General features: G+C 40.4%; 2 protein-coding genes, 1 long non-coding RNA gene and 1 pseudogene across 7 annotated transcripts in view; 3 read left to right on the forward strand and 1 right to left on the reverse strand.

The window, feature by feature from the left end:
* Positions 1 to 19052: 19052 nt before the first annotated feature.
* Positions 19053 to 23598, forward strand: LOC117074119 (annotated as a pseudogene).
* Positions 23599 to 32233: 8635 nt separating this feature from the next.
* CD1D (CD1d molecule) lies at positions 32234 to 40964 on the reverse strand. Of its 5 annotated transcripts, none has more exons than XM_033199821.1 (8): positions 40648 to 40964; positions 37590 to 37854; positions 37455 to 37533; positions 36895 to 37161; positions 36306 to 36584; positions 35505 to 35783; positions 34613 to 34718; positions 32234 to 34519 (listed from the first exon to the last, which is right to left on the reverse strand). In XM_033199821.1, the coding sequence occupies exons 3-8, from the start codon at positions 37513 to 37515 to the stop codon at positions 34498 to 34500; spliced, it is 1014 nt and encodes a 337-aa protein (XP_033055712.1). In that variant the 5' UTR covers positions 37516 to 37533; positions 37590 to 37854; positions 40648 to 40964; the 3' UTR covers positions 32234 to 34497. The 5 variants fall into 5 exon arrangements, 4 of the variants coding, with proteins under 4 accessions (XP_033055712.1, XP_033055713.1, XP_033055711.1 ...); XM_033199822.1 differs by having other exon boundaries at positions 33777 to 34519; positions 36895 to 37126; XM_033199820.1 differs by having other exon boundaries at positions 33777 to 34519; positions 34613 to 34721.
* LOC117074120 (RNA polymerase II elongation factor ELL2-like) lies at positions 40744 to 43332 on the forward strand. Its single transcript, XM_033195333.1, is given in 5 exon segments — positions 40744 to 40908; positions 40957 to 41163; positions 41165 to 41504; positions 41507 to 42607; positions 42610 to 43332. Coding segments are annotated over 5 exon segments (2166 nt in total). The 3' UTR covers positions 42963 to 43332.
* A 26477-nt stretch (positions 43333 to 69809) lies between these two features.
* The window catches only part of LOC117075819, a 16760-nt gene continuing 14480 nt past the window's right edge, over positions 69810 to 72089 (forward strand). Inside the window, exon 1 of the long non-coding RNA XR_004434144.1 lies at positions 69810 to 70338. This is a non-coding gene — a long non-coding RNA (uncharacterized LOC117075819). The remainder of the gene's footprint in view (positions 70339 to 72089) is intronic.

The following is a 72089-nucleotide window of genomic DNA, read 5'->3' on the forward strand; positions in this document are numbered from 1 at the left end:
CCACCAGTCTCCTTGATAAAACATAACAAGAGTCACCTTTGCTGCAGTTACCAACAAGTTCCTTATCACTATCTGAGACCACCGCAGTCTGGACCTTATTGTTCATATCACTATTGGCACTTTGGTCAAAGCCATTCAACAAGTCTCTAGGAAGTTCCAAACTTTCCCACATCTTCCTGTCTTCTTCTGAGCACTCGAAACTGTTCCAACCTCTGCCTGTTACCCAGTTCCAAAGTCATTCCCACACTTTCAGGATTAATTAATTTTTTAATTTTTATGGAGGAAAGCAGAGAGATACCATGTTCACATTAGTTAACATATAACAATGAAATAATTTTAAATTCAATGTTACATAATTCCTTGAATTCCAGCTAAGTCATACCTCAAAATTCATATAATGATATATCACCAAAAATTTTCAGCAACACCCCACTCTACTGATACCAATTTACTGCATTAGTTTATTTTCATGCTGCTGATAAAGACATATCCAAGACTGGGAAACTTACAAAAGAAAGAGGTTCATCTGACTTACAGTTCTACCTGGCTGGGAAGGCCTCACAATCATGGCAGAAGGCAAGGAGGAGCAAGTCACATCTTATGTGGATGACAGCAGGCAAAGAGAGAGAGTTTATGCAGAGAAACCCATTTTTAAAACCATCAGATCTCATGAGACTCATTCACTATAATGAGAACTACGCAGAAAAGACCCACCCCTATAATTCAATCACCTTCCACCAGGTTCCTCCCATGACAGGGGGGAATTGTGGGAGTTATAATTCAAGATGAGACTTAGGTGGGGACACAGCCAAATCATATCACATCTTAAACTCATATTTTCACCTCACTTTCTTTGCATAATTTTATCATAATTTATTATGTTTTATGCTTGAAAGTCTTTTATTAATCACCCTCTCATACTTTGCTCCAATAAAAATTGTATACAAATTGAAATTTTAAAAACCTAATTTTCCTTGACCCTAACCTCCACATGTTAAAAGCTCTCCTCTAGATGGAGCTATTATTATTATTAATTCAAGATTGATCAAAACAGCCAAAATATATCATAAATTTTAATGTTATTGTTAAACATATAAAATAGAATGGCATTGAAAATACATCTCTTAATGAGATGAATGATATTGAAATTATTTTCAGTTAGTCATATATTTATGGATGAATGTTACTTATTGCTAGAATAAGACAGGGTTTGACACCAACTCTTTTCCAATTTTTTAATTTTTATGGAGGAAAGCAAAGAGATATCGTGTTCACATAAGTTAACATATAGCAATGAAAGCATTTTTTTTATTATACTTTAAGTTCTAGGGTACATGTGCATAATGTACAGGTTTTTTACATATGTATACTTGTGCCATGTTAGTGTGCTGCACCCATCAACTTGTCAGCACCCATCAACTCGTCATTTACATCAGGTATAACTCCCAATGCAATCCCTCCCCCCGACCCCCTCCCCGTGATAGGCCCCGGTGTGTGATGTTCCCCTTCCCGAGTCCAAGTGATCTCATTATTCAGTTCCCACCTATGAATGAGAACATGCGGTGTTTGGTTTTCTGTTCTTGTGATAGTTTGCTAAGAATGATGGTTTCCAGCTGCATCCATGTCCCTACAAAGGATGCAAACTCATCCTTTTTTATGGCTGCATAGTATTCCATGGTGTATTTGTGCCACATTTTCTTAATCCAGTCTGTCACTGATGGACATTTGGGTTGATTCCAAGTCTTTGCTATTGTGAATAGTGCCGCAATAAACATACGTGTGCATGTGTCTTTATAGCAGCATGATTTATAAACTTTTGGATATATACCCAGTAATGGGATGGCTGGGTCATATGGTACTTCTAGTTCTAGGTCTTTGAGGAATCGCCATACTGTTTTCCATAATGGCTGAATGAGTTTACAATCCCACCCACAGTGTAAAAGTGTTCCTATTTCTCCACATCCTCTCCAGCACCTGTTGTTTCCTGACTTTTTAATGATTGCCATTCTAATTGGTGTGAGATGGTATCTCATTGTGGTTTTGATTTGCATTTCTCTAATGGCCAGTGATAATGAGCATTTTCTTCTGTGTCTGTTGGCTGTATGAATGTCTTCTTTTGAGAAATGTCTGTTCATATCCTTTGCCCACTTTTTGATGGGGTTCTTTGTTTTTTTCTTGTAAATTTGTTGGAGTTCTTTATAGGTTCTGGATATTAGCCCTTTGTCAGATGAGTAGATTGCAGAAATTTTCTCCCATTCTGTAGGTTGCCTCTTCACTCTGGTGGTAGTTTCTTTTGCTGTGCAGAAGCTCTTTAGTTTAATTAGATCCCATTTGTCAATTTTGGCTTTTGTTGCCATTGCTTTTGGTGTTTTACACATGAAGTCCTTGTCCAAGCCTATGTCCTGAATGGTATTACCTAGGTTTCTTCTAGGGTTTTTATGGTATTAGGTCTAACATTTAAGTCTCTAATCCATCTTGAATTAATTTTCATATAAGGAGTAAGGAAAGGATCCAGTTTCAGCTTTCTACTTATGGCTAGCCAATTTTCCCAGCACCATTTATTAAATAGGGAATCTTTTCCCCATTTCTTGTTTTTCTCAGGTTTATCAGAGATCGGATGGCTGTAGATGTGTGGTATTATTTCTGAGGACTCTGTTCTGTTCCATTGGTCTATATCTCTGTTTTGGTACCAGTACTATGCTGTTTCGGTTACTGTAGACTTGTAGTATAGTTTGAAGTCAGGTACCATGATGCCTCCAGCTTTGTTCTTTTGACTTAGGAATGTCTTGGCAATGAGGGCTCTTTTTTGGTTCCATATGAACTTTAAAGCAGTTTTTTCCAATTTTGTGAAGAAAGTCATTGGTAGTTTGATGGGGATGGCATTGAATCTATAAATTACCTTGGGCAGTATGGCCATTTTCATGATACTGATTCTTTCTATCCATGAGCATGGTATGTTCTTCCATTTGTTTGTATCCTCTTTTATTTCACTGAGCAGTGGTTTGTAGTTCTCCTTGAAGAAGTCCTTTACATCCCTTCTAAGTTGGATTCCTAGGTATTTTATTCTCTTTGAAGCAATCGTGAATGGAAGTTCATTCATGATTTCGCTCTCTGTTTGTCTGTTACTGGTGTATAAGAATCCTTGTGATTTTTGCACATTAATTTTGTATCCTGAGACTTTGCTGAAGTTGCTTATCAGCTTAAGGAGATTTTGGGCTGAGACAATGGGGTTTTCTAAATATACAATCATGTCATCTGCAAACAGGGACAATTTGACTTCATCTTTTCCTAACTGAATATCCTTGATTTCTTTCTCTTGCCTGATTGCCGTAGCCAGAACTCCCAACACTATGTTGAATAGGAGTGGTGAGAGAGGGCATCCCTGTCTTGTGCCAGTTTTCAAAGGGAATTTTTTCCGTTTTTGCCCATTCAGTATGATATTGGCTGTGGGTTTGTCATAAATAGCTCTTATTATTTTGAGATATGTTTCATCAATACCGAATTTATTGAGCGTTTTTAGCACGAAGGGGTGTTGAATTTTGTCAAAGGCCTTTTCTGCATCTATTGAGATAATCATGTGGTTTTTGTCTTTGGTTCTGTTTATATGCTGGATTACGTTTATTGATTTGAGGATGTTGAACCAGCCTTGCATCCCAGGGATGAAGCCCACTTGATCATGGTGGATAAGCTTTTTGATGTACTGCTGGATCTGGTTTGCCAGCATTTTATTGAGGATTTTTGCATTGATGTTCATCAGGGATATTGGTCTAAAGTTCTCTTTTTTTGTTGTGTCTCTGCCAGGCTTTGGTATCAGGATGATGTTGGCCTCATAAAATGAGTTAGGGAGGATTCCCTCTTTTTCTATTGATTGGAATAGTTTCAGAAGGAATGGTACCAGCTCCTCCTTGTACCTCTGGTAGAATTCAGCTGTGAATCCATCTGGTCCTGGACTTTTTTTGGTTGGTAGGCTATTAATTATTGCCTCAATTTCAGAGCCTGCTATTGGTCTATTCAGGGATTCAGCTTCTTCCTGGTTTAGTCTTGGGAGAGTGTAAGTGTCCAGGAAATTATCCATTTCTTCTAGATTTTCTAGTTGATTTGCATAGAGGTGTTTATAGTATTCTCTGATGGTAGTTTGTATTTCTGTGGGGTCCGTGGTGATATCCCCTTTATCATTTTTTGTTGCATCTGTTTGATTCTTCTCTCTTTTCTTCTTTACTAGTCTTGCTAGCAGTCTATCAATTTTGTTGATCTTTTCAAAAAACCGATTTCTGGATTCATTGATTTTTTTGGAGGTATTTTTGTGTCTCTATCTCCTTCAGTTCTGCTCTGATCTTAGTTATTTCTTGTCTTCTGCTAGCTTTTGAATGTGTTTGCTCTTGCCTCTATAGTTCTTTTAATTGTGATGTTAGAGTGTCAATTTTAGATCTTTCCAGCTTTCTCTTGTGGGCATTTAGTGCTATAAATTTCCCTCTACACACTGCTTTAAATGTGTCCCAGAGATTCTGGTATGTTGTATCTTTGTTCTCATTGGTTTCAAAGAACACCTTTATTTCTGCCTTCATTTCGTTATGTACCCAGTAGTCATTCAGGAGCAGGTTGTTCAGTTTCCATGTAGTTGAGCGGTTTTGATTGAGTTTCTTAGTCCTGAGTTCTAGTTTGATTGCACTGTGGTCTGAGAGACAGTTTGTTATAATTTCTGTTCTTGTTCATTTGCTAAGGAGTGCTTTACTTCCAGTTATGTGGTCAACTTTGGACTAAGTGTGATGTGGTGCTGAGATGAATGTATATTCTGTTGATTTGGGGTGGAGAGTTCTGTAGATGTCTATTAGGTCTGCTTGCTGCGGAGATGAGTTCAATTCCTGGATATCCTTGTTAACTTCTGTCTCATTGTTCTGTCTAATGTTGACAGTGGAGTGTTGAAGTCTCCCATTATTATTGTATGGGAGTCTTAGTCTCTCTGTAAGTCTCTAAGGACTTGTTTTATGAATCTGGGTGCTCCTGTATTGGGTGCATATATATTTAGGATAGTTACCTCTTCCTGTTGAATTGATCCCTTTACCATTATGTAATGGCCTTCTTTGTCTCTTTTGATCTTTGATGGTTTAAAGTCTGTTTTATCAGAGACTAGGCTTGCAACTCCTGCTTTTTGTTTTTTTTTGTTTTCCATTTGCTTGGTAGATCTTTCACCATCCGTTTATTTTTAGCCTATGTATGTCTCTGCATGTGAGATGGGTCTCCTGAATACAGCAGACTGATGGATCTTGACTCTTTATCCAGTTTGCCAGTCTGTGTCTTTTAATTGGAGCATTTAGTCCATTTACATTTAAGGTTAATATTCTTATGTGTGAACTTGATCCTGCCATTATGATATTAACTGATTATTTTGCTCGTTAGTTGATGCAGTTTCTTCCTAGCCTCGATGGTCTTTACATTTTGGCTTGTTTTTGCAATGGCTGGTACCGGTTGTTCCTTTCCATGTTTAGGGCTTCCTTCAGGGTCTCTTGTAAGGCAGGCCTGGTGGTGACAAAATCTCTAAGCATTTGCTTATCTGTAAAGGATTTTATTTCTCCTTCACTTATGAAACTTAGTTTGGCTGGATATGAAATTCTGGGTTTAAAATTCTTTTCTTTAAGAATGTTGAATATTGACCCCCACTCTCTTCTGGCTTATAGAGTTTCCGCTGAGAGATCTGCTGTTAGTCTGATGGGCTTCCCTTTGTGGGTAACCCGACCTTTCTCTCTGGCTGCCCTTAAGATTTTTTCCTTCATTTCAACTTTGGTGAATCTGGCAATTATGTGTCTTGGAGCTGCTCTTCTCAAGGAGTATCTTTGTGGTGTTCTCTGTTTTTCCTGAATTTGAATGTTGGCCTGCCCTACTAGGTTGGGGAAATTCTCCTGGATGATATCCTGAAGAGTGTTTTCCAACTTGGTTCCATTTTCTCCCTAACTTTCAGGCACCCCAATCAGACGTAGATTTGGTCTTTTTACATAATCCCATACTTCTTGCAGACTTTGTTCATTTCTTTTTCTTCTTTTTTCTTTAGACTTCTCTTCTCACTTCATTTCATTCATTTGATCCTCAATCGCTGATACTCTTTCTTCCAGTTGATCAAGTCGGTTACTGAAGCTTGTGCGTTTGTCACATATTTCTCGTGTCATGGTTTTCATCTCTGTCAGTTCGTTTACGGCCTTCTCTGCATTAATTATTCTGGTTATCAATTCTTCCACTCTTTTTTCAAGATTTTTAGTTTCTTTGCTCTGGGTACGTAATTCCTCCTTTAGCTCTGAGAAGTTTGATGGACTGAAGCCTTCTTCTCTCATCTCGTCAAAGTCATTCTCCGTCCAGCTTTGATCCATTGCTGGCGATGAGCTGCGTTCCTTTGGAGGGGGAGATGCGCTCTTATTTTTTGAATTTCCAGCTTTTCTGCCCTGCTTTTTCCCCATCTTTGTGGTTTTATCTGCCTTTGGTCATTGATGATGGTGATGTACTGATGGGGTTTTGGCGTGAGTGTCTTTCCTGTTTGTTAGTTTTCCTTCTAACCATCAGGACCCTCAGCTGTAGGTCTGTTGGAGATTGCTTGAGGTCCACTCCAGACCCTGTTTGCCTGGGTGCCAGCAGCAGAGGCTGCAGAAGATAGAATACTACTGAACAGCAAGTGTACCTGTCTGATTCTTGCTTTGGAAGCTTCCTCTCAGGGGTGTACTCCACCATGTGAGGTGTGGGGTGTCGGTCTGCTCCTAGTGGAAGATGTCTCCCAGTTAGGCTACTCAGGGATCAGGGACCCACTTGAGCACGCAGTCTGTCCGTTCTCAGATCTCACCCTCTGTGTTGGGAGATCCACTGCTCTCTTCAAAGCTGTCAGACAGAGTCGTTTGCGTCTGCAGAGGTTTCTGCTGCTTTGTTGTTGTTGTTGTTGTTGTTGTTTAGCTGTGCTCTGTCCCCAGAGGTGGAGTCTACAGACACTGGCAGGCCTCCTTGAGCTGCTGTGAGCTCCACCCAGTTCGATCTTCCCAGGGCTTTGTTTACCTACTTAAGCCTCAGCAATGGCGGGCGCCCCTCCCCCAGCCTTGCTGCTGCCTTGCAGTTAGATCGCAGACTGCTGTGCTAGCAATGAGGAAGGCTCCGTGGGCATGGGACCCTCTCGGCCAGGTGTGGGATATAATCTCCTGGTGTGCCCGTTTGCTTAAAGAGCAGTATTGGGGTGGGAGTTACCCGATTTTCCAGGTGTGTGTCTCAGTTCCCCTGGCTAGGAAAAGGGATTCCCGTCCCCCTTGGGCTTCCCAGGTGAGACAATGCCTCGTCCTACTTCAGCTCTCGCTGGTCGGGCTGCAACAGCTGACCAGCACCCATTGTCCCACACTGCCTAGTGAGATAAACCCAGTACCTCAGTTGAAAATGCAGAAATCACCTGTCTTCTGTGTCACTGGCGCTGGGAGCTGGAGACTGGAGCTGCTCCTATTCGGCCATCTTGCTCCGCCCTCCAATGAAAGCATTTTAAATACAATGTTACATAATTTCTTGAATTCCACCTAAGTCATACCTCAAAATTCACATAATGATGTATCACCAAAAATTATTTTTAATAATTTCACAGATGAAAACTCACTTAGATCTTATTTCATTTTTTAAATTAAAAAAAGGAACTCCAATTAATTTGAAAAGGGGTTTATTATCTAGCCAACAGAAGAAATTACTTTTTCATCCCCATCAGCAATGTTTCAAATTGTTCTTTTGTTTTGAACCCCTGAGGTTTAGCATCATTCCTTGACAATACACCAGAATAAGATCTTTAGGGATAAGCTATATGCTTTTCCTCATGAGAAACCAATTATGAAAAGGGTCAAGGGAAGTTAGAAGCATCAAGAAAATTACCTAAGCATGTCAATTTTGGTGAAGAGTATGTATAAAATTTGGAAATTGATCCCCTTAAAACTACCAACCCCTATACCCTCTTTGAAAGTTTTTATGTACCTACTAGGTATATATAAAGTCTTTATATACCCACTAGAATATACTTTGGCAGAGCAATGATTTGTAGGCCTATGAAGAGCCACAGAGGGATATCACACAAAATGGAGAATTCATCTGGTTCTTGTCCATGTACATTTATGGTATCTCCTTGTTCTAGACACTGAAAGAATCTACCTATATTTTTCTAATGAGCCCTGCTATGGTCTTTGTGCTTGAGTTGACTCCTTCCATGAAACTTCAATCTGCCTTCTACCACCTCATGCTCTTAAGAGATTCACAAGAATCCACAAACTAGCCTGGACCCAGTGGGCTTCTATCACTTGAGATTGGCTTCCAAATATTCCATATAAAAGATTTTAGACTTCTATCAATAACATAAATGACTAGAATACTTAGTTTATACACAATAACTAAGAAATACCTTTTGAGAAAATGATAAAGGAGATATTCCCAACCAGAAACCTAGATTATCCTTATCCATTTAAGGGGTGAAAGTGTTACAGGATCTTTGGGGTGTCAATTTTCTGGCTGGAATCTTCTGTGGCCAGTGGTACCTTTGTCCAACTTTTGCTCAGAGACTGCTGGGCTCATTCCACCCACTTGGTCTGGCAGGCTGCACTTGGCTCACACTACCAGTCTGGATCCCATACCTGCCAAGGGCGAGCCAGGTACAGAGTGACAAGGGGTATGTGAGAGAGTGTGGGATCCAGCCACTGTACACAGTCAGACACACCAGCTGCTGCCATGGGTTGGGCAACTCCAGGTACTGGCATGGATGCCGGCTTTCTGCAAGGCTGTGACTGGATCAGGCACACTACAAGCAGCTTCCCTGGCTAGCACCAGGGAATGCAGTGGCACCTAGAAGGTTTGAGACACCAGGAACTGCAGGACCCCAGAAAGTAATCCACAGTTCTGGCATGGGAAGTTCTCAGGTCTGGGCTCCCGAAGAGCCACAGCTCTTCTCTCCTTCTCATCACCCACAATGTGGCAAGTAAGTGGCATGTCTCAGCTCCATTTGTGTTACAGCTCTTTTAGCCTTGCCATTTGGTGGGTCCTGAGTTTTTGTCCTACAATCAGGAAGAATGAGGTATGCAGACAAGTGGAGGATGAACAAGATGAAGATGAGCTTTATTGAGCAATAGAACAGCTCAAAGGAGGGCAGCTCCTCTCCATAGCCAGTGTGTGCCAAAGGTGTTTTCCCCTCCCAGCGGAGAGGGTAGCTCCTCTCTGCTGGGTAGGTCATCCCCACAAGTGTCCAGCTCTCAGCAGAGAGGGTAGTTTATCTCTGCAGCTGGTCATCTCATCATCTCCTCAGCTCTCAGCAGAGAGGAGACCCTGGGGTGGACAGCTCCTCTCTGCAGCTGGTCGTCCTGTCCTGCCATCTCCCCATCATCTCTACATCCTCTCCCAGAATCTGGCTGAGTCCAGGGTTTTTACCGACCTCAAAGGGAAGGAAGTGCATGCTGATTGGTCCATAGGTGGCCATGAGCAGGCCCAGGGAAAAGCACCACGCGTTCCCCCTCTGGTCTGTAGAACTGGCAGACCATCCCCCAAGCTTCAGGCCTTCTGATGCTTGAAGGTGGGGCTTCAATGGGGACCCACCCTTTTCTGCCCAGGAGCCTGTCTGCCTCCTGCTGCCATTCATGGGACCCAGGCTATTTATGCCCAGAGGCACCCAAAGGCCAGCACTAGCCTGTCCTCAGCTCTCCCTTAGCCTCCCTCCATTGTTTGTCAGAGTCCAAAGTCCAGAGGAAGATGAGGCAGCAGGGGGCTGGTATGTCAGGGTGACCTGAGCATGTGCACCCTTGGCCAGGCTGTGACAATGTCTGGGCTCAGAGCCACATTGCTCTGAGATCAGAGCAGGCACTTACAGCAGGGAAAATGCAGGCAGAAGGAGCAGGCACTTCTGAACCTGCAAGGGCTGAGGGACCTTCCCAGGCCCCCAGGAGTGCAGAGACGCCTGGGTCCACAGATGCAGTTTGGGCAGCTGCAGCTATGCCCAGGAGGGTAGGGCTGTTGCCTGCTCCTGGCTCCTGCTGGCTCTGTGGAGTGCTACATCACTGCAGACCCAGCTCCACCTCAGGGCTCCTCTCTGCCTGCTCCTCTGTAGCCAACCACGTTGCTCCCCCGCTGGTGGGTAACTCTGCCCAGTCCCGTGGCAGCGGTTCCCAGCGCAGAGGGCTTCATGGGAGGCTCCTAGGGATGGGCCCCAGGGACTGTCTGCCTCCTCCCCATGCCCTCCCCACAGCGGTGGTGGGTGAGAGCAGTGACGCGGGGCCAGGATCCAGAGTGGTAGAGCCTCCGGGCCTGGGAGCAGGTCCCTCCTGGTTGCACAAAGATGAGGGTGGCACAGTCGGCCATCACTGGGATACAGACACAGGGAACCCACTACCGTAATTGCTGCTCCTGCAGCCGCTCTTGCTGCCACCAATCATGCCTCCCCACTGCAGCTGGCATGATGGCAGTGGCCGCTCCAGGCAACCCTCCACTGCCATCAAAAGGTTATCAAAATGACTTTCCATAAGTAACATGTTGCTAGCTACTCAGAGGCACAGCCAAAATCAGCTCATCAAAAATTTGAGGATAAATGTCATACATTACATAAACAAAACTAAAAACAAAAATCATACAATCACCTCAATAGATGCAGAAAAAGCATTTGACAAAATCCAGCATCCCTTTATGATGGAAAACCCTTGACAAAACTGACATGCAAGGGACATAAAGTAATAAAAGCCATCTATGACAAGCCCACAGCCAACATCATACTGAATGGGGAAAAGTTGAAAGCATTCCCCTTGAGAACTGGAACAAGACAAGGATGCCCACTTTCACCACTTCTATTCAACATAGTACTGAAAGTCCTAGCCAGAGCAGTCACATGAAAGAAAGAAATAAAGGGCATCCAAAACAGAAACAGGAAGTCAGACTGTCACTGTTCACCAATTATATGATCATAGACCTAGAAAATCCTAAAGACTCATCCAAAAAGCTTCTAGATTTGATAAATGAATACACTATAGTCTCAGAATACAAAATCATTGTACACAAATCAGTAGCACTATTATTTACCAACAATGACCAAGCTGAGAACCAAATAAAAAATTCAATCACTTTTACATCAGCTACAAAAAAATAAAATACTTAGAAATATGTTTAGCAAAGGAGGTGAAAGATCTCTGCAAGGAAGACTACAAAACACTGCTGAAAGAAATCACAAATGACACAGACAAATGGTAACACATCCCAGGCTCATGAATGGGTAGAATCAATATTGTGAAAATGACCATGCTGCCAAAAGGAATCTACAGACTCAATGCAATTCCCATCAAAGTACCATCATCACTCTTCACAGAGCTAGAAAAAAAATCCTAAAATTCATATGGAACTGAAAATGAGCCTGCATAGAAAAAAAGCAATACCAAGCAAAAAGAACAAATTTGGGGCCATCACGTTACCTGACTTCAAATTATACTACAAGACTATATCTATAGTTACCAAAACAGCATGGTACCAGTATAAAAATAGGCATGTAGACTGATGGCACAGAATAGAGAACCCAGAAATAAAGCCAAATACTACCAACTGATCTTCGACAAAGCATACAAAAACATAAAGCAGGGAAAGGACACCCTATTGAAGAAATGGTGCTAGAATACCTGGCAAACCACATGTAGAAGAATAAAATTGGATCCTCATCTCTCACCTTATACAAAAATCAACTCAAAATGGATCAAAGTCTTAAATAGAAGACCTGAAACCATAAAAACTCTATACGATAAAATCAGAAAAACTCTAAACGATAAAATCAGACATTGGCTTAAGCAAAGAATTCATGACTAAGAAGCTAAAATCAAATGCAACAAAAACAATAATAAATAGAAGGGATATACTTAAGCTTAAAAGCTTCTGCACAACAAAAGAAATGATCAGCAGAGTAAACAGACAACCCACAAAGTGGGAGAAAATATCCATGGATTATGCATCTGACAAAGAACTAACACCCAGAATCTACAAAGAATGCAAACAAATCAAGAAAGAAAGCAAATAATCCCATCAAAAAGTGGGCAATGGACATGAATAGACAATTATCAGAAGAAGATATAAAAACAGCCAATAAGCATATGAAAAAAATACTCAACATCACCAATGATCAGGGAAATTCAAATTAAAACCACAATAAGATACCACCTTACTCCTGCAAGAATGACCATAATTTTAAAATAAAAAAAAATCAGATGTCAGCATGGATGTGCTGAAAAGGGTACACTTTTACACTGCTGGGCAGAATGTAAGTTAGTACAATCACTATGGAAAACAGTATGGAGATTTCTTAAAGAACTAAAAGTAGAAATACCATTCAATCCAGCAATCCCACTACTGGGTATCTGCCCAAGGGAAAGAAATCATTATGGGAAAAAGACACATACATGCATGGGTTTATAGCAGCACAATTCTCAATTGAAAAAACATGGAACCAACCTAAATACCCATCAACCAATGAGTAGATAAAGAAAATGTGGTATATATGCACCATGAAGTACTACTCAGTCATAAAATAAAATGATATAATGGCCTTTGCACTAACCTTGATGGCGTTGGAGGCCATTATTCTAAGTGAAGTAACTCAGTAATGAAAAACCAAATATTGTGTGTTCTCACTTATAAGTGGGAGCTAAACTGTGAGGATGAAAAGGCGTTAGAATGATATGATGGACTTTGGGAACTTGAGGGGAAGGGTGGGAGCAGGGTGAGGGATAAAAGACCACATAATGAGTACAGTGTACACTGTTCAGGTGACAGGTGCACCAAAATCTCAGAAATCACCATTAAAGAATTTATTCATGTAACCAAAAACCACCTACTACCCAAAAACTATTGAAATAAAATAAGATAAAATGTGAGGATATTTAATGAGAGTTACAGAAAAACTAGAAAGGAAAAACCAAATGAAAATATATAAGAATATAAAAATGTATGAATTTACAAGGACCAAAACGTTATTCTTTTTTTTTTTTTTTTTTTTTTTTTTGAGACAGAGTCTGGCTCTGTCGCCCAGGCTGGAGTGCAGTGGCCAGATCTCAGCTCACTGCAAGCTCCGCCTCCCAGGTTTATGCCATTCTCCTGCCTCCGCCTCCCAAGTAGCTGGGACTACAGGCGCCTGCCTCGTCGCCCGGCTAGTTTTTTGTATTCTTTAGTAGAGACAGGGTTCACCGTATTAGCCAGGATGGTCTCGATCTCCTGACCTTGTGATCCGCCCGTCTCGGCCTCCCAAAGTGCTGGGATTACAGGCTTGAGCCACCACGCCCGGCCCAAAACGTTATTCTTAATGGAATATATGTCTTAGCTAGTACAGCAGATTTCTCTTTCTTTGCCTCTACTCTACCAACAAATTCCCATAGGAAAGGTGAAGAACCATAGTTCAATATGTTTGGTCACACAAATTCTGAATTCTTCCACTACACCATCTCTCTCCCTCTCCCTCTCACTTTCTACTTTCTTCATTCGCTTTCCTTTTCACATATGAATTCCAATCTTCATCCACAATGAAATAGCAGTTACCTGTATATAAATATCCATCACTGGACAGGGATGAGAAATTCACGTTTCTTTGGATGCATGAGCACAACAATCACTGAAGCCATCATAAAGCCCAATGGCATATTTCCCCTTAATTGAGAGGACAAAATATATATATACATATATATATATATCTTTAAAGACTCAAACCACAAGAGTTTAGTATCACATGGCTAAGAAAAAAGAGAATTTAAAAGCTACAGAAGAGATAAAAATAGTTGCTTTTAAAAAGAAAGGATTTTTTGGCCACCAATTACTCTTGTAGAGTTTATGCAGAATTCTGCTAACAGCCATGATGAACTAATTAGACCTGGACTTAACTTCCCATTATAAACAACTAGGAAATGACAAAAAAAAAAATAAATAAAACAACTGTTTTCAGATGTTAACTAATAGTGTAAGACCATGATCCATTAGCGAATAGAAACAAACAAAATCAGCCATGTGACAGCTGTAGTTTAATGCATAGATGCACTTTCCAGATGACTATGTTGGAGGACAAAGAGTCTCAAAGAGAGCATGACATGTGTGCTGAGTTAAGGAGATAGAGAGGGAGTTTGGGGAGGCTGTGGTGACTGTAATTTGTAAAACAATGTACTAGAAAGGGGGCACTTACATACACAAAGACTGCATAGGACTTCCCTTGACTCTGTTGGCAAATACAAAGCTGTCCACACATACTACAAAATTCCACTCAGTAGAGTGGTGTTATCAAGCTGGTCGCCACTATGAAGAAATGGATCTGACCTCACTGGAATCTTCTCATGAGCAATGAAGATCTTGCCTTAGAATTGTACACCTGAGGGATATGAGAGGAACACAAAGCCCTGACTCCTGTCTCCTAATAGTCACGGATTGCCCATTGGGTCTTAATTCCCCCACACTCGCGGTTTTTAGCATTCATAAATGCTAAGTAGCTTCTCACAGGTGTCCCAACCACATTGTGAATAAAGACTTAGTGCAAAAAAGCAGGGGATATGCAGTGAGCTGAGCTGAGGTTCTGTAACCAAGCACTTCACCAAGGGCTGGAGGAATACAAATGGGCTGAGGTGTAAGGCAGGGTACAAGAGATGTCTGCTACTATCATGTTTTAAGGTCAAACAAAAAGTATATAGACACAAAATAAAAAATCAAATTGTTTTCCCTAGGAAAACTTCAATACGCCACAGCCTGTTCAATAACTGTTTAACTTTCAGTGCCACCTAGTGGTGACATTCACAAGCATCATGTCACAGCTCTTTAATGGTTTCAAGGGAAAATTCTCGTAATATTTTATGTGGCTCAACTTCACTCTATTATGAGTTGAAAATCCCGTGCCTGATGTAGAACACTCACCTGCAGTAACAGGTGTTCATCTGTTGGGACCCTTATCTTAACTCACCACTTTCAGAAGGGCAGACAAACTCAATTTGGTGCTTGTAAGTAAACTATATTGATGTGGGGAGCTTTGTAGATAAGACCTTAACTGTATACGAAGGATTTCAGCTGCCACTGGGCTACTTCCCCCATATTTTATCTCAAAGTTACAGTCATTGTTAAATGAGATCTCCATATTGCATTTGTAATCTCAAAATCCTAATTTCTCTAGCCTCCTGGAGTCACTGTTTACTTAAATCTCCAAATTAAAGTATACCAAATAATTCCATTAAGCCAAGTTAATTCTATTATTCGAAAACCACAATTAAATAATTTCTGTTTTTGTCATTTTATCTTTGTTGTATTAAAAGTATATTCATTAGCATCAACTCTTTTTCATATGAAAAAATTATTCATGGTGAAAAAAACACTAATTGGTGAATCAAATATGAATTTCACCTATACAAAAGGTTTGCATTTGTCAGTTTTCTTTTGTACCCATTATTTCTTTTTTTTTTTTTTTTTTTTGAGACGGAGTCTCACTCTGTCGCCCAGGCTGGAGTGCAGTGGCGCGATCTCGGCTCACTGCAAGCTCCGCCTCCCGGGTTTAGGCCATTCTCCTGCCTCAGCCTCCCGAGTAGCTGGGACTACAGGCGCCCGCCATCTCGCCCGGCTAGTTTTTTGTATTTTTTAGTAGAGACGGAGTTTCACCGTGTAGACCAGGATGGTCTCGATCTCCTGACCTCGTGATCCACCCATCTCGGCCTCCCAAAGTGCTGGGATTACAGGCTTGAGCCACCGCGCCCGGCCCCATTATTTCTTAAAAATTCAATTTTTCCAGATTTCCAAATTGATTTAAATGTTTGTATATGCCATTTTATCCATTATAATCCATTATAAATCATAGTTTGTGTTGGTTTTGCTGCTACTCATATTTATTTAAAGTTTTAGATAAAGCGAAGGCAGCTTGTTAACTCATTAATGCATTTCTAATCAAATTTCTATGATTGTCCTTTGTCCTGAATTGGTTTGCCATATTGCTAATTTGGTTCTCTTACCAACTTTGCAAATTGTATACTAACTATGCAGGCTAGGGACCAAGTAAAAAGCATAGAATGGAATTCAATGTTCTTTGTTGTATAGAGAATGATTATGTCACCTACAAATAAATGAAGTAGACTTATTATTTTCCAGTTTATGACTTTAACTTCTTGCCTTTGTCTAATTAATTCTTAACTAATGAGATTGGGACATCCAGGACAGTGCTGAATAGACACGCAGAGCACATTCTTGCCTTGTTCCCAAGATAAGAAAAGTGTATAATATCACCATTAAGTGTTATGTTAGCTATAACTTTTTGTTGTTGCTTTTTGTCAAATTGAGGAAATTCCTTTTTATTTCTAATTTACTGGTAGCTTTTTGTCATAAACAGATGTTGAATGTTTCAAAACTTCTATTTATCTGTTCAAGTAAACATATGATTATTTTTCTATAATTCTCTATATTCTCCTATATTTTGAATATAGGAATTATGTAGGAACAAAATATAGGAGAATATAGGAATAAAGTATAGGTGAATTATTGAGATTAATTACACTTTAATTTTCAAATATTAAGCCAATCTTTCTTTTCTGTGATAGACCCCACATAATCATGATTTAATAACCTTTTATATATTGCTAGATTTTATTAAACTATTTAAAGATGTTTGTGTTTAACTTTATGAGTAATATTATTTTGAATTTTCTTTTCTTGTAATTTATTTATAAAGTTTCAGTATTAGGAATATGCTATCTACCTAAAGTATGATTTTAAGTAAGGTTGATTTTTTTTCTTCTTTAAATGTTTGATAGAATTCACTAAGCCTTCTGGGTGATGATTTTTCTTTATGAGAGGAGTTTTTAAAACAAAATATGTTAATTTTTATTATTTATTATTTTATTTTTACTTTATCTTACTTATTATTTATTTACTATTTATTTGTTATTTTAATAGCAAATTATCATCATCATAGAGCTATTCAAATGTTCTTTCTGTCTCACTTTTAGTGAATTGAGTTCATTAAGGAATTTTTTTCACTTAAAAGTACATTTTCAAATATATTGGTATAAATTGTTTCATTAAATTTTCAGCCTGTCTCTTTAATAATAGGATTTGTGGTAATATTCTTTTTTTATTATTATACTGGTAATTTGTTATTTTTCTCTTTTTTCTTGACAATTCTTGCTAGGAAGCTATCAATTTTATTAATCTCAAAACTAAACATTTGGTGTTATTGATTTTCTCTATTGTTTGTTTTCTGTTTTATTGATTTATTTATCTTTATTATTATCTCCTATTTATGTTGGGTTTACTTTGCTCTTTTTGTTCTAGCTTTGGAAGGTTAGCTCACTGATATTAAACATTCCTTCTTGCTGTTGTATAACATGAATATTTGAAGCTCTGAAGTTCCTGTTTGCACCATGTTTAAAGTATCTCACATAATTCGATATGTTGTGTCTTTATTATCATTTAATTTAAAATGTTTTCTAATTTCTTTTTTGAATTCTTTACTAACCCATTAAATATTTGGAATTGTGTTGCTTAATTTTTAAATATTTGGGTATTTTTTAGATTTCTTATTGTTATTGATTCTAAATTCAATTCCACTGTGATCAGAGAACATACTCAGTGATTTCAGTCCTTTCATATTTATTTAGACATTTTTATGACTCAGCATGTGGTCTACCTTGGTAAATGTTCTATGTGTGCAGGAAAAAACAGATATATTCAGAAGTTATCAGATGTAATGTTCAATAGGTGTATATCAGGCCATATTGATTGGTAGTATCGTTGAAGTCTTCTATATCTTTATTGATTTTTGTTCAGTCTATCAGTTGCTGAAAGAAGGTGTGTTAAAAATCTCCAACCATGTTTGTGATTTAACTTTTACTTTGTTTCTATTAATCTTCTTATCACTAATTTTGAAATATTAAGTGCATTGACATTTATAATTTTTATTTCTTCTTTGTAAACTGATCAATTTATTATAAAATACTCCACTTATTTACTATTTTCAATTATTTTCCATCCTTCTTTTATATCTGAATTTATAACTTGTGTTACTTCTCTTCATCCTGAGAGACTTCTTTTAGCATTTCTTAGTAGGTCTACAGGCAACAAATTACCTGCACTTTCATTTTTATTTTCAAAATGCCTTTATTTCACTTTTATTTGTAAAGGGTATTTTTGCTGGATGTAGAATTCTAAGTTGAAGGATTGTTTCTTCTCGATTGTTTGTTCTTAGCACTTTAAAGATGTGTTTTATTCCCTCATCTCTGGCTTCTATTTCTAATAAGAAGTCAACTGCCATTCTTCCCATTGTTCCTCTGGATGCGCTATGTCTTTTTTCATGGTTGTTTTTAAAATTGCCTTGTTATCATAGGTTTTCAGCAGCTTATCTATGCTGAAAAGTTTCTTTATGCTTTGCTTGGTCAGCAGTTTGACTATGACATGCCATGGCATGGTTTCTTTGTCTTTATTCTGTTTGAAATTCACTAGGATTTCTGAACTTATAAATTAATATTTTTCAATTTGGGGAAAATTTGGTCATTATTTCTTAAAAGATTATTTCTGTACCAGTCTAATTATTATTTTAAAAAGTTGTAGACACTGTATAGATTTATAAATATTTCAGTATTTTTTTCTCTATATCTTATTTTGAATAATTTCTATTGACCTTTCTTCAAGACAATTGACTCTTCCTTCTGCATTACTTGTTCTGCTGTTAAGGCCACCAGGTATGTTTTTGTTTTTCAGAATTCATTCGATGAGTTTATTTTTTCAATTTTTATTTATTTTATAAGATTCTTCATATATTCATTCATTTCATCTTTTACTTATAATTTCCCATATATATTTATACTACTAGTTTTAAAAATCCTTTTCTGCCAGTTCCAATGTCTGGGTTATCTGTGAATTTGTTTCTTTTGATTTGTTGTTTTTTATGGGTACTATTTTTTTTACGTCTGTGGCCATGTTTTATGGCATACTGAACACAGTATTTACATCTGTGGTCATGTTTTATGGTATACTGAACCTAGTATATGGATAACAGTGAAGACTGAGTTATACAACTCTTTTGCTTTGTTTTATTTCCAGGCATGCACAATCTCTTCTATGTGTGGCTGCTACAGTAGGAAAGTGATTATTCATATTTCACTGAGTATCAGGTTAATCTTGAACTAAGCAGCAATTTTTAAGATTGAATTCATCACTGGTTAGGCTTTTCTCCTGATGCCACAGCTGATTCTACCAAAGCCTAGTTTTTTGTTTGTTTGTTTGTTTTTAAGACTGAGTTTCGGTCTTAGTGCCCAGGCTAGAGTGCAATGGTGGGATCTCGTTTCACTGTAACCTCCGCCTCCCAGGTTCATGCGATTCTCCTGCCTCAGCCTCCTGAGTAGCTGGGATTACAGATGCCCGCTACCACGCCTGGGTAATTTTTGTATTTTTTGGTAGAGATGGGGTTTCACCATATTGGTGAGGCTGGTCTTGAACTCCTGACCTTGTTATCCACCCGTCTCACCTTCCTAAGTGCTGGGATTACAGGCATGAGCCACCATGCCCGGCCTCCAAAGCCTAATTTCTTTGATCTTGTCAATGTTTAACCCTGGAGCCGAGTGTGTCTTGGACCTGAGTTTTGCCTTTTGAATCAGTAGGAGCAGAACTCCGTTCCCAGGCACCACAAGAAAACGTAAAACTAGGAAGTTGTTTCTGCTTTTTAGCCCACCCTATTCTCCGTAAAATGGGAATGGGACACCAGAAAGCAATTTCTGAGTTAAGTATATTATTGCTGCATTTGGGAGTCTTCTAGACTCCAATGTCCCTGCCTGGCCACCAAAAGTGCCAATAGCTCATCTATTTCAGTCTTTGGAAGGCTTTCTTCTCCACCTTTGCCTCCACAAACTGCCACTGCTAAAAGGTCACTCATAAAGGGCCCCCCTCTCTGAAAATCAGTCCTTCTGGACTTTTCTTGCAACTACCAATCTTCAGTAGTTTCATAAATGAGTATAGTTTTATAACATCTGAGAGGTGGGGTTTTTTTATGTTACCATAGGAGCAAATATGTTTCACATCCTTTCACACCCTACACAGAAAATTGTATATTGTGTTTAAATCATAGCCAAATTGCCGAGAAAATTATGGTTTCTTTGTTTTGTTCATAACTGATCTAATCTTTCTCATAATTATCTCCTACTAGGCTGAAAGGATTATAAAATGTAATTATGTTTAAAATTCCATGTGATCTAAAATTCCATCATTCTATCGTGAGCCCAGGAGCTCCTGCTGCATAAAACATATGCTAATCAATAAATGTGATACATCACATCAACAGAATAAAAAACAAAAAAAGTATGATCATCTCCATAGATGCAGAAAAAGCCTTTGATAAAATTCAGTATCCCTTCATAATAAATACTGAAAACAAATTAGGCATAGAAGGAACATATTTCCGCATAACAAAGGCCATATATGACAAACCCATAGCTAACATTATACTGAATGGGGAGAAGCTGAATGCCTTTCTTCCAAGAACTGGAACAAAACAAATATGCTCTCTTTCACCACTCCTATTCAACACAGTACTAAAAGTTCTATCTAACGCAGTCAGGCAAGAGAAAGAAATAAAGGTTTTCCAAATTAGAAAAGAGGAAGTCTAATTGCTCCCTCTTTGAAGATTATATCATCTTATAACTAGAAAAATGTAGAGACTTCACCAAAAACTCACAGAACTGATCAACACAGTAAAGTTGCAAGATACAAAATCAGTCAACATGCAAAAGTCAGAAGCATTTCTCTACACCAACAACAAGGTAGCTGAAAAAGAAATCAAGAAAGCAATCTCATGTATAATAGCTACAAAAAAATAAAATACCTAGGAAGGAATTTAACCTGAGGGGTGAAAGATATCTAAGGAAAACTGCAAAATATTATTGAAAGAAATTGAAGATGACACAAACACATGGAAAAAACATCCCATCTGCAAGGAATAGAAGAATTGTGTTGTTAAAATAGCCATACTACCCAAAGCAATATATAGATTCAATGTAACGGCTATCAAAATGCCAATGACAGCCTTCACAGAAACAGAGAAAACAATCCTAAAATTGGTATGGAACCACAAAAGACCCCAAGTAGCCAAAGCAATACTGAGCAGAAAGAACAAAGTTGGATGCCCGTCACACCACCTGACTTCAAAATATACTACAAAGCCATAGGAAGCAAACGTCATAGTATTTATATAAAAACAGACACACGGACCAGAACAGAGAACCTAGAAATAAGTCCACATTTACAGCCAACTGATTTTTGACAAAGGCACAAGAACGTACATTAGGGACAGGACACTGTTCAGTAAATGGAGCTGGCCTATTACTATTTGGAAGGTCCTTGGGCTCTACTTCGTCCTTTGCATTAAAAACAGTGTAAGATCAATGTGTGTGTATGTGATTTGGTTGTTGGGTTGGCTTTGCTTTTTCATTTTTTATTCTCCTTATTTTAAAAGTACATCTTTTCCTCTCACATTTTACTAAATTAATTTCTGCTTTTGAAAAGTTGAGTCTCAAAGTGTAAAAACTAAGCCTTCATTTCTAATGTGGATGTGAAAGTGATTTAACTTTATTCATGTCTTATCTTACAGCTTTAATATCAAATAGGTTAGGAACGCCCAGGGGAAGTAATGGGGGAAGGGAGAAGGCAATTCTTTCTGAATGAATATATTTTTTGTTGTTTTGCATGTTTAATATACAAATTCCTGGAGAGATCATGGCCTTTGAATATGCATACAACTTTTGAATTGTGCCTACTTAATTTATAGCAGGATGCTTTGGTGTCCAAAAACTTCTGACTTTCTGGGATTATGATAGTAATTCCCAGCCATACTCCAACTTAATTTTGCCAACCATAATTGAACACTGTAAATTATATATTAATGTTTTATAGTACTTGTGTAGTCTAACTGTGACTTTAATTATGTTTGCCAATTATCTGTTTGAAATCAGTTTGTATCTGAACAGCTATTGAAACTGTTAAGTTGTACAGATATCATTCATGACAGTTTGTACTGTGCAAGGTGCTTAATAAAAAAACAAAAGGTTTGACCTTTGTCCAATAAATCACTAAGTAATGTCAATAAATCAAGTATAGTATGATGCACTAAAATAAAATAAAATATGGTGCTGTGAAAACTTGCTATCCACATGCAGAAGAATAAGACTAGATTCCTATCTCTCACCATATACAAAAATCAAATCAAAACAGAATAAAGACTTAAATGTAAGACCCGAAACTATAAAATTACCAGAAGAAAACACAGGGGAAATGCTTCAGGACATTGTTTAGGCAAAGATTTTGTGGCTAAGACCCCAAAAGCACAGGCAACAAAAACAAAAATAGACAAAAGGGACTATCTTAAACTAAAAGGCTTTATTTGCTCAGCAAAGGAAACAATCAACAGAGTGAAGTAACAATCTGCAGAATGGGAGAAAATATTTGCAAATTATTCATTTAGTAAGGGCCTAGTATCCACAATATACAAGAAATTCAAACAACAAAAAAAAAAAAAAAAGAAGGAAGGAAGGAAGGAAGGAAGGGGAGGGGGGAGAGAAAGAGAGGGGGAGAGAGGGAGGGAGGGAGGGAGGGAGAGAGAGAGAGGGAGAGGAGAGGGGAGGGGAAGGGAGGGAAGGAGAGGGGAGGAGAGGAGAGGTAGCTTTCCAGCCCCAGACCCGGAAGGGAAGGAAAGGAAAGGAGGAAAAAGGAAAGGGAAAAGGGAAGGGGGAAGGGAAGGGGAAAGGGAAGGGGGGAAGGAAGGGGGAAGGGAAGGGGGAAGGGAAGGGAAGGAGTTTTCCAGCCCCAGACCCAGATCCGGACCCTACAGCTGCCGAGATGTTGATGCCTAAGAACTGGATTCCCATTTATGAACTCCTTTTTTTTTTTGAGACGGAGTTTCGCTCTGTCCCCCAGGCTGGAATGCAGTGGCCGGATCCCTGCTCACTGTAAGCTCCGCCTCCCGGGTTTACGCCATTCTCCTGCCTCAGCCTCCTGAATAGCTGGGACTACAGGCGCCGGCCACCACGCCCTGATAGTTTTTTGTATTTTTTAGTAGAGACGGGGTTTCACCGTGTTAGCCAAGGTGGTCTCGATCTCCTGACCTCGTGATCCGCCCGTCTCGACCTCCCAAAGTGCTGGGTATGAACTCCTTTTTAAGGAGGGAGTCATGGTGGCCAAGAAGGATGTCCACATGCCTAAGCACCTAGAACTGGCAGACAAGGATGTGCCCAACCTTCATGTCCTGAAGGCCATGCAGTCTCCCAAGTCCCGAGGCTACGTGAAGGAAGTTTGCCTGGAGACATTTCTACTGGTACCTTACCGATGAGGGCATCCAGTATCTCCGTGATTACCTTCATCTGCCCCGGAGATTGTGCCTGCCACCCTACGCCACAGCCATCCAGAAACTGGCAGGCCTCAGTCTAAAGGTCTGAAGGGTGAGCGACCTGCAAGACTCACAAGAGGGGAAGCCGACAGAGATACCTACAGGCGGATTGCTGTGGCCCCGATGCCAACAAGAAGGCTGAGACTGGGGCTGGGTCAGCAACCGAATTCCAGTTTAGAGGCGGATTTGGCTGTGGAGTTGGTCAGCCACCTCAGTAAAATTGGAGAGGATTATTTTGCGTTAAACTTACAGCCCAAAAAAACTTAAAAAAAAAAAAATCTCATTAAAAACTGGGCACAGGACATGAATAGAAATTTCTCAAAAGAAGACATACAAATAAACAACAGGTATATCAAAAAATGTTCAACATTACTAATCATCAAGGAAATGCAAATCAAAACCACAATATCACCTTACTCCAGTTAAAATGACTACTATCAAAAAAAAAAAAAACAAACAAACAAATGCTGGTGAAGTTGTGTAGAAAATGGAACTCTGATACACTGTTGATGGGAATGTAAATCAGTATAGCTATTATGGAAAACAATAGCACTAGTCACAATAGCCAAGATATGGAATCAATCTGAATCCATTGATGGATAAATGCATAAAAAAAAAATGTGGTGTGGCCACATTAATGTGTACAAACGTACGGTTATATAGAAGGAATAAGTTTGGTGTTCAATACCATAGTAGGGTAACTATAGTTAACATATTGTGTATTTCAAAATAGCTAGAAGAAAAGATTTGAAATGTTACCAGGCACAAAGAAATGGTAAATGCTTGAGGTGATGAGTATGTTGAACACTCTGATTTGATCATTATGCATGTATACATGTATCAAAATATCCCATGTACCCCATAAATACATACAATTATTATGTATCAACTTAAGAATTTTTTAAAAAGTAAATAGGAGAAGTTATTCTTTACGAGAGGGACAATGGGAAGTAGAAAGGAAGGGATACTAATTTTCTTTTCTGTAAGCATTTGTTTGAATTTTTAATCATATGTATATTACATGATTTTTGTCAATCAGGACTTATCTGCTGAAGAGGCACAATTTATTTTCTTTGTGTCACTAAACTAGCTACGATTTTTTTTTAAAGAAATGGATAAAGATGTCAAATCAATAGCTTCAGCTTTTATCTTTAAAGGCTAGCGAAAAAAGAACAAACTAAAACCGAATTAAACAGAAGAAAGAAATTAATGAAAAGATTAATAAAACCAGTAAACCTCTAGCCTGACTAATCTGTGGAGAAAAAAAGAGGAACAATACAAATTATCAATATCAGAAAAAGTTATTCAGGTTATCTATTTCTTTTTTTTATTTTTCTTTTTTTGAGATGGAATCCCACTTTGTCACTCAGGCTGGAATGCAGTGGCGCCATCTTGGCTCACTGCAACCTCCGCCCCGCAGGTCCAAGTGATTCTCCTGCCTCAGCCTCCCTTGCAGCTGGGACTACAGATGCCAGCCACTGCGACTGGCTAATTTTATATTTTTAGTAGAAACAGCATTTCACCATGTTGGCCAGGCTGGTCTTGAACTCCTGACCTCATGATCCACCCGCCTCAGCCTCCCAAAGTGTTGGAATTACAGGTGTGAGCCACCACCCCTGACCATCTGTTTCTTTTTGAGTGAACTTTGGTAGTCTGTGTTTTTTAAGGTGTTTATTCATTGAATCAGAGTTGTTGAATAACTCTGTATCTATTAAAGAAAGTGCATTTGTAGTTAAAAACCTGGCTAAAAATGTCCCAAGAGTGCATCTAAATATTAAAACCAAATATACATCCAAAACTGAAAATGAAAAGTAGTCTGAGAAATGTGGTTTTACCTTTCCAGTTTCAGCAAACCGATTCATAGCATCCACGACCCTGTATTTTAGATGAAGTATTTCTTCACCTAGATTCCAATAATTTGGAAAAGAAAAGAGAAAATGGCATCTCCACAAAATAAACTATTTTTCCTCCATTTTGAAAAGCCCTTGAATGACCCACAATTGATTAACAGATTTTGGAGCAAGACAGCCAGCACACTGATCAGGGGAGCTAACAAAGAATTGGTAGATTCCAGGAGGGTGAGGAGTAGAGCCCAAAAAATGGTCTCCAGGGAGTTAGATACCAAGAGTCAGGAAAATGTGCTATGGTAGTACAAAGCCATACATTAAGATTTTGCCTATTGGCCGGGCACGGTGACTCACACCTGCAATCCCAGCACTTTGGGAGGCCAAGGTGGGCAGATCACCTGAGGTCAGGAGTTTAAGACCAGCCTGGCCAACATAGCCAAACCCCATTTCTATTTTAAAAAATACAAAAATTAGCCGGGTGTGGTGGTGGGCGCCTGTAATCCCAGCTACCAGGGAGGCTGAGACAGGAGACTCACTTGAACCTTGAACCTAGAAGACAGAAGTTGCAGTGGGCCGAGATTGCACCACTGCACTCCAGCTTGGGGGACAGAGTGAGACTCCGTCTCCAAAGAAAAAAAAAAAACCGATTTTACCTATTCTTTTGAGGTGATAACCAAGAGTAAAAATTTTGTAAAATTTTCGGAAAGTAAAGGAAGTTATTATCAGAGTCATATGGTATCTATTGTCGTAATGTTGTATCATACCTTCATATTAATTTAAATTATTGTATTTCATCATGCTAAGATGTCGCCAACTGTAATTATGCAAATACTTTATGTACCACTAAGAAAAGAAAAAAACTGTCAATTAAACCAACACAGTATTTTTATCTCTTTGTGTTTTAACTTTTCTTTTTAGGTGATCTTTTGAACTTTTTTAAACAAACATATTAATTATGTGTAATTTTTGTGAATAAACAAAGGAAAATGTAAGAGAAATAAATTGGTTACAGATTCTCAAAACTTAGTAAAGTTGTTCTAGTTCTTTCAAGTCTAAGTTAATATATCTAACTCATTTCTTTCAGTGACTGCCCATTGTTCCATGGTTTGCCTGTAACAGAAACTGCAAATTGCCTCATCAAATTCATTAACAACAAAACCTGATTTTTAGTTAGGCATATTCTCACTAATGCTAGATATCCCAGCCTCACTGGCATGTAGGTGTGGTCGCATGAATGCTTCTTATCAAGACAGTAGCAGAAGGCTTACGTTCATGTCTCCTACTTCTAGACTCGGGAAGGGGAACATCACACACTGGGGCCTATCATGGGGAGGGGGGAGGAGGGAGGGATTGCATTGGGGAGTTATACATGATATAAACGTTATGCACATGTACCCTAGAACTTAAAGTATAATAAAAAATAAAAAAATAAAAATAAAAAAAAATAAAGAACAATGATTGATTCTAAGATTAAAAAAAAAAAAAAAAAGTGGGGATAAAGGCGTTGTCCTTTTTTCTTCCTCCATCCTGCTACCCAGAAAACTCTTATGATGGATCACACTTTAGCATTTAGCATGGAGCATAATAAGGAGTAACAGAGCAACGAGCTCGACAAAGCCGAGTTCCTATTAACCTCAGGAAGCTAGCCTTTGAGTGCTTACGTCTGGACTTCTATTCTGTAAGAGAATAGAAGTCTTATTTAAGACTTTTACTTCTTTAAGCCTCTTTTGCGGGGGGGGGGGGGGCCTGTTTTTGCCTTAAGCAACTGCACCTAGTCCTAATTAATATCTATTTTCAGTTTTTGCCCACTACTATATATATATATATATATACACACACACACACACACACACACACACACGAAGGGCTGCAACTATCATCTTGTACATACATCCTCAAACAATGGTGCTTTCATTTTAATAAAATACGTTCCCAAGAGTAGGATTTTGAGTTCAGGGGCCCATTACTTTTTCATGTAAAGAGATTTTTGCCAAAAAACTTTCAAAAAACTGTTAAAAAAATAATATATCATCCTCCTTCATTGTTATCAATTTGATAAGTTAGAATGGATATCTCATGATTCTTCTGTGACTACTAATGAGAATGGTTATCTTTGTTATGTTGGCAATGTTAAATTTTTCTTCATGAGTTATCTTTTCATAGTCCTTACCCATTTATTATCTGAGTGTTTTGAACTTATTCTTATAAATTCGTGAGTGACTGTGCTCATTTTTAATGCTAACTAACACTATCTGTGATTTGTAATACAGATATTTTCCCAATTTATAGTTGGTTTATGCCATCTATTGCCTTAAAAACTTTTTATTTGTTAATATATCTACATTTTATTTTATAGTTTCTGTATTTCTGCTTTGATTAAAAATATTCAAACCTTCCATGTCTTTTAATACATCTGGAGTTTATTTATGGTTATTCTGTGAGGCAAAGTTCCAATTAGCTTTTTTCTACATGAATAGGAGGTCTATCCATTAATTATTCTTTGCAGTAATATGAAATGACATCTCATACATAGATTAATTTCCTTATGTATTGAAATCTATTTCTTAGCTTTCTATTCTTTTCCTATATTCATCTATTTGTCAACTTCTATTTTATTATCATGATGTTTTGATGACATTGGCTCTGAGTTTTAATATCTATTATGGCAGATTCCCCATTTTTACTATTTTTTATATGTTGGGGTCATTTTAATACTACTTAGAATTGTATTTAATTTACAAATTTGAAGAGATAATTAATATTTAACTATATTAAATGTTCTAAACTAAGACTATAGCATGGCTTTTCATAAATTCAGAACATGTTTATTGTCCCTCAGAGGACTCTATACTTTTCTTCATATGGGTCCACAATATTCCTGTGAAAGGTATTCTTAAGTCTTTAAAATTCTTGTTTTTTCAATGGACTATTAATAGACTATTATTTCCCATTTACATTTCTACTTGCTTATTGTTAACAGGAAAAACTTGTTTTGATTTTCATATATTCATCTTTTTTACCTGTTGAAATTCCCTTATAAATTCTACTATTTGTTTTTCCAAATAAGGTTGCTTGGGTTTTCCAGGTATATGGTAACATCATCAGTGAAAAGAGCTAAGTGTATCTATTCCTTTTCCATGCGTGGGTGACATGATGGTCCCTTTGCCTTAACAGCTAGCTCTCAGGCCCAATAGAAGGCTGCTTTTGCTTGACTCCCCAAAGGCTGCAAAGTCAGTAGGCTATTTCAACCACCACATTTTTGAACTGTCTCACTTGGTCTAGGATTATACCACCAACATTACATTAACTGTGTCAGGTTTCTTTTGATCATGGTGGTGAGAAAACCACTTCACTTCTGTTTCTGCTTTACGAGCTTCAGTTCTTTGAAGGTCTATTAGGCAATATGATTTTACACCTACCCAAAACTGTTCCCTATGAGCCAGATTCACATTTTTCAGTTGAAATTTCTCCCGGCCCGTGCCCATCTCTTACCAAGAAGCTGATGTTGCTGTAGTAACTGTGTTACTATTGTTACTATTGTTGAAATGTAGAGTCTGAAATACAGGCCATATATGTAATTTTCCACTTTCCTTCATTTCTAGTTATTTTTCTGAAACTAACAGAATTTAATCTTCTCAGAAAATTCTAACAAGACCGGTTTTACCTTGTTTTTTTCATCTTCCAACCACCGCATGTCCACTATGGGCTATAGATCATTTTATAGTCATCTTACAGTGTTTACCATAGTCCACAGAAGTTTCAGGAATCAGTTTTAAATTCTAAGTCCATCTCCAGACTTCAAATAAATGTCCCCATACAGTCACAGCAATTGTCTCAAAATGCACTGGCTCCAGTGCTGGAGGTTATGATTTATCCAGGAGATAGACATGTTCTGTAAAATAATTCTTAGTAATCCCACACAAATCCCACAGGTAATACATGTGAATCTTACAATATCCAGCAATATGTTGGATATCGCTTTATTTTCCATTAGTTAACATAATTTCTAACTCTGAGCATCATTCGTCCAGTGGTAGAAAACATGTAATTTTAGTTTTTCCTGATTTCTGTCCCCAATCCAGAACTCTAACTCTTATACTCACTGCCACTCATTTGTTAAGCCATACTGATTATCCCTGAAATAAACATATCACTTTCTGCACAGCCTTTTAAGACACAGTAGCCTTTCTGAGATTTCTGTGCCACAATTATAAGTATGGGTGTTTTGCTAAGGCTACTCATGACCTGTTGTCCAGCAGAACGTCATAGTCATTCTCTCTGGGTTTTTGTCCCCTCCCTGATAATGCTGCTGGAAATAACACAGAATGACTGGGAAACTATTTCTGTTTTCTATCTTGCCACATTCTCCCCCTGAGGCAAAGAGAAATGTGTAAATATCTTACATAGACAAGGAGGAGAAAAGAGGAAACATGTAAGAAAAGAAATAAATGCATATGTTAAAATGTCAAAATATTATCCAGCTACATAACTTTAGGATTTTTGAAAAGAAAGTGTATTAAAAACTAAATAAAAATGCCCCAAGAAAGCCAAACCAGGCCTGGAACAGTAGCTCATGCATGTACTCCCAACCCTTTGGGAAGCTGAGGCAGGAGGACTGCTCAAGGCCAAAAAAATGAAGACCAGCCTGGGCAATGTAGTGAGACCCCCCCCCATCTCTAAAAAATAAAAATAGCTTAGCTAGGAATGGTGGCGTGCTCCTGTAATCCCAGCTATTTAGGAGGCTGAAGCAGAGGGATCTCTTGAGCCCAGGAGTTCGAGGCTGCCATGAGCTATGATTCTGCCACTGTACTCTAGCCTGAGTAACAGAGCAAGACCCTATCTCCAGAAAAAGAGAGAGAGAGAGAGAAAGAAAGATTTTCCTACAACAAAAAACATGTAGAAACTCATCAAAATATATTAAACAAGTGTTTTCAGACATTGAGAAAAACAGAAAGTGAGTGTTGTGATACTGAGTATGGGAAAATAATCCAGGTGAGCCTTTAATTATTCCCTGCCTTTCCACCTAGAGGCCATTTTCAAATCACATCACAGGGAGTGGGAAGTGAGAAGACATATGTGGCCTGAGAATAGGGTCCAGGCCACAAAGGAAGAAGAACGAGTTTAAGCAACTGCACAGCACAAATAGAATGAGCAAAGTTTGTCTGAGCCAGTCTCAGTTTACACCTATCATCCTGCTTAATGATTACGAGCACCCTCTCTCAATTATAGTTACCCTAAGCAACAGAGACCCCAGGGAATGAGAGGAGAGGATACACTAAGAGTGAGGCAGCATCAACTCCAGATTGGATAAAGAAAATGTGGTACATATACACCATGGAATACTAGGGAACCATTAAAAAGACTGAAATCATGTCCTTTGCAGCAACATGGAGACAGCTGGAGGCCATTATCCTAAACGAAATAACATGGGAACAAAAAACTAAGTATCACACATTCTCACTTATAAGTGGGAGCTAAACATTGAGGACACATGGACATAAAGATGAGACCAATAGACACTGCGGAGCACAAGAGTCGGGAGGGAGGAAGGGGGGCAAGGGCTGAAAAGCTACCTATTGGATACTATGCTCACTATCTGGGAGATGGATTCATTTGTGCTCCAAACCTCAGCGTCACACAATATACCTTTGTGACAAAACTAAACATGTACCCATTGAACCTGTAATAAATGTTGAGGCTGGGTGCGGTGGCTCATGCCTGCAATCCCAGCACTATGGGAGGCGAGGCAGGGGGATCACAAGGTCAGGAGTTCGAGACCAGCCTGGCCAACATGGTGAAACCTCATCTCTACTAAAAATACAAAAATTAGCTGAGTGTGGTGGTGTGTGCCTATAATCCCAGCTACTTGGGAGGCTGAGGCAGGAGAATCACTTGAACCCGGGAGGTGGAGGTTGCAGTGAGCCGAGATCACGCCACTGCATTCCAACCTGGGTGACAGAGCAAGACTCCATCTAAAATAAATAAATAAACAAACAAACAAACAAACAAATAATTGAAGGAAAAAAAGTGGAGCAGGTACTTCCAAGGATGGTTTTGGCAAAAAAGAACATCCATTCTCAACTCTTAAAGAAAGAGCTACGCCTCAAAGCAAAGTGGGCCAACTCCATGCCATAGACTCATAAGCAAAAGTAAATTCAAGTAGTAGCTTTAGAAAGTTCACAGATTTCTGTGTATAGCTGAGAAGACACATGTATCCTCCTGAGTCCAATCAGGAAATGGAAACTCCACCGTGAGTTAAGCACAGGAAGTTTAACAGAATTATTAAACATAATAAGAAAACAATTATAATATATAAGAAAACTCAACAAAAAACCCTAGGGTGGAAGGAGAATATCCAAAGAAGAGCAACTCAGAAGTGTGACTCCTCCCCAAGGCTGGAGCGCAGATCTTATTGAAGAAGGAATGGTTCAGTCCCATACCTTGGGTAGCAGAGACATTCACAGGTTTACCCAGGCCAAGCTGGCCTGAAGTAGCTAGACAAGCTGGAAGAAACCGTCCTGGCTTGAGGCAGGGGCTTGCAGAGTAAGTACTGCTCAGTGGAAACCCCCAGGCAGGGGGCGGATTAAGCACAGGTGATGTGAGGGTCTGCAGATAGAATGGTGTACTGGGAGGGGCAGGGACCACAAGCAGTGCCACACAGGATGTCTTCACAGCCCCTTCATTGACCCACCAGGCAGCAGCTGGAAGCTGCAGGAGAGCCCTTTCCTCCTGCTGTGTCCCTCCAGGGCCCTGTACTGATAAAGCTTAACAATGTGCTGACTTTAAAGAAGAAAGTCATTGTGCTGACTTTAAAGGAACTCTGTTCATTATCACTGTGCCTATTATGAGGAATGAATTTGGAGCAGAGTGATAATAAATTGACAAGCAGCACAACACTCAAGAAGAAACATGATATTCATAAAAAGAGTATTAACATGTTCTAAGATGAATTCTCAGGATTTTCTGAGATATTTGAAACTGAGTATTTATTTGAAGGAAGAAAAAATTTCCTGCAGAGATAAGCCTTTATTTTCTAAATAAATTAAAATTGTTTAAAGATGAGTCAGAGCTACCATAAATTCATGCAGAGGCATTTCCAAAAGGACATCAGTAGAGACTTTAACACACGAGCCCTTAGAATGCAGAAAGGCCAGTGGGGTTGGTTCACAAACTTGACACTGCTAGAGGAACCTAAGCTGAAGAGCGCCACCTGAGGGCGATGTGGTACCAAACACAGCAACAGCCTCCACATCTTTTAAGGCAAAACACACTTGAACTCCACAAGTCTAGGAGACAATCAAGACAGACATTATTACCCTCCTTTGGCACAGGAGGAAACTGGTTCAGAGGCTAGAACTCCAGTCCCCTCAGCCAGTGCACTTGCTGGTTCACCTCACTGCCTTTGTTTTTCAAAACCCTGCTTCAAATTCCCCTCCTTCCAGGACGCCTTCCCTGACTGACGCCAGGCCAATCTCCTTTTCACTTAGCATTTTGAGGAAGCTGTTGTATAACACTGCACAATGCCTAAGAACAGTGGTTCTCCAACTTTAGCTAAGCATCAGAATCACCAGGGGGCTTGACTATTGAGTCCGCTCCCAGACCCAGAGTTTCTCATTCAGCGGGTATAGGATGAGGCCCAAAACAATTTGCATTTCTAACAAGTTCCCAGGTCCTGCTGAGGCTGCTGGTCAGGTTACTACAATTTGGGAACCATTGATTTAGAAGCTAGCACAATTTTTTTTTTTTTTTTTTTTTTTTTGAGACAGAGGTCTCCCTTTGTCACCCTCAGAGTGCAGTGGCACAATCATAGCTCACACTAACCTGGAATTCATGGGCTCAAGGGATCCTCCCACCTCAGCCTCCAGAGTAGCTAGGACTACAGGCACTCACCACCATGACTGGCTAATGTTTTAATTTTTTGTAGAGACAGGATCTCACTATGCTGCCCAGGCTGATTTCAAATGCCTGGCCTTAAGCAATCCTCTGACCTCAGCCTCCCAAAGCACTTGGATTATAGGCATGTCCAAGTGCTTTGGGATACGTTGAAGCTAGCAGAATCTTCTCCCACATCCTAAATTCATATGTGCAAGTCTAGTATAGAGAGTGTGAAATGTTACTTTTCTCAAACAAAACACTCTCCAACAGTTAAGTCTCACTTATTTTTTCTGGGTGTTCAGGGACCCTGACTGCCAGGAGATTACCTCCCGGCAAGGCAAACATGATTTTGGTCTCCTTATTTCTTTGGCATCAGAAAGGTCTGCTGTTCCTGTAAGTTTCCTGCTCTGTCCTCTCTAAGATAAGAACACAGAATAGCTGGGTTACCATCACCATCATCGCTGCAGCTCACGCTTGCCCAAGTGGCGTTGGCCCTTTCCCTACATTGTCTCTTTTAATAGCTGTAAGTAAAGGAGACTGCTATTGCTGCTGTTGTTGCTTTGGGAAGGAAAGGATGCCTTCATGACAATCTTCTTCCAAGGAAAAAAAGTGATGACCATTTGAGAGAAATATTCCTACTCAGAGTAATTTTTTTCAACATAATACACATACACTATGATTTCTCTTCATTTATTAATTACACCAAGTAAAAATGTGAGACGCCTCTGTTTCTTATAATCTAACTTTCTTTTAAAGAGGAAATGTCCTTCTTCAGTCGTAAATCCAAATTTACAATAGAAACTGTGTCCTCCAACTGCTAATACTTTTTATAAAAGAGACACAAACTCCTGGGTTTGTCATCAGTCAGCAGGTATGTATTTGGGTATCCCACATAGTATTTTGTAAAAACTTGAGTCAACCTTTTAAAATCAGGCATGTTCGCACGAAAATCCAGATTTCCAGTTTTCTTGAAAAATGGTTAAAGCCAAGCCAGGTCCTGCTGACTTTATACTTGACAACAAGCAGGTGCAGCTGATTCCTTTGGATAGGACATGTGCGTTCCAGTTCATTGCAGATCCCGTCACACACACTCACACCCCAGCTCTTACCTGCTTGTCTCTGGTAGGTCTTCAGACACAAGTTTGCAGGCGTCTGCACTTCTGATTTCACAGAGCCATTTGGGCTTATAAACTTGTAGTGTAATTTTTTTAAAGAATTTAAATTCTTCTAGATAAGTGTTAAAAGGGTGTGATGAAAGCTGCCTTATGACTGTTCTCTACTTTTTCAAGGTATCTCTCCTTTCATCTTCAATTCCCGAGCAGACCAGGGCTGAAGTCCTAGGAACCTGAGGTCCAGAGACCCTGGGTTCCAGAGACACAGATGTGGCAAGGCAAGTCACAGGATGCCCTGATAGGAACTGTGAGAGAATAGAAAGGGAAAGACCGTTAAGGAAAAGGGGAGCCAGGAATGAAGGGGAGAGAGGTTGAGGAAAGGGAAAAGGGAGACTTACGTTTGCCTCTTAAACCAGGAGGTAAAGGCTACAACGAGTACAAGGAGGAACAGCAAGCATGCCAGGACTGCCAAGGCGACCAAGCCCACGGAGGTGTGGCTCCCACCTGCTTTGGAGGAACATAGGCTGTCTCTTAGCACAGGACCCCTCCCTAGAGATATAGAGTATCCAGTCCCCTGGTCTAGGCATGTGTGAGGGTACCAGGTGCTTCTTATTTCCTCCTCCACTTCAAACACCGATTTCTATTTCTCATAAGTTTAGATTCCCCATCTTGTTTTCAGTGCCTGGGCATCTCAAATTCAGCCCACTTTGGCATTTGCTAGTGTAGCATGGAGGGAAAGGGCAATAGCTGTGTAGCAAGGCAGACCTGAATCTAAATTCAGCCCATCCACTTTCTGTGTGGCTCCAGGCAGTTAACCTATCTCAGCCTCCATTTCCTCATCTATAAAATAAGAAGAACAGTACTTGCTTCAAAGAAAACTGTGAATGATGAGATAAGATACTATAGGCAGATTCATCCGCCCCTACACAGGGATCACTCAACCAACCAAGCTATCTTTGCTAACCTGCCTTCCCAAATGCCTGGCTCCCTTTCTGCCGAGGAATGAATCCTCCTGGAATTGTTTATTCGCTGCCTACTTCTGGATCCTTGAATTTTGTAGTCCTGTTTCTTCTTGTATACAGAACACTTTATCTCAATCCTTTTTAACTTTCAGGTCTTTATTTCCCTCCTTCCTGTATCTGGAACCCCTCTCTCTATCCCTCTTATTGGGGGCCTCATCCCCTAAACTCTTCTAACCTGGGTGTATCAAGCCACATCCTTCCCCAGTGCCTCCCTCTATGCCTGAGGACCACCTCCTGCCATTTCCAGTGGGGCCCAGCTCTTTCTCACCCCAGTAGAGGACGATGTCCTGGCCCTCTAGACTGCTGTGCTTCACCCGACAGGACAGGCCAGCTGCCTCCCCAGCGGCCACCTCCAGGGTTGCTCGGAGATACCATGTCTCATCAGCATTGGGCAGGATGTCCCCTCTCTGAGTGCCCTGCTGCTCCTGTTCACCCCGCATCCACATCACCCACACGGGCTTTGGGTAGAATCCTGAGACATGGCACACCAGCAGCAGACGGCCAGGACCAGGACTGGGGCCACGGGACAGCCAGGCCTTGGGCTTCACTGTATCCAAAAAGGGAATGGGGGGATCTTAAAGTGAAAACTGCATTAGAGGCTCCAGGCCTCATACCAGGCTCATGCCCCCGACATGTTCACTTCCGGAAATGAAGTCTCTCACAACTTTCAATCCATTTGTCCCATCTTCTTTAGGGTGCCTGTCCTGAGGCTTTTTCTCCTCTGGTCCCAGCCTCCTATAAATGCCCCTTGTCTGTTTTCCTATAACACCCTTTGTTTGGAAGTAACATTTGTAGCCTATTTCAAACATTGCATTAATTAACATCCCCCCACCAAGTAGGGATCCTACCTGCCTGACACCTTTCACCCCCAGTTGTTCCTTAACTGAATTCATGGAACCCAAGAGGTGCTCAGTTGATGTCTGTGAAATGAATAAATACCCTCACCCCTTATCCAGCCCCCCTTGGGCCTTCCTCTTCTTTGAATGCTCAAAGGAATGAGAACCCTGGAATGGAAAAGCCCGTTTGGAGCCCTGAAGTGGAGTGCAGGGAGTAAGGAAGACAGGCTGACCTTGCTTCTCCAGTTCCCACTTCCCTGACTCAAAGAGGCCACCGACAAATTGGGGGCAGGTGTCATTAAGGAGCCACTGCAGTGTTTCCCTCGTCCACTTGTCCTGATTGAGCACTTGGATGGCCAAGTTTACCCAAAGTGGGGCCTCTGGGGCTGGCTCCCAAGAAGTTCCTTGGAAACTCAGGATATCTCTTCCTTGAAACGCTACATGGAAGAAGTTATGTGAGGCGTTTCCAGAGTGCACCTCACAGCCAGCGGACACCTGGAGCTCCATGGGATCTGTGGAGAGGAAGGGAAAGAGATCAAAGAAGGGTTTGAAAGACTGGGAGAGACGAAAGAGAAGAAATTGAAGTGCAGGTTATAATGGGGACCCAGACTTCAGGGAAAGGAGAGTAAGTGACCCGGAGTAGGCAGGAACGAGGGACACTTTGAAGAGTCAAAGACTGGGACATCTCCAGGTAGAAGGGAAATCAGAAGAGGGTGGACAGAGCAGAGAATCTCATCAGGTGGTGCCACAGTCTCCCAGTTGAGCTTCTGTGGCCATTCTCTCCCCTTGGGTACCGGCCCAGGATCCTATCCCTCAGCTCACAGGCTAAGCGCAGCATTTTGGCGAATTCCTTCACGTCCCTGGTGAAGCTGCTTCGATAAACCCGAAATATACGCTGCAGCGTCTCCCACTGCTGGTCGCTGAACGTGCCCTGGGACCAAGGCTTCAGAGAGCGGATGGTGTCGGAGTCGTTGCTCCAGCTGTGCGTCTGCAGCTCCCCCAGCCACGCCAAACCATCGGTGCGCGTCCAGTTGCTATTGGCGAAGGACGAGATCTGGAGGCAGCGGAGGGGGAAAAGCCTTTGCGGAACTGGGAGAGAATGAACATTGGAGGCGCGTTGCAAGTGGCCGGGAGAGCAGCCAGCATAAAGAGAAAGAGGAAGGAAAGAAACAAGAGGAGATGAGCTTCAGGAGAGGGCTGATGCCAGCGAACTCTGTGCCGCGCTGCCTCTCCCCGGAGCCAAGGAGTAGCGAGTTTTCTATCTGGATTGCGCCAGTGCTTCCCGGGTCTCACCCGTCCCCACCAGGTGGTGCCCTCAGTCTCTACCAGCTCCCTCTCTCCTCCCTCCCGCGAGCGCACCCAGTCGCCCTCGTTCCACCCACCTTCAGCGCTTCCCCAAGCCTGGAGGAGCGCCCAGAGCAGCAGAAACAGCAGGCACCCCATATCGCCGGGCGTGGGGACCTCGCGGAGTATCGCCGGGCGTGGGGACCTCGCGGAGTATCGCCGGGCGTGGGGACCTCGCGGAGTTCCGCCGCGCCCCGCCCTCTGACCTGCGTACTTTTCTCGCCTCCCGCTCTGCTCACGTCCCTTTCCGCTGGGTGCCAGCCAATTCCCAAGCCCGGACCCCGGCAGCCCTCCTCCCTCGGCTTGTCAGCGGTTTGCTGCTTCTGCTGAAGGGTGTCCTCGCCCTTAGATGTGCGAGCTGCAAAGAGGTCGGGGTCCCAAGAGTCCTGGCGCCGCCGCTCACTTCAGTAGGTTTCACAACTGGCGTGTCTCAATCTCCTGTTTCAACGGAGACTTTGAGTCAACGTGTGGGACGCTTTACAACCATTATTTATGTTTTGGAATCAGGACATAAGGTTGTGTCTGTGTTACAATTCCAACCATGGTAAAAATGCAAAGGGAAAAAAGGAGCAAAGTCCTTGCTTTAGCAGTAGATGTTTCTAGGTAGAAGGACTGTGAGTGATCTTAATTTGCTTTACATCTTTCTGTTTTCCAAAATTTCTCAAGTGCAAGTATCACATTTACAATAAAGTAAAAGCATGAAAATTAATTTCCTCAGTTGCACATTGAGAGGATTGGATTAGGTTGGCTACAATTCTTTACAACTATCATACCCCAGGATTCCTCCACCTCAGTGTTCCCTAGCCTCTCTTTCCCCCTGTCGTGGTTCTTGCTCTCCCCTCCCCCACCTCTGCGTTGTCTTCCCTGACTCCTTTTCGGGGGTGTACCCCCAGACTCTCTTCTTCCTCCTCTCCTTCCTGGCCTCTGTTGGCTTACCTTCTCCTCTGGCTCCTCACTCATTCACTCTCCAAATATGCGCCTCTGTTTTAAAGAATAAGTGTAAGAGGACAGTGTGTACCTGGACAGCCAACTCCCCACTTCTCACACTGAAAATAAGAAAAAGTGACCAAAAATCATGGTTCCAAGGCTTAGCTCACCTTGAGGAAAAGACTCCTCTTTGGCAACTCAGAACCTGGGCTGCAGCCTGACACCTCCCTCTCCCTCACTCTTTTTAATCCAATCTATCGCTTGGATAATCTATCTATTTCACTTCTTTTTAAATACCTCTTGAATAAGTTCCTTTTTCTACATTTCCACTGTCACCATCACCCTAACCTTTTGCCTGATATCCTAAAGTAGCATTCTTGGGGTAGAAAACAAAATCATTAGCACAGCCTGCAAGATTATGCGCCCTCTAGCCCTGGTGTCTACCTTTTGACATCACCTCACCCCCTCCCAATGCCTAGTTAAATGATCACTCCAGCATCATTTGCTCTGTACTTTAGCCTGGCTGTTAACTTTCAGTTCCTCCACTCTGCAAAACCTCTTCCTGCCTAAACTCTCCGCACAAAGTTCCCTTTGCATGAAAGCTCTTGACCTTCTCCTCACCTCACCCCCTCCCAATGCCTAGTTATTTCCACTAAGATATCAGTTCCTAGGTCACTTTCTCAGGGAAGTCTTTCCAGATCTGCCAGACTGTGTGACCCTAGGCAGGAGAAGTAGGGCAGTCCCCACCTCCACTGCTTGTACACTAACTGGCTTTGAGAACCTATCCTCTCAGCACGTAGCAGAGCTTATAATTATAGAAATGGCGATATGTCTGTCTCCCTCTGTGTCCTCTTCTAAATCAGCTGGAGAGGTGCCGGAATGCAAGGATCATGTCTCCATAATCTGGTTCCTCCCATTCTGCTAATGTTGATGTTTCCCTTCTCCCATATCCTGTTGCAGCAAGAGTCCTAGAGAAAATAGGCTACTGTACCACACTCTAGGCTGGGATCTTGTGGACAGCCCTAACCCCGCCTATCTAATTATGTGTAATTTGCCCAGAAAAGCTTAAAATAACATAGCAACGTGTTCTTGTAACAAATAAGGTGTTAAATGATTAAATTTGGATACAAAATTGCCTAAATAATGGATAGGAGGGAAGCTATGAGGATGGAAGTAAAAAGAATAATTATAAGAATCAGGGGGCAATATTTTTAACTTTACATTCTTCAAATTTCAAGCTCCCTTTAAAAACTTGAACAGTTCTGTTTAGTTTATGTGGATCTTAAAATTTTTAAGTGCTAACATTCTTGCACACTTAAAGACAAGAAGCGGGTTTGTGTGTGTATGGTTTTTTGTTTTTGTTTGTTTATCAACAGAAGCCAGGCAGTATTACCTTCAGAAGTTAGGGCTATCTGGAGTTATACCAATATTTTTTCCCAAAGGTCAGTTGAGTTAGACACTTTTTGGCGACTGAAACTTTCACTGCTTTTTTTCTGGGAAAGAAACCATTGAATTATGAAATGTTTTGCAATATGTTACCTAAACAAAATCTTTTATAACAAGACTGACTCAGAATACCCTAGCACAAAGAGATGGTGATTTACTCAAAGCCTCAAAATAAGCCCATGGTGGGTACTACATGATCTCACTTATATGTGGACTCCAAAATAGTAAAATTTATGGAAACAGAGTTAGGGTAGTGGTTTCCAGGAGCTAGAGGGAAGGGGCAAATGGCTTAATTTTGGTCGAAGGATTTCAGCCTCTGAATTTTGAGAGGCTAATCAATACCTTGGATTCTGTCACGATCATAAGGGACTTAACTTGGTTTCAGTTCAGAATTCACAATTCACAGGGTCACATTCGTTGGAATCTTATGTGCTTTCTTCATGTTTTTGTTATCTTAACCATAAGGAGACCATTTAATATACAAAGGATAGCTGCATATGAGAATTTAAGACTCTTGAGAGGATACAATACATCAGGGAAACTTTCATAATAGCTATCAGCAGGATAATACCAACTAACTAAAGAACTCTTCTTAATAGGACTTTCCACAAGCCAAACTGATCAAAATCACACAATTCAAAGTTCAGTCAATAAAGAAATTTCAACGGTATTCAAGTGCAATTGGTCATAGTCTTTGTTCAGAGCATAATGGTGATCAAGGACCATAGTTTGCTGTAAAATGGCCTGAATTAAAGAGGTATTCATTTTTGTAAGTAGCCTGATAATACAAAGCATAGTAACCTGGAGATCTACTAAAAGAAACATAAGGATTAGAAAACCTTGTAATAGCTTTCTTACCTCTCGGACGTCCGGTCCCAGGAGCAAAACTCCAGCGACTTTGGGCCCCGCCCCCATGAGAGTGGAGGGCGGCCGGTTCTGAAGGGAATGAGACCAATGAGACGAGCCCAGGACGGGGCGCGGGGCCGGAGGGTGGGGCTGGTGGCAGCCGCGGCAGTCCGAGACCTGGCTCCGCGCAGTATGTGGCAGTACGTCAGCAGCGGGATGGCTCTAGCAGTGGCGGCGGCTGCAGAAGTCCAAGGAACCGGGGCCGCAGTGGAGGCGAGAGCTGGAGCCGCGGCGGCGGCGGCGGCACCGCGGAGAGTTTAAGATGGCGGCGGCGGGGCAGCGGGCCTGCGGGAGGAGCAGCGCTATGGGCTGTCGTGCGGCCGGCTGGGGCAGGATGACATCCGTGTACTGCATGTGAAGCTCACCGAGACGGCGATCTGGGCGATCGAGACTTACCAGAGCCACAAGAATTTAATTCCTTTTCGAACTTCAATTCAGTTCCAAGGACTCCACGGGCTTGTCAAAATTCCCAAAAAATGATCTCCTCAATGAAGTTCATAACGTTAACTTTTATTCGTCAAATGTAGGCAAAGACAACACTCAGGGCAGCTTTGAATGCATCCAGCAAACATTCTCCAACTCTGGAGCCTCCCAGCTCAACTGCCTGGGATTTATACAAGATAAAATTACAGTGTGTGCAACAAACGACTCGGATCAGATGACACGAGAAAGAATGACCCAGGCAGAGGAGGAATCCCGCAACCGAAGCGCAAAAGTTATCAAACTCGGTGTATCATATGTAGGGAAAAGAGTGCCAATTCGGAAAGTACCGCAAGCTGTTTCAGATACAGTTCCTGAGAGGAAACTGTCAACCCCATGAACCCTGCAAATACAATTCGAGAGACACACAGCAGCAGCAGCAGCGTCTCTCAGAGGCCATACAAGGACAGGGTGATTCACTTACTGGCCCTGAAGGCCTACAAGAAACCGGAGCCACTTACTAGACTCCAGGAAGATGGTGTCAATCAAAAAGACAACAACTCCCTGGGAGCGATGCTGCAACAGGTAGCCAATCTGAATCCTAAAGACCTCTCATATACCTTAAAGGATTATGTTTTTAAAGAGCTTCAAAGAGACTAGCCTGGATACAGTGAAATAGACAGACGGTCATTGGAGTCAGGGCTCTCTAGAAAACTAAATCCATTTCAGAATGCTGCAGGCACCAGCCGTTCAGAATCTCCTGTATGTTCTAGTAGAGACGCTGTATCTTCTCCTCAGAAACGGCTTTTGGATTCAGAGTTTATTGATCCTTTAATGAATAGAAAAGCCCGAATATCTCACCTGATGAACAGAGTACCACCAACACTAAATGATCATTTGAATCCCACCAGTGAAAAATCTGCTGCAGGCCTCCCGCTGCCCCCTGCGGCTGCTGCCATCCCCACCCCTCCACCGCTGCCTTCAACCCATCTGCCCATCTCACATCCTCCCCAGATTGTAAATTCTAACTCCAATTCCCCTAGCACTCCAGAAGGCTGGGGGACCCAAGACCTACCTGTTGACAGTTTGAGTCAAAACGATGGTATCTATGAGGACCAGCAAGACAAATATACCTCTAGGACTTCTCTGGAAACCTTACCTCCTGGTTCAGTTCTACTAAAGTGTCCAAAGCCTATGGAAGAAAACCATTCAATGTCTCACAAAAAGTTCAAAAAGAATTCTAAAAAACATAAGGAAAAGGACCAAATAAAAAAGCACGACATTGATACTATTGAGGAAAAGGAGGAAGATCTTAAGAGAAAAGAGGAAATTGCCAAACTAAATAACTCCAGTCCAAATTCCAGTGGAGGAGTTAAAGAGGATTGCACTGCCTCCATGGAACCTTCAGCAATTGAACTCCCAGATTATTTGATAAAATGTATCGCTATCATCTCCTATGAGCAACACCAGAATTATAAGGATGACTTCAATGCAGGTATGATGAGTACAGAGCTTTGCATGCCAGGATGGAGACTGTAGCTAGAAGATTTATCAAACTAGATGCACAAAGAAAGCACCTTTCTCCAGGCTCAAAAGAGTATCAGAATGTTCATGAAGAAGCCTTACAAGAATATCTGAAGATAAAGCAGTCTAGTCCCAATTACCATGAAGAAAAATACAGATGTGAATATCTTCATAACAAGCTGGCTCACATCAAAAAGCTAATAGGTGAATTTGACCAACAGCAAGCAGAGAGTAATGGCCCTAGAACTCTGCTTGGACCAGAAGATGTGAATAAACTTAAGCTTATTTATTTAAAATTCCAAAGGAGTTGCTCTAGATTCTAAAAAGGTGAAACTTTGGCTGTTGAAAGTTTCAGTATTAGTAAACTTGAGTTACTTTTTCTTTTCCATTTTACTTTCCTTCCCTGCATTTCTAAGCTGCTCTTTCTGGTCCTCCCCACCACTCCACTTCCAAGACTTGTGCTTATTAATAGAAATAATTTTTTAGGTTTTGGGGATCCATTGTCCACATTTCAAGTCAGTTTTTTTTTCCTCAAAAACTTGTGTTTGTTATTAGAAATTATTTTCTAGATATTGGGGATCCAGTGTCCAAACGTAAAAGTTGTGTGTGTTTAAAAAACAACAGTAGGCCGGGCGCGGTGGCTCAAGCCTGTAATCCCAGCACTTTGGGAGGCTGAGACGGGCGGATCACGAGGTCAGGAGATCGAGACCATCCTGGCTAACATGGTGAAACCCCATCTCTACTAAAAAATACAAAAAACTAGCCGGGCGAGGTGGCAGGCGCTTGTAGTCCCAGCTACTCGAGAGGCTGAGGCAGGAGAATGGCAGGAACCTGGGAGGCAGAGCTTGCAGTGAGCTGAGATCCGGCCACTGCACTCCAGCCCGGGTGACAGAGCGAGACTCCGTCTCAAAAAAATAAATAAATAAAATAAAATAAAATAAAAATAAAAAACAACAGTAATGTGCAAGAAGGTGAAATGCTTTTGAATAAACGTAAGCCTATTTTCTGACCTTTCTTAATGCAAACTCTTTGCCTTAAATGGTAGAATATTTAAAATTTGTACAAAATTTAAAAAATAAACATTATCTTGGAGCGTTAAAAAATAGAAAGGTTTATGTGTATAGATTCACATACACATATGTATATACAGGCTGACTTGATCTAGAACATTAAATCCGCCCTGCAAGTTAACCCACCATTGCAATGGTTGCCTTAAGGTGTTGCTAGTCCTGTATGTAGTATGGTTAATCATTAGCTACACTGCTTGCCACTTGATTAGAGCAATGGGAAGCATATTGTGGCTTACCAGCATCTGGAAGTGTGTGCTTGATCTGTATGTATGCAGAGGTGGTGTGGATGTGAGCGTACATGAAGGAAAAAAAGCTGCTACTCCTAGTAGGCCAAACACTCAGGTTAAACAACTGACGAGTATTACTGCAGGGTGTTTTTGTTTTGTTTTGTTTTTTCTATCAAATTGCAACTTTTGTTGTAGAAGACAAAAGCATTTCCATTTCAACAAGTTTGTCAGCTTTATTAATGTTGGGCAAAAATTGATATGACATGATAGTTTTGGGACAAAATAGGTAACCCATTTATGTACTGCTATAAAGTATTTTTTGAAGAGAGATATGCAAAGAAGCTATTACCTACATAAGATGTACATTTAAAGATTTTTTTTTCATCCTGGTGCCAGGAATATAAAAAGCAGTGGATATATTTAAACATAACATACTGTGATTCATCAAACAGCACAAACTTTCATTTCATGGAGTTTATCTGTTGACGTTGATTTAAACTGTCACTTGTTTTATCATGTGGGAACAGAAGTTATGTGGTCAAAAATATAAAGATTTTGAACTAATGTTGATTCAAGTTGTATTGTCTTACTGTATTGTCTTTTCAAAGTGCTGCCAGTTGAAAAGGGAAGCATTATGTTTACAAATCTGTTTTGAAATTTTTGCCAAACTTTTGATAGTGTCTTTAATAAAGATGTTTGTCTGCAGCATCCAGAAAAATAAATAAATAACTTTGTTGTGAAAAAAAAAGAAAAAGAAAACCTTGTAATAGCCAAGTTTGCCATCCACTATGCAGGATGCCTGCAAAGCAATTGTTAGCTGCTCCTGTATACACATTATGTGTCTTTCCCCTAAAAAAAAAAAAAAAAAATTCCTTAATGTATTTGGTGGCAGCATCTAGAGAAACAGCAATATTAGCTACCTTTTTAAATAAGTGTCAGATAGCAGTAAAATCAGAGAAAAGATAAGTGCAACATTCAGTTTTGTTCAGCACCACATACAACGCCCAATAGGGGCAAAAAGGAGATCTAAGGCTATAAGATGTTTCATTAAGTGTTTTAGTTAAACAAAAATGTTTTAGAAAGTGTCTTTGACCCTGGAGGTCTCATTGGCTCCAAATTCAAGACTTTTCCTCAATTTAAACAGATTGGTTTCAAACTCCATACAACTAGTACCCCACTGCTGCCAACAGTGAGCCACCAGGAACTTTATTGGAACCTTTTCTCAATAGAAAATAACTGATCTTCATCTGTTTTGAGGTTGGTTCTAATTTCAGTTATTGACCTCTTTGGCCTGTGAGTACCCTGGGAAATTTCAGGCAGAGCTTTTTGGAAGGCAGGAGTGGGCAAGACCAAACAGAAAGATCCAAACCAACAAGGAGGCACAACAGAGTACACAAATTCTCCACAGACCCAATATGGGATCTCAGGGACTGAAAATGAGGTGAAATATACCTACTAGTGTTTGAGCAGAGGTCAAGTTATTAATAAATTTATCTGCCCATAAGTCAGCATAGCTCCTGAACAAGGTCCAGTTGGAAACTGACCTTTGTGTGGTCCTTTCATAGCATACTATAAGGGTACATAACCACATTTAGTGGAAAGACACCTCACTACATTTAATCTAGCAACATCACATAAGCAATTACTCTTACCCACATGGGTAGTCCCCAGGTCTTGAGTTTGCAATACCTGGAGGCACAATATCCCTTCTGCAGGCATCACTTGGATAAATTTCATATACTTGGTAGTGATTAGGTTAATTATTGGAAAGGTTATGGTATTGTTTCCATTGAAGGCAGGAAGCCAAATAGCATTGATGCTAGAATATCAGGGATAGCTTTCCATTCTTCCTTTGAGATTTCAGGTGGACTGTCATTGGGAAAACAAAGAGGCATTGGCATTAATGGAATTGTTTTATCATTTGGGAACATTAGTCCACAGGCCCCAAAATTGCTCTGGTTTCTTGCTAGAACATAAGCCTTCACTAAAGCCATTCATAGATTATGGTCCCACGGATTTTCCTGTAAGAAAAGAGAAGAGATTAGAATGACAAGAAACACAGTAAAAAAGATAAGACTTTTGTGATACCAGAGAAGTCTTGATCATCAATCTCGGGAAAGCTGTCCACATCTAGAATGCCATCTGCTTACGGCCAAATCTTCTGTAGTCAGCGGCACCTTAAGATCTCTAATAGGTGTAGTTTCAGGAGTCTTGAGGGCCCATTTTGAGTTAAGAGATGTAGATCCAAGACTTAAGGCCCTGAAGTTTGCTGCAGAAAACTTGGTATTGTCCCCTTCCACGAGAGTTCAAGAGCAATCTTTCCCAGGTGTCACTTCCAAAAGACCCATTTTCTGAGTTTTAAACGGTGAAAGATCTGATTATCATCGTTTGATGGGCCACAACAGGCTTCTTTAAGCTGGTGAAAATATGCTTTGGGATAATGCATTAAAGCCTGGCACTACTGAGCCATGTCAGAGTTTATAAGAGGGGCCAATACCTGAGTTTCCATTATTAAAGGCATAGGTATTTCAGTAACTATTTTATAAGAGGTCAATGTATGTTTTCCAGTGGTAGTGGATCTAATTGCCATCAACTGGTAACATCTTTGAATAAAGTAATTCAATCAATTCAGTTAGCCGTACCTAATACCATTGTGTTTGAAATATCTGATTTGACTGACTTATAATTTGATCAGTAAAGTGGATTCCTCTGTTGCTGGATATTTTTCCAGGGATGCCCCATAAAGGGAACACATTTTCTAATAATTTTTTTTTCTTTCTTTTTCTTTGGTTTTTAGACATGGGGGTTTGGTTCTGCTGCCCAGGCTTGAGTGTAGTGGCACAATCATAGCTCACTGCTGCACTGAACTCCTGGGCAAACTCCCACCTCAGTCACCACAGTAGCTGGGACTGCAGGTTATGCTACCATGCCTGACTAATTTTTTTGTTGTTGTTCTTGTAGAGATGAGATCTCAGTATGTTGTTTTAAACTAGAATTGTTTGTTGTTCTAAAATGAGAAGAGTAAAAGTATAGGATAAAAAGTGAATGAATGAAAAAGTTGTAGAAGGTTTGTGAAAGATGAATCTTGTGAAAGGAATTTTATGTGTGATCAAGCTGGCGAAGATTAGAAGAGAATTAGTTATATTTTTGCTCAGGCTGCAAGCTGATCTTGAACTCCTGGCCTCAAGTAATCTTCCTGCTTCAGCCTCCCAAAGTGCTGGGATTATGGGTATGAGCTAACATGCCCATGCTAGCCATGAGCTAACATGCCCAGTTATTACTTCTTAACTATCATCATAGCGTCAGCTTTTCTACATGGGAAAGCTTTTATACAATCAGAAAACATTCAAAGTATTACAAGAACATTATGACACCTCATTGAGGGTAGAAATTGAAATTCACAGTCTATCTGTGAAAGTTCAAGTGATCACGCAAATGGTAAAAATACACCACCTAAAGTTTGATTGTCTTATCAGAATTACGGGTTTGACAAACCAAACATTTAGCACTTTTAGAAGAGTCGCCCCATCAATATTTTTTCACAATTTGGATCCTTTTGTCTCTTCCATGATAAGTCGTGGAGTGCAGAGCTTTTGATAATGGAAGCTTTAAGAACTCAGGAAGAAGCAGGTAGCCATCCAGGCTCTCCCTGGGTCTATGCTTACCATTGGATTTACATCCTCTTAAACGTCAATTTTGTGTCTCCAGTTCAGGTGCATAGCATTGTTCGTTAAATATGTTATCATAGGTAATTTGACTTAACTCAGTCTTATGGGAGTTCATTCAAATTGCATATCTTAATAATTTCAGTACTGGCTGACTTAGTAGGAAAATCTGCCAGGTCATTTCCTTGGTATTTAATTAATTCTTGTTCTGCCTGATGTTGGGTTAGGAGTTTTGTGAACCAGTCACTTACTCCACTAAAGTTCTGGGAGTTCTTGCCTGGTCCAATGGTATGATCTTGAAATTATCAGAAACCTGTACTTGTTAGAGTATTTTTCATTAATATCCCTGAAGATGAAACACGTCAGGCTTATAGTTACTCAGGAAAGTATCAGAGTAAACAATTAACCACCTGTGAATGACAAGACCTGAAATGGCCATGGTTAAAGATATGATGACAGTTTATTACAATAATGATTCAATTGACAAAGTGTTTTGGTTATTTCTGTTGCATAAAACATTTTAAGATAATAACTAGAATTATAACTGTTGGAGTTATACTGGGACTGTTAGATTTCTATAAACTTTATACAGTTTCTGAAACACATAATAACATATCTATGCAAATAGGGCTCAAAGAAAATTTGGCATTACTTTTGTTATTTGACAATGCTGCCCATGTACTTGAATATGTCAAATAAGCCCAGTTATTTTAGTATCTCTCTTTTTATCAGGAGAGGTATTCCTTTGAAAAGTTCCAAAAGTTCATCTTGAAAATACCAAAGTTTATTTGAGGTCCAGAAAAAGACTTAATTTAGAATTTGATTTTAGAAATTTATCAAAAATATCAAATAGTTAAAATATTTGATCAAAATAGGATCACAGGTCACTGTGAACAATTCATTTATTTAACCACGGTAATATTAAAAGACTTCAAAGACAAATATAGAAAGTTACATAGTTATAGAAAAACCTGAGCTCTTTTAGTAGAGAAGGCTCAGTGTTCTTAAGTAATCAAAAACCTGAAAAGGACAACATAAAGCAAAGGAAATTATCTTGGTAAAATATGGAATCTTTGTTTTTTGGGCCAATTACCCAAAAGGTAAAGAAAGACCTTTCCCAATTTCCTATTTAGAGCAGATAAATACTCCAAAAAAGATGTGTTGTTTTTACAGGATGACCAAGTTCTAGTTTTTTTTGTTTTTTTTGTTTTTTTTTTTTTTTGAGGCAGAGTCTCGCTCTGTCGCCCAGACTGGAGTGCAGTGGCGCAATCTCGGCTCATGCAAGCTCGCCTCCCGGGTTCACGCCATTCTCCTGCCTCAGCCTCCCGAGTAGCTGGACTACAGGCGCCCGCCACCTCGCCCGGCTAGTTTTTTTTGTATTTTTAGTAGAGACGGGGTTTCACCATGTTAGCCAGGATGGTCTCGATCTCCTGACCTCGTGATCCGCCCGTCTCGGCCTCCCAAAGTGCTGGGATTACAGGCTTGAGCCACCGCGCCCAGCCAAGTTCTAGTTTTACATCAATGTATTTTTATATTCATGCTCAATTTTTAGAAAAACATATAAATAATTCCATTCACATAAATAAACATATAGACAGAAAAAGACCTTCGAGTTTTTATTCAAAAATTTTAGCCCTGTGCCATGTACAATAATGCAAGCTCACTAATTTATTAAAGAGTATCTGTGCTCAAGTTGTTTTTCTAGTCCATAGAACAAGATTTCCAGCACAGATGGCTAAAGCTTTTGACTAATAGTTATTAAAAAGACTTTTAAGATTTGTTTTCATTTGGCCGAGTGTGGTGGCTCAAGCCTGTAATCCCAACACTTTAGGAGTCCGAGACGGGTGGATCACGAGGTCAGGAGATCGAGACCATCCTGGCTAACACGGTGAAACCCCGTCTCTAGTAAAAAAAAAAAAAAAAAATTACAAAAAAACTAGCCAGGCGAGGTGGCGGGCGCCTGTAGTCCCAGCTACTCAGGAGGCTGAGGCAGGAGAATCGTGTAAACCCGGGAGGCGGAACTTGCAGTGAGCCGAGATCTGGCCACTGCACCACTCCAGCCTGGGCGTCAGACCGAGACTCCGTCTCAAAAAAATAAATAAATAAATAAATAATTTGTTTTCATTTGCCTTTTGTAAGGAACTTTTTAAAGAGGCAGACTTTGATTTAATTTAAATGTTTAGATACTTATACGTACCAATTAAAGAATGTATCACCTTTCTTTTTTGGCATTTTGGATCCCTTCTTTTCTAATGCACCTCATAAGTGAATATTTTTAACTAGTTTAAAACTTCCACATTGTGGTGACTGTAATTCTAAGTTGTTCTTAGTAAAGTTAACCAGCTTTTCCAAAAATGCACAGGTTCTGGGCTCATAATTTTTGTACAAAACATTAGCTATTGTCCCAGAAAATGGAGTCCTAGTCTTCTTAGATTTGGAAGAACTCATTTCAAAAGGTACTTACCCAAGATCTCTAACCAGAACCAATCCAGTTAGTTATCAGATACAGTCTGATCCTGGATCCAGTTCAGTAAAATTTCCTCAAATAAAGTTGAAGAGCACACAACACAATTCCATGGAGGTTGAATCTGGGAAATAACTTACCCAGATCCCAGTTGCTATGAGAGATGAATGGGCACATTGAACGTTAGCAAGTACCTTTACTTGGTAACTCAGTGCTCCTGTGGGTTACTAGAGGTCTACTTCAGATCCCACTTCTTACAGCAATCTATTAAAAGAAAAACTTTAGACAAATTAAATTTAGCAGAGTTTATTTGAGCAAGGAAATGATTCATGAATTGGGCAGCACCCTGAGCCAGTGAAGATTGAGAGAGCTCCACCCAGCAATATTGACAGGCATATTTATAGAAAGTAAAAGGAAATTACATACATAAATAGCCTGATTGGTTACAGCTCTGCATTTGCCTTATTTCGACATGTTTGAACAGTTTGCAGCCTATAATTGGCTGCTATGATTGGCTGAGGCTTGGTTACTTGTTTGCTTGTTTGGGGTTTTTTGTTTGTTTGTTTTTTCTGAGACAGAGTCTTGATGTGTCACCTAAGCTGGAGTGCAGTGCCACGACCTCAGCTCACTGCAACCTCCCCCTCCCAGGTTCAAGCAATTCTCCTGCTTCAGCCTCCCAAGTAGCTGGGACTACAAGCATGCACCACCATGCCCTGCTAACTTTTTTTTGTATTTTTTTAGTAGAGATGGGGTTTCACCATATTGTCTAGGATGGTCTAGAACTCCTGACCACAGGTGATCCACTCGCCTCAGCCTCCCAAAGTGCTGGAATAACAGGCATGAGCCACCATGCCCTGCTGGTTACCTGTCATAAGAATATACCCTTAAGTTATGTTGCAGTTTGTTTACATATTAAGTTAGGTTGTACTTCACAACATACAGAGGCAGCTTTAGGTCAAATTTAATTTAACACAATGTATACAAATATCAAAATACCAAATTCTATGCCTTAAACATATACAATTTGTATATGTTAATGATATCTCAATAAAGCTGTTTAAAACATTTAAAAAAAAAAATGCCCAGGGTGGGAGCAAAGTCAATCCAACTGTACTTTCTGCTTTTCCCAGGGACTGGCTGTGATCTATGCCCGCAGACTAATCACTTCCTTCACTTTTAAAGTAGTTTTGGTCTCCAAAGACCTTTCACATATGCCATTTTGTTTAATCCCCACAGCAACTATGAGAGATAGGGATTACTATTCTTAATTTGTAAATGAGGAAAGTAAATCAAACTAAATCTAACTAATTCCAAAGCAGCACACAGTTAATGATTTGGGGATGGAACTGGAATTTTGATCTTCTAACTCCTGGCCCAGCATATTTTATTTCTCATAGCTGCATTCTGAGGTTGCACCTTCCCCTCTGAGGAGGTGTTTAAGTGATATGACTGGTGTGGTTTCTTTTCTTTTGGTATTCTATAATCCTGGGTCATCACAACTGGAGGAGAGCATAAGAATTTCTTGGATGGGAAGAAGACAGAACTAGAATCAATTACAAATGATTTAAGTAAAAATAGCTACAGATACAATTTGTCATTGAATATTTAAGGTATAAGAAGCCCAAGTAATAGGAGGGCAGTGTATTTTTTTTTTCATTTTATTAGTGAGAGGAATAATGGGTGCCACCTGCTTACTCCTGATTAGCTGTCTGGCATCAAAGTCTCCTGTCTCTCTAGATTGTATTCTGATTGGTTCTGATTGCCATATGTTGATTTGCTTAGTTCTCTTTTAACAACCAGCATTACATTTTTATTCTTTTTTTTACTCCTAGCCATACTGTTCAGTTGGCTGGCTTGATTTAAGTTTCTAAAATAAAACTTTCCCATTGATCTCCAAACTACTTTTTGTTTTCTCTCACTGATTTATGTGAATTATACACACATATCACTATCTGAAATTAAGTGGCTCATTTATGTCGTGAGTTTATTTACTGATCTCTTGCCTCTGGTCTTACTTAATACTCTGTCCCCAGTGCCTACTACACTGGTTAGAGCATTATAGATAGTCAGCTGGGTATGGTGCCTCACGCCTGTAATCCCAGCACTCTGGGAGGCTGAGGTGGGCGGATCACGAGGTCAGGAGATTGAGACCATCCTGGCTAACACGGTGAAACCCTGTCTCTACCACAAATACAAAAAAATTGCCGGGCGTGGTGGCGGGGCCTGTAGTCTCAGCTACTCGGGAGGCTGAGGCAGGAGAATGGCGTGAACCCGGGAGGTGGAGCGTGCAGTGAGCCGAGATCGCACCACTGCACTCCAGCCTGGGCGACAGAGCGAGACTCCGTCTCAAAAAAAAAAAAAAAAAAAATGACTCTACAAGAAACTTTCTTGGCTTTATTCACTGCGGTCTTCGGCACCTAAAATAGTTCCTGGGAGAATTTAGGCACTCAATAAATATTTTTTAGATGAAGGAAGTAGGATAGAGTGAGGGAAAGCACAGCTTCAGACCTGAAGAAACAGGAAACTTCCTTTCCTGGGAGAATCAAATCTAAAACATATAGACAGTGAGTGCAAGCATGTTTGTAGGGACAGGATATGTGGAGAATGTTTCTGCATGTAGACACAGTATTCGGGGTAACATAACAATATCAAAAGCATAGCAAGTATTGCTGGATAAAATAGAAGCCTAGGGAGCTATGAACACTGTAGATATATTCTTTATATGTTCAACAAGTAACCAAAGAAGAAATGTGCCCTATAGGCTAAGGTCATATAGCAGAGTCAGAGAATCTAAAATTGGATCCAAAGAGTCTCACACCACTTCTGTAAACCCACAATGGATAGAGACCTACCATACACCATAAATTGAAGTAGAAACTATATATATCAAAAAGCAATCTAGTCTAGATTTGACCTAGCAATTTCACACCTCTGATTTTATTTATTTGGGTATTTTCTTTTTCTCATAGTCTAGCTAAAGTTTTGCCAATTTTGTTTTAACGTTTTAAAAGAAACAATTTTTCATTTCATTGATTTTTTGTACTATTTTTTAGTCTCAATTTCATTTATTTCTGCTCTGATTATCAGTATTTCTTTCCTTCTACTAATTTTGACTTTGGTTTGTTCTTGCCTTTCTAGTTCTCTAAGGTGCATCATTAGATTGTTTATTTGAAGTCTGACCTAGCAATTCCACTCCTGAGTACATACATAAATGCATGTCTATGTGTGTCAGGAGATATGCAAAAGAATGTTCATAACTACCTTGTTTGTAATGACCCCAGCCAAAAATGTTTTCATATATTAACCCAAGAGTAGTTGTACTTTTTAGAATTAAATCCCAATATTTTCTTTAGTTTTGTGATTTTCTCATTATCTTAATGGTTGCTTTACCATCTTATCCTCTACATCTCTTTAGCTTCACTGTGTAATTTCTTTCCGTTTATCTCTGCTATGGCTTGACCCCACCAAAACTCATGTTGAGACTTGGTCCCCAATGTGTCAGTGTTTTGAGGTAGCACCTTTAAGACATGATTTTAGAATTATAAAATCATTAAGATGGATTCATGTCTTTCTGATAAGACTAGGTTAGTTCTCATGGAAATAGATTAGTTCCTGCAAGAGAAGGTTCATATAAAGCAAGGTTGCCAATCATGTTTTGCCCATTTTTGTACATTCCCAGTTCCCCTTCCATTTGTCTACCATATTTTGACCCAGCACAAAGCACTCACCAGAAGCTCAGATGCAGCCATCCAATCTTGAACTTCCCAGACTGTAGAACAGTGAGCTAAATAAACCTCTTTTCTGTATAAATTAGACAGTCTCAAGCATTTTGTTATAGCAACAAAAAATGGACTAGGATAATCACTCAATGCATTTCTGAGTAGTTTCTTCAGAGCTATCTTTTACTTTGTTAAATTTACCATCAACTATCCCTGACCTGTTATTTATTTATTTTTAACTTGTCCATTGATTTGTTAATATTTTTCACTTCTTGAAAATATAATTTTTTAAACATCTTTCTGTTCTTTTTATCATACTGTCTTCTTTTTCACTATGGTTTCTGTTCCTTCCTTTTGGTCAATAAACATTTTAAGCATACTTACCTCTTTCATATTGCTTTATTACCATTAATTATTGGGATGTGAATTATCTTATTGTATCTGTTGACTCTTTTCCCAATGTAACTTGTGCTTTCTATTGTGTCCTCATCTTCATAGATATTTTTATTAATGTTTTATCATTGTCTTTCCTTGTGGAAGTACCATCTTTTAGGTTATGAAAAAGTCCATGTAGAACTATTTTGCAATTGCTTCTGCCAGGGCCCTAGGAATGACAATGGCTCTGGACAAGTTCTTGTGTTTCACAGCTTTTGGTTCACTCCTTATGAAAACAACAAAATACTGAGGCCCCCAAACCAGTGCATATCGCAGGCCTGGGGTTTTCATTTCTCCAAGATCCTTTTTTTTTTTTCTTCATTAACCCAGAGCCCTAGCAATTTTTCTCATCACTTCCCAGGACCAGTGGGCAAAGATTTTTTTGTCCCTTTGTTATAGACTTTACACTTATTAGTGGATCTAGTTTTAGGGGACTTCTTTTGCAGAGTGTCACCTCCCACTATCCCAAGGTAAAGTCTTCTGTCCCTGCATGGACATTTGAAAGAAACTCAGTCCCCAGCACCTAGGCAAAACCAGTACCAAAATACCATGAGCTGATGCTCTGTCCGCTCACTATTTAATACTTCTCTTTGTTATAGGAAGGCTCCCTTGAGCTCAGCTGTATTGTTTTAAATTTTTAGATTACATTTCACTCAGTATTTACAAGTTTTTGAAGTATGCATTGGGATGAGTGGGCAGTCTCTATTATCTTATTCTGCCTTGTTGCCAGGAATTGTCCACTATGATATTTCATGTTGTATTGTTTTGAGCACTTGGATTGAAGAAGAACATTTACAATTACAACCCTCCTAGAAGAGGTCCTACAGAATGAGGAAAGGTCTTAAATCATCAAAAGGAAGAACAATTTAAAGGACTAGCCAGTATTTAAAGGTCTGTCAGGAAGAAATGAGAACTCACTTTTCAGTTGCTTTGGCTGGTGACATTAAGCTCAATGTGTGAAAGTTACCAAAAGGCAAACTTTAGTGGAACTGAAAATTGCATAGCTGTTAGACTTACCCAATAAAGGATGGTCTGATTTTTGTGAACTCTACCATACTGGACCTGGATGATTATCTGCCAAATGCTGTTGAAGAGATTACTGTATGGAGGGGGTCTTCCAATTCTGAAGTTCTTCCACTTTTTAAAAAAAACTTAATTTCATGGGCTCACCTTTCATAATCTATGGTTCAAGAAAGATAGAAATCTAAGACATATCAGAAGGATAATAACCACCAGTGAAATGGAACAAAGTTCATAGAGAAGCCAAAAGATGGAGCAAAACTCATTTTAATGGGTGCTTTCTCAGAATCTCCAATTTTTATCACAAGGAGAGAAAGGAAGCACTTGTCATTTTGTCAGCTTCCTTTTCCTATACCTTGACTCACAAATTTACAAAGCAAATGCCTCTGAAGAGTAAGTTTCATGTAACAGACACCTAGCTACACCTGCAGAGATTTTTTAAAAACCGTATGTTGCCTTATCTCTTGGATCTTTCATTCCTCTGGACTCCTTCTCCCCCATCATACTCTTATCCTCCTCCTCCTCTTCCTCCTCATCCTTCACCTCTTCTTCTTCCTCTTCTTCCTCCTCCTCCTCCTTCTTCTCTCTCTCCCTATCCCTCTTCCACTCTCATTTACCTATCTCATTCTTCTCTCTTTCTATCTGCCCTTCATCTGCATCTGTATCCAGCCAGGTCACCCCATTTCTCCTTCCCTCTCCACGTTCTTTTTCTCTCCACTTTTTTACCTCATTGTCTCATCCTTCTCTCAGCTCTTGACTAGGTAGTCACCCACATCTCAAACGGAAATGTGCCTATAGTATTCCACAGTGGCATCAAAACTGAGTTTCTATCTACCTGGCTTCTCTGGCAGAGCCCTGGCCCTGACCCCTGTGGTCAGTTTCTGTTTCATCCACAGCCTACAACCACAGTGTAGGCTTCGGAGAAGATGAAACGTCAACCAAGGTTCAAATCAATTAGTGAAACTTGAGTTTAGGGAAGTGAACTTGCCTGTTAGTATAACACTTTAATTGCTGATATTTCTTGAGCAGTTTCTATGGGCCAGCAATATATTAGGCACTTTAATTTTTCTCTTTTGATTCTCACAACAGCCTGACAAGTTACGCACCATTATTAATCATATTTTTAAAAACACATCTTAGAAGTGCAAAGAAACAGAGAATGGTAGCCATGGGATTGTAGCATGGAGCCAAGTTCTTAACTCTGAAACAATAATCTTCCCACTAGGGGAGGGAAATGTGGAGAAGATGTCTCACAGCTCTTCTGTTCTATCTAGTGGTATACTTGCAGCAGAAAAAGTCCGGATTATCCAAAGTGAGGCCAGACATCCCTGCAAACAATAATGACAGAGTTTTATTTTTCATAGTGACACTAAGAGAAATTGGGCGAGAAGATTAGCTTTAACGATATCCTTTTTAAAAGTGGAGACACTGTGGACTAAAAGAGCCTAAAAGAGGACTTTAAAACATGGGTTTTTTTTCCCCACTTTATGGGCAAGCCATTTAATCTCTTTGAGTCTCAGCTTTCTTATTTATAAAATCAGAATCTCATATGAGGCTTATGTACGAGATTAGATAATGTGTATAAATCACCTGGAACATAGTAGATACTTGGTATTTTTTAGCTGAATCTTAATCCAATTTTTCTTTGTAACACACTCCAGCTTCTCCAACCTACCCATTCCTATCTGCAGGCTAATTCCAAGACACTCATCAGTCTCATGCCATTTAATCCAGGAACCTCTCTCATCAACCCCACTCCTCACCCAATCTGAGCTAAGTGATAGTTCTGTTTTTCCATAGAATCATATGCATGCCTTTATTACAGCTCTCATCACACTGCCACTATCTACTAGCCTGTCTCCCTAACTAGTCTCTGAGTTCCTGGAGTATGGAGACTTCTCTGTTTATCTTAATATCTTCAGTGCTAAGCACAGGGTCAGGCACATCTCAAGTACTCAGTAAATGTTTTCTTAATTAAGCCCTACTTTCAAAATATGTTAAACTGTGGACCTAATACACTTTGGCTTCAGTGGAAGTATGAGAGGAGTTGCCCAGATGAGTCAATAGCTATTGTGAGCCAAAGACTCAGTCACATGGTTCTCACTTAGGTTAGAAATCCTCAGAATGCAAATACTCCCTTAAAAATATTCCAGGCTTGGTCCATATTCTTCTTGGTTTTATACACTAATCATCTGTGCCCTCATTTTTCTTAGTATTCATCTTTAGAGGCTAAAAATTCAAAATCTTTTAAGTCTGTGCTCAGCAGGTCAATTCCTTTTATCTAGCTCCCCAAATAAATATATAAAAATTCCCTCCCCTTCTTTTAGGGCTATTCAATCTTCTACCAAGATCCTGCCTCCTTTCTCTTTCTAGCTCTGCTGTCCTTGCTTTGTTTAAGCATGGATTTGCCTAATAATAAAACTATGTTTATTGTTTGGCTTTCAAGATGTGTAATTCCTAATGGTTTCTGGCATTGTTTCAGCTGCAGCAGCGTAAAATTAAGTGTCTCCAGAAACTCAGCTGTAATGCATCTGAGATTCATTCCCATCCTGGTATGTGGCTGGTAACTTTGAACAAGGTAGCCTGTGTAACTTTGAGTCCATACTTTAAAATGGTATGACTTCGTAGATTACAGCTATAATCTTGTCTGTGTACAATTAGCCTCTGGAGATTTTTTTAAATGTGGAGGCTTTTGATTTTTAAATATTGTTGTTAGTACTTCGTGTTTTGTAATCTAATGTTAACAACAGCTGGCATTATTTTTTTCCAAATTATGTTACCTTTATATTTCTCTATTTAAAGGCTTGCTTTGCACTATGACTTGCTTTAACCTATCAAATTTTGTAAGAATTTTCTTCTGTTTGAAACCCCTCTTTTTTCTAACTGAATACTGGAAGAATTTAATGTAATCTATGAACTTGGGGCACCTGGCAAAATTATTGAAGAAGCACTGACACAACAGCAATGCCTTCTGTGTCACGACTTGCCCTGCATGTTTTTTGCTACTTCTTTCAAAGAAGGGGAAAGATCACAGAACTAATCTGTATTGAAAATCCTGTATTCTTCTGACTACTAGGAGCACACAAAAATTTTCCATTCAAAAAAGTATTCGTTTATCCCCACTCTATATTTGGTATCTTTAAACAGCTCCCTCACACTATAACACAACTAGCCTCCAATGTTTCTACAATTCAACCTTTCAGCAGTCTTTGATAAAAAATTCTGTTTAAGTCCTTCAAAAAACAAAAATTTGTATAAAATAAGTTCTCTGGGCATGAAGAAAAAAATAAACTTTTTAAAATGCAATAAATATGTAATGAACACTGAGTAGATCTTAAGTTCTTTTTCCCCTAGGAAGAGGAAGTGCTTAGCCTGAGCACTACCCCAGAGGCTGGGGCCCTTCCATCCTGTCTCACCCCCAGAACTCTCATTTTAACTGCCTCCCTGTCCCTCACCATTTCTTTAAACTTTCCACAACAGAATCCCAACCACAGTCAAATAAGTCCTCTTCTTTCCCCGGACTTACCTGTTCTTGACTCTAAACTTTGTCACTGGGCCCATGTCTCCTCACTAGTCTTCATGAAGGCAGAGATGTTTTACCAGTTTTGTCCACTGCTATATCTTCCAACACTCAGAATAGTGCCTAGCATTATTGAATGAAGGAACAGTTGAATGCAATTATTACTTGATATTTAAGACCAAGTAATAATGTAATTATTGGTCTCAAACTCCAAGTAATAATTGCATTCAACTATTCATAAGTCAAAAATTGCACAAGTTTATCTCATTGAGTAAAGAGTATATCTCAGGAAGTTCAGTGAAGATTAACCTAATGAATATCAAATGTTAGTTTCAGATTCACATTGCTATTTCAGGCTATTCTAGCTTGCCTTTCAGATTCACCTCCAATTGCAAAGTTTTATTTTCTCTTTGGGTTGTGTTACCTTATTGCTTCTCTGCCAAGTTCTTAACTATCTGGTAGCAAATACTTATCTGTAGAGAAAAAATTCCATATAAAAAAAACCTAGTGATTCATCTTTTTCTATAGTTAAGAATTATCACCTAATATAATTGTTTGGTAACTGCCTGATTTTTTAAGCTTTATACTCTCAAGTTAAATCTATGAGAAGCTAAAATGATCATAAAGATAGCACCCTCATTCAAAGCTCAGACCCAGCAAAATTGCTATATGAATAAAATATGTATACAAACTAATCTTTTTAAAAAACTTTTCCCAAGGCTGTATATGAATATAAAAACCCAGATTTGAATTATACATGCAAACTGTAAAAGCAGAGACACATGCTCCCTATTAAGTCTGTGTTCTAAAATATCCAGTTACCAATCAAGAAACCCCAATAGATTCCAAAGAAGCATAGTCTGTAAGAAACCATGACAAGGTAAAAGATTATTGTTTGGCAAGTGGTGCCTAGAATCAGGTCTGAGGGGGCCAGAAGGGACTATGAATCACAGCGTGAGAAAAGATAATTGGCAGCAAATTGGTAAGATATGTGGGAGGAGCTAAAGTGGTTAGGTCTGCCGGGCGAGGTGGCTCACGCCTGTAATCCCAGCACTTTGGGAGGCCAAGGCGGGTGGGTCACCTGGGGTCAGGAGTTCTAATCCAGCCTGACCAACATGCCAAAATCCCATCTCTACTACATATACCAAATTAGCCAGGCGTGGTGGCGGGTACCTGTAACCCCAGCTACTAGGGAGGCTGAAGCAGGAGAATCGCTTGAATCCGGGAGATGGAGGTTGTAGTGAGCTGAGATCACGCCATTGCACTCCAGCCTGGGCAACAAGAGTGAAACTCCATCTCTAAATAAATAAATAAATAAATAAGTAAAATAAAGTAGTTAGGTCAGGTCATGAGCAATAAGAGGACATTAGAGGCCTGTTTGTCTGGTTGTGTTGCTTTATTGTGGTGCTATCAACTGTGAAAAGCTGAGGCAAGCCTGACAACTTGTGAGAACTGCAGAACCAGCCAGTAAGTCCTTGTTTCAGCACCAAATCTAATTTATACTGGCTATGTTAACTTGCACAAGACCCTTACCTTCCTGAATCTGAATTTCCTTATTGGAAAATGGAGTCCATTAATGCCCCCTCACAGAATTGTGGTGCTTGGATTGATCACAGTAGTGCACATATTTACTACATTATCATGTGCTGGACAGGAGTCAGGCCCACGCTATACCAGTTTTCTCTTCTTAATCACTGGCACCTCCTTTCCTACAGTCGTTGAGGCAAAAAACAGAATCGTTCTGTCCTCCTTTCTTTTCTCCAGCTCACATCCATCCCATGAGGAAATCTATTAACTCCACCGTTAAAATATATCCAACAACATTCTACCACTGCTCACCACCTCTACTACAACTACCTGGGCCCCTATCACCAGATTTCTTTTTTCTTGTTTTCACTTAGGCTATTACAAGAGCTTCCTCACTGATATCCCTCTCTGCCCTACCTTTGCATCCTATAGTTCTTAATCTTAACACAGAGAGAGCCCTTTAAAATATGTCAGGTCACACACAGGGTTCATGCCTGTAATCTTAGCATTTTGGGAGGCTGAGCAGGAGGATCACTTGAGCCCAGCAGTTCAAAACCAGCCTGGGTAACAAAGCAAAACACTGACTCTGCAAAAAAGTTTAAAAATTAGCTGGGCATGGTGATGCGTGTCTTTGCTCCCAGCTACTCAGGAGGCTGAGGCAAGAGGATTGTTTAATCTGGATAGATTGAGGCTGCAGTGAGCTGTGACCATGTCACTACCCTCCAGCCTGGGTGACAGAATGAGACCTTGTCTCAAAAATAAATAAATAAATAAATAAAACTAAATGTGTCACATCACAGTATTCATACGCTGAGGCCCTTCCAGTGGCTCAGATCTCACTCAGAGCCCTTATAATGACCCACAAGGCCTGTGGGATAGGGTTCCCTGCCATACCTCCCTGACCCAAATCTCCTCTTCACTAACTTGGTAACAGTCACATTGAGATAAGAGTTCAGAAAGGCTTAGTTTTTAAGACACAGGTCACAATGACCCCACTGATAAAACAAGATACAGTAAAGAAGCCAGCCCAAACCAGCCAGAACAAAGATGGTGATGAAAGCGGCCTCTGGTGGTCCTCACTCCTCATTATATGTTAATTATAATGTATCAACATGCTAAAAGACACTCCCACTAGCTGCCAAGACAGTTTACAAATGCCAGGCAACATCCCAAAGTTATGGTGGAAAGATATGGTCGAAAAACAGAAGAAACCCTCGGTTCCAGGAATTCCTTGCCCCTTTCCCAGAAAATTCATAAAGAGTCCACCCCTTGTTCAGCTGTGATCAAAAATAACCATGGAAATAGCCAACCAGCAGCTCTCAGGGCTATTCTGCCTATGGGGTAGCCACCCTTTTGATTCCATTACTTTTGAATAAATTTGTTTTCACTTTACTCTGTTGGCTCAATCTTGAATTCTTTTCTGTGTGAAGCCAAGAATCCATGTGGCCTCCCAGGCTGAGCCCCACTTTTGAGGTTCACCCTATGACAACATGTCCTACTGATGCCTTCATTTTAGCACAATGAGACTGATTTCAGACTTCTCACCTCCAGAACTGTAAATTTGAGAAATTTCATTGTTTTAAGCCATTCAGTTTGTGCCTGCCGTCAACACCGTCTCAAATTATTTATTCCTACACTTTATGGTCCTTTGTAAATCCTAAGCCTATGAACTCAGAAAATCTTAGACAAGTCTCAGTTAATTTAGAAAGCTTATTTTGCCAAGGTTGAGGACACATGCCCATAACACAGCCTCAGGAAGTCCTGATGACATGTGCCCAAAATGGTCAGGGCACAGCTTGGTTTTATACATTTTAGGGAGACATAAGACATCAATCAATATGTGTAAGAAGTACATTGGTTCGGTCTGGAAAGGCGAAGCAAAGTCTTTAAGCAAAGACTTTAAGCAAAGTCAGGAAGACTGACATCGGGAAGGAACTTCCAGGTCACAGATAAGTGAGACACAGTTACATTTTGAGTTTCTGATTAGCCTTTCCAGAGGAGGCAAATCAGATATGCATCTATCTCAGTGAGCAGAGGGGTGACTTTGAATAGAATGGGAGGCGGATTTGCCCTAAGCAGCTTCCAGCTTGCGTTTCCCTTAGTGATTTTGGGGGCCCAAAATATTTTCCTTTCCCAAGCACAACTCATGCTTCCTACTTTGGCAGCACATTAAAAGATATGCAACATCTTTACATGATTCACAACCTTAGTGCCAAACCACTTACACTTGTCCCTTTTTCCACTACAAACTTCAACTTTCTTTAGATCTGCACTACCCAATATCGTAGCCATTAGCCACTTTTACAACTTTCTCCAGATCTGCATTATAAAATATGGCAGCCATTGGCACCAGGAATATGGCTAGTCTGCATTGAGATATGTTGTAAGTGTAGAATACATACCAGATTTTGAAAACTTACATATATAAAGTAATGTAAGACATCTCATTAATAAATTTTTTTTTTGAAATGGAGTCTTGCTCTTGATATCCAGGCTGGAGTGCAGTGGCGTGATCTCCACTCACTGCAACCTCTGCCTCCTGGATTCAAGAGATTCTTCTGCCTCAGCCTCCTGAGCAGCTGGGACTACAGGCGCATGCCACCATGACCCGCTAATTTTTTTTTTTGTATTTTTAGTAGAGACAGGGTTTCACCATATTAGTCGGGCTGATCTTGAACTCCTGATCTTGTGATCCGCCTGCCTCAGCCTCCCAAAGTGTTGGGATTACAGGTGTTAGCTACCGCTCCTGGCCCTCATTAATAATTCTTAAACTACCGATTACATGTAGAAATTAGTTTGGATATGCTGGGTTAAATATATTATTAAAATTAATTGGCCAGGCGCGGTGGCTCAAGCCTGTAATCCCAGCACTTTGGGAGGCCGAGACAGGCGGATCACGAGGTCAGGAGATCGAGACCATCCTGGCGAACATGGTGAAACCCCGTCTCTACTAAAAAATACAAAAAAACTAGCTGGGCGAGGTGGTGGGCGCCTGTAGTCCCAGCTACTTGGGAGGCTGAGGCAGGAGAATGGTGTGAACCCGGGAGGCGGAGCTTGCAGTGAGCTGAGATCCAGCCACTGCATTCCAGCCTGGGCAACAGAGCGAGACTCCATCTCAAAAAAAAAAAAAAAAAAAAATTAATTATTGCCAGGCACAGTGGCTCATACCTGTAATCCCAGAATTTTGCGAGGCTGAGGCAACTATTACTTGAGCCCGGGCCCAGGAGTTTGAAACCAGCCTAGGCAACCTAGTGAGATCCTGTCTAAAAAATAAAAATAAAATGGTACCTCATTCTTTTTACCTTTTTAATATAGTTACCAGAAAATTTTCAATTACACACATGGCTTGCATTATATTTCTATTAGATAGTGCTATATATACTGCAGCCATTCTAACTTCTAAATTTGGGACTAATCATATTGTGCATAGCCTCACTCAACCCTCGGGCCTGACGCAACAATGTCTGGCTTCATTCCTTGACTGTTGCTGCCCACCCTGTGCCTGATCTGTAAGACACTCCCATCAGCCACCCAGCAACAGGTGCAGGAAACATAACCATGGACAACAGTGCTGCCTTAAGGCAATTGTGCTCTACTTACTGAAACTCTACTATTCTATCTATAGTGTAGCGTTACAATTTTTACAACAATGTTTTATCAGTCCCATTTGATGTTCAGTGTTTATATAAGGAAAAAAGCACTAAAAGAAGACAACTATCAGGAACACTTTGGTTCCTTCTCCCCAGCCTTGTTTAAACTTTTCAAGTTACATCTTATTAAATGTAGCTGTATATATTAATACGCTTTTATATATGTGCAGATAAAACTATTGGAAGGGAAATTTCTAAAATGTTAACAGTGTTTTCTCTAGGTAAAGGTAAAAAAACAGGTGACTTTTGTTTCATAATTTTATGATTTTTCTGAAATGACTATAATATACATATATTGCTGTCATAATCCAAGGGTAAGAGACCTCAATTTATAATCAATCAGCCAAGCCTGATAAAGCAGAGCAAGCAAGTCCGTTCCACATCACTATGAAGACAAGAGAAAGAGTGGATTTCTTGTGGGGTTTGCTAACCCAAGAACCAAATGAAACAAGTCAAACTGTTGGCTGATTCTCTAACCATCTCCAGCAGACTGTCTGCAAAGACTCTTAGTGGAAAGAGAAGGAGGTAGTCCAGGATATTGAGGATGAAAATATAGATTCAATGATGGTGAAGGGGATATTTCCTGAGTAAATCTGCCTGCATCAAGTAGCAGATGAAGTCATAGATTCCAGAACACAATATCCCATCCTATTTAGGTACCAGCCACCTCAGCCCAAACACCCACATGATCAGACAAAAATGGGTTACTTGAGGAAAGGCAGCAGAATCCCCAAAGACACCCGAGGACCAAGATCATTTCCCACTCTGCCCAAATATGCCTCCCTTGCCTTGATGTCTTTCCATGTTGTCAAGGTGCTGTAGTGTGAGTATGTAACCACTGGTATGTCTGACTGAGTGATCAAGGGTCACAACATAAGAAGAAAAAGGACAGGAGACAGAAGTATAAGGTGTCCTCATTTAGCATGTCCATGTTCACATCTGCCTTCCAACAACCCCTCCCTACTAATGCGAACTCCGGGAATGTACCAGAAATGTCAGTGACTCCACCCTACCCTAACCCCACAACCAAACTGCCTTAGCCAACAGAACATAAGGAAAAGAGTAAGAGCCTTTTAGTCAAACAGCACTCAAACCTTGGTTCTTTCATCTCCTCTGTCACTAACAGCAGTGAGATTTTGAGCAAGTTGTTTGTTTCACAATCTATAAAATTGTGGTCAAAGTGCCTCCAGTGGGAGGGAGACCAGTCAGGATCCCTTTCCTAACAGGCAACTTTGTACACTTCAATAATGCTCCCCAGGTACAGGAAATACATAGTCCAGGTAACATGGACCTCCTTGTAGTCCCTTCTACCTCTCCCTCACCCTCCCTTATTCCTTTCCTCTCTAGACTCTCCTAATGGACTAAACATCCTCCTCATATCCATTTTGACAGGAAAAAAATAGGGAACCGAAGCTGACCTTCTACATCTCCCTCTGCACACTGCTTCCAACACACACACACCCCTTCCCCTGCCAAAGCTTGTTCACAACAATCCTGATCATGTTCTTGCACCTTATCAGGATTCTCTGCACATCTTATGTTTCAAATGGACACATCATCTAAGAAAAGTTTTCACTGGGCCTAGAAAGAGTCTTTAGACCCAAAAGACAGGAAAAAAAATGAATGCACAATTGGCAAAAGGAAAAATGTGTGCTTGACTTCATAGCGTCTCTGAAAAGAAAACTAAACTCAGAAGTATCGTTTTGAGTAAAATTGTTCTTCCCTTTCTTGCTTCCCCTTCTGCTGTACAGTTTCTTTTCCCAACAATCTTTTCCTCAAATAGGGTTGTATGAGCCACCTGGGGAGAGTCAAAGGAAGGTTGATGTGTAACCCCAGGGAATTCCCAATATGAGGAATTTCAAGTGAAAATGAAATGAACAGAGGGAGACTATTTAGTGACAAAGAATCTAAATTCCAGCTTCTGAATCCCAGAGCCATTTTTCAGACATGAATGTGAAAAGAGAAAATACTGGCAATATTGAGGCCATCGTAAAGAGTATGCTTTTACAATGAATTAGGCAGATGAGCAAGGAGTGGTTTTTTGGTGTGCCTTGCTCCAGGGCACCTACATCTATCCAGGAAGACATGTCATAATTAATATAGCTGAAAGGGTGGCAGAAATCGAACAGGCAGTGAAATGAAGAAGATTTCTAGTGCCTCCTAAATGGGGACTTCACACTGTAGTGTCATGATATGCTAGGAAGTAGTATGAATTCCCAACATTAAATATAATCAAATGAAAACACTACTCCCAAACTAAAGAAAGATGAGCCTCTTCACAAGTCTATTCTCTTCACAGGATGTAAGGATGACTCAGAGTTGATCATCCTTACAAAAATGGCCTACAGTTCAATATCAGCAACAAGCAAGAAATTATTCTGCCAGAGAAATTCCATTTTCAAGTGATACAAACTCAAGACCTGTAGAGTCTTCATATTTATTTTAATTTCATAAAATAAGCCTAAGGCTGGAAGAAAAATATATAGACACTTCTGACAGATTTTGATACTAAAAGCAACCATCCACATCCAGTACCTTTCCATGTAGCCAGTGACAAGCAGGCTGGGTTTAACTAGGCAAAATGTATGAACATAAATGGTGGGGAAAAAACTCAGATCTGTGGAAAAATGATGGGGACTAATGGGGAACGGGAAGCTCAGAGCTGTGGAAAAATGATGGGGAAGAGGGAAGCAAGAAGGTTTAAAGGGGTTTAACAAAAACAAGAGCTTCACATTCACTCATCTATTCTTTCAACAAGTATTTACAGAGCACTGACTGTATACCAGGTACTAGGAACACAATGCTGAATAGGATATAGTCCATGTCTGCATGGAGATTACAACTAGTAAGGTGGATATAAACCTAAGCCTGACATAATACAGCATAATTAAGTACTAAAGTTGGGGCAAACAAACTTGAGGAAAGGCCCCTTAACCCACCCTGGGATGTGAAGGGTTAAGAAAAGCATCCCAGAGTAAAGAAGGTCAGAAGCCAAAGCAAATGCCAAGGTGAAAGGCATTATGAACAAATCTCCTTTCCTCTTCATCTAATGTCTTTTTTGCTTTAACTTATGGCAAAAGGCGATGATAAAAAAGGTGGGTAAAATGGACCAGAGGATGAAACCAGCTGAGACCATGATGTTATAATCACACATAAAACTATGTGAAAATTTGAGAATACAGGAGGGAGAGTGTAACTCTGAGACTGACAGAGGTGAAGTTTAGGCCAAATAGTGGAGGTTGGGTAAAAAAAAAATTGCAAGAGAATCGTAGCGAGAGATACTGACAGAGTATTCATGGCTGATTGATTTCCCATCAGCTCAAACAGAACTGTCACCTAGAGTCCACTGCTCAAATTGGCTCCTTCTTTTTCTTCCTGGTAAACTAGCCGACATCTGTGGAGTATGTTCAATTGCCCTTTCTAGAAGGCCTTTAAAAAGTATTTTTTCTCTCTTCAATATTTTATTTGATGTTTCTGTTAGACTGTCTTATCCCTAAGCAATGGCAGAAAAATACGTTTGCCAATATACAATCAACTCTGAGAGTCAAATGAAAACTGTCCTTCTTTACATGTATAGGTTTCTCCAGTGCTGCATGAGAGTGCAGTTGTGCTTAACTTTTTCTCAAACTCGGTACATTTATAGGTTTCTTCATCATTGAGGATTTTGGTGTTGGATGAAATGAAGGTACTGAAAGATGCTTCACAGCATTGGACATAATATATGGGACTTCTCCTTCACGTAGATTCTCTTGATGCTGAGGAAGGACGGCACACTAAGTGAAGCTCTTCCCACTTACTGTCTGCACAGACCCACTCCCCTGAAGAATGCTTCTGTGGGACAATCACATCTTAGGGGAAATTACTGACACATTCTTCTTGGTGAGTGTCTTTACCTTTCACTGTCTTCCTGTTGCTGAACATTTTACAGATTGGAGGATGTGCAGCATTTACGGACCTTTCTTGTAATATTTCAATATACTGTGACACCCTGGAAATGTCCTGCTAACCAAACCTGGTAAAAAAAGAAAAAAAATACACACCTCAAATGTATATTATTATTATGGGAATCCAACATTTTTGAGAATTCAAAACAAGCAAGAAAACCAAAATGAGGTACAGTCAACTTTCTTTTTTTTTTTTCTGTCTTTCTTTCTTTCTTTCTTTCTTTCTTCCTTTCTTTCCTTCTTTCTTTCTTTCTTTCTTTCTTTCTTCCTTCTTTTTTTTTTTTTTTGAGACAGTATGTCACTCTGTTGCCAAGGCCAGAGTGCAGTGGCACGATTGTGGCTCTCTGCAGTCTTGACCTCCCAGGCTCAAGCGATCCTCCCATCTCAGCCTCCCAAGTAGCTGGGACCACAGGTCCAGTCACCACCGTGCCTGGCGAGCTTTTGTATTTGTTGTGTAGATAGGGTTTCACCATTTTGCCCAGGCTGGTCTCAAACTCCTGGGTTTTGGTCAACTTTCATTCATCCATTATCACTCTCCACTTTCAACTATCACTTTACATATTTTTTAAATGAAAAAGAGTATTAGTTTTATTGCATATTTCATGCTATGAAGGAGATAATAAGCAGATTCTGGAAGTTCTTTGAAAATACAACCAAGGTGTTTTTGAAAGCTAGACTAAAATATGACTTTAATATGATATACAAAAGAAATAGCTTGGGTCAGAATGAGGGGGAAAGGGGCCTTAAAAATGGGAAGATGAGTATATAACAGAGAAAGACGTGAAGAGGCAAAATACTTCGGAATTAGCTAGGGGAGATATGGAAAGGAGCAGAAGCACACACAGAAAGGCAAAAGAAAAATTGAGGTCATTCTGCAATGTTGCTCACCTGTATATCTGTGTTCTCTACAACTAAACTCCCAGCATCTAGGATTCTAACGAACGCATCCCCACCACAGAGCTCACAGACCCCTACACACAGCCAGAATCAAAGAGTTTTTGAAGGTACAAGAAGTTTTACTCTCTCTTCCCCCTCTTTCACCATATATCTCCCTGATGACTTCTTCAAACCTAGTACATCAGTTTCCTCTCTTTTTCCAGTTTCTTTCACTTCCCACTCTCTCACTCAGAGGTCAACCCAGGGGTGGGTCCTCTGTTAAATGACAAGCTGTGGAGGCCAGAGACAAAATGGCAGGTCTGAGGGTTACTATCTACGCCACCAGACTTAAGAGAAGCAGAGGCTACAGAGAGGTAGAACATAGAGGTGGAACCAGAAGAGACATGGATCAGAAGAGAAGCAGAAATAAGTGAAATGAAGTAGGATGGTTCAGATCTGCTTGTGCCTACAAACGTTTACTGTGGGATCCTTTTCTTGGGGTCGTTGGTATGACTCCTGAGGCAAGGGCAGAGTGTTAGAGGAGCTCTGTCTAGGACAAAAGCAAGAAAGGGTACTCAGGAGGGAGAGAAGGATGACGATTCCAGGAACCACGTGTGAGAAAGAGGACTGAAACAGAGTATTTAATAATCGGAGTCCGTATGGAATAATAAAGGGAATCTGTAGGTGGCAGGGGTTTTATAGAGGGAAGCCAAAGATGTGGGAGGAACTGAGCGTTAACGAAGACAAGGCAGAAAGTGACCCTAGAAATGCTGTTTCCAGTCCCTGCTCACACTTCATTCAATGTATCATCCAAAAGAGAAACCGCAGAATTAAGCCACACCCACACAGCTGGTCCACACTCGATTCCCCCGTGCAAGTAACTTTTTCTCAAAAATCTTCGTGACTCAACTGGTCGCAAAGATTTCCTCTCAAAAGAACCAACCGCTACCACTCTGCAAAAACTACAACACCCACAGTGCCCCGCGCACAGGCCGAGTGACCCATCCTCTTCCGATTCCCACTAGCTAATGGTCTTAGCCAATTTCCTCTGCCGGGAAATGATTTGGAGAACATGCGCACCTCAGCTCCTTGTCGTGGGCTGGCCTCCAACTTGGAACGCTGCGAACCGCCTGATCTCCTCTGGCAGCCTCGTCCTGGGACGCATGCGCACATCGAGACGCCCCGACAGCAGGGCGCGGGTCTCTTGTTATATATTTTGTTATGCTCCAGGCTATGCATTTGGAACAGTGCTTTCCTTTTTATCTTTATTTTGTTTCTTTTGCTTATCTTCGGGATGCAGCAATGAAGTGTTATTAAAAGAGCCCTAAAGCTGAGGGTGAAATTTGGACTCTGTTACAAACCAGCTGTGGGGTGGTAAGCAAGTCACTTAAACGTGGGGACCTCGGCCTCCAAACCAGATGACACTCGAGGCACAGCCTGCTCCTATCGCTGCTGGAAAGACTGTGGAAATGGTACTGTTGGTGCCCATAGACCTCCAGACCCCCATGGGACAGCAGCTGGATGTTCCTCCACCATTGAATGAAGTGTGAGCAGGGACTGGAAACCGGACAGCATTTCTAGGGTCAGCTGGAAGGAGAGGTAGGGAAAGAGAAGCTTCCTTAGCCTTTCCCTCGAGCCCACGTCTCATCAGTAAGCAACTCCTGACAATTCTCCACCTACATATCTTCCCACTTTTCTCCATCCACACTGCCATTTCTCTATCCCCACTGCCATACCATTTTCTCTTGCTTAAATGATTTCGCTGTTTCTAGTCCCTACCCTACCTGCTGTGGGATCATTCTAAGATGCAAATTTGATCATTAAAATATTTCATGGCTTCTCTTGGGCCTCAGAATAAAGTCCAAGCACCTTAAAACGGCTCTAAGACACTCATTGCCTGACTTCTTCATAGTCTTCCAGACTTCCTTCTCTCCCTCTGTGTTCCAGTCATCTTCAGAAACTATCAGTTTAACAAATCAGGCTGCCTCTTACTTCAAAGGCTTTTTGCATATAGAAACAATTTAATGAACATTCTAAACTCTGCTGAACATATTCTCAATGAGGTTTTAACCAGTGCCTTCAACCATACTCTCAGTTCTTCCAGCCCTGACAGATTCTGTAGTTTTGTAGTTTTTTTGTTTACTTAATTATTACTAGTCCAGTCTAATGCAGTCCACTTAAAATCTTAAATCTCATTTCAAGGTTTGCAATGAAATTTGCAAAACTTCCTTCCCCTCAGCACCAGCCAGACTTCAGCAGTGGAATTTGGTTTGGCGAAGTGGTGTATTCTGTCCTTTAATAGAAGTCTGCCTTTCCCAAAAATACTTACTGTGTTGGAACCCTGAGGAAAAATCAGGGAGGGCTGGGGAATGAGGGCCAAAAGTCATTTTGCCTGACTGGGCATTAAATTGCAATTGTCTGTTGGTTCTCTCTGCCTCTCAGTTGAAGGCTGATTGGTCACAAATACCTTCCATTTGGAAGGTACCCAAATGCTAGTTCTTAATAGGCACATGGGTTAGTTCCCTGGGAGCTCTCCCCAGTACACAATTCTTTGATGGGAAATCTGCTGCAGCTTAAAACTGTTACTGGTAGGGTCTTGACTGCAAGTTGTCCAGATTTCTTGGCGTTTTCAAAAAAGGATTGGACAAAACCCACAGCAAAGCAAGGAAAGAAGGAAGCAACAAAAGCAGAGATTTATTGAAAGTGCAAGTACACACCACAGTGTGGGAGCAGGCGGAGCAGAGGCTCAAGGGCCCTGATACAGAATTTTCTTGGGTCCAAATACCTGCTAGAGGTTTCCCATTGGCCACTTGGTGTTCACCCCATGTAAATGAAGTGGTGGCCCACAATCAGTCTGATTGGTTGCGGAAAACAACCAATCAGAGACTGAAGTGAAGTTAAACAGTTACACTCCTATGCAAACATCTGATTAGTTGCAAAAAGCAACCAATCAGAGGTACTTTCAAGTTTCCCATCTGCTGTGCAGAAATGGTGGGAGTTTATTTAAAGGGAGTAGCTTCTGGTCCTTTTGTTACTTAGGCGTGGAAAGTTAAGGCTTTCGTTTCAATTTAGTTCTAGGAAGTCAGCATGAAACCGCCTTAGGTTTCTTGCCTTCAGACCCTATTCTCCTGCCTCATAACTGTTTCCCACAACCCCTCAGCCCTGCTCTTGGTGGTATAACTAGGTTTCCTGGCTTGGCAGCCAATTCTCTTGGAAGAAGAACCGGCCAGATGGCCCAAACCCTATTGAGTGTTCATTTAACATACAGTAAATTCACACCGATTTCCACACTGTTCATTTGACTCACATCCTTGCTAAACCAAGTGGTAAGAG

This window comes from Trachypithecus francoisi, unplaced genomic scaffold (assembly GCF_009764315.1).
Source record: "Trachypithecus francoisi isolate TF-2019V2 unplaced genomic scaffold, Tfra_2.0 Lachesis_group5, whole genome shotgun sequence".
Taxonomy (NCBI): domain Eukaryota; kingdom Metazoa; phylum Chordata; class Mammalia; order Primates; family Cercopithecidae; genus Trachypithecus; species Trachypithecus francoisi.

What these genes read in the sequence shown, in the direction of transcription:
- CD1D (XM_033199820.1), bottom strand. Translation starts at nt 37,515, where the DNA reads ATGGGGTGCCTGCTGTTTCTGCTGCTCTGGGCGCTCCTCCAGGCTTGG. An exon ending in CAAAATGCTGCGCTTAGCCT is followed by an intron (nt 36,585 to 36,894) that starts GTGAGCTGAGGG and finishes TCCTCTCCACAG; the next exon opens with ATCCCATGGAGCTCCAGGTG. An exon ending in GGACATCGTCCTCTACTGGG is followed by an intron (nt 34,722 to 35,504) that starts GTGAGAAAGAGC and finishes GTTCCTCCAAAG; the next exon opens with CAGGTGGGAGCCACACCTCC.